This window comes from Dunckerocampus dactyliophorus, chromosome 10 (genome assembly GCF_027744805.1).
Source record: "Dunckerocampus dactyliophorus isolate RoL2022-P2 chromosome 10, RoL_Ddac_1.1, whole genome shotgun sequence".
Lineage (NCBI taxonomy): Eukaryota > Metazoa > Chordata > Actinopteri > Syngnathiformes > Syngnathidae > Dunckerocampus > Dunckerocampus dactyliophorus.
The window spans coordinates 1,871,238-1,943,326 of record NC_072828.1 but is presented as its reverse complement, the minus strand read 5'-3'; the positions used below and the strand labels follow the sequence as shown (position 1 = coordinate 1,943,326).

Here is a 72,089-nt window from a genome sequence, read left to right as displayed (position 1 = left end):
TTATGAACTGTGTTGGTTATCATAAGACCTGCAGTGTCATTCTATGACTGAGCTCCGTTGCAGGCGTGCATGTGCTTTTGCGTGGAATCGTGACCACCTCTTTCAGCCGTGCCAAAAGAGGGGGAGCGTGCCGTGACCGCTAGTCAAACGTACCGTGCTTTAGTCGTTTAGGCGTGTCCCTAGGCGTGGCAGGATTGGCCTAGTGTGAGTATGTCCCGGTCATCCTTTCTATTGTGAGTGTAATTGGCTGTGGTGTTGAAGCGCAGTATTACATTTCATCCACAATAGCAGAAAAGCAATTAACAATTGTCCAATGTTGTGGAACTAAACACGGACGTATTAGCAACCAGCGTTGAGTGTCTGTCATGCAGGAGAACACTGAGGTAATCAATGACGGTATTAGGCACCGTGACTCATGCATGACCTCTAAATGAGGAAGACAAAAGAGGAATGATCCGATGTGATTGCACATGAGTATCATCCAGCCTTGCCGCTCTTTGTTTCCTTCTTTGCAGTTCTACTCTCACAACAAGGGCTCCCTTGCCCAAACGCTCCTCAAACCAAAACCAAAACACGGAGCCAAGTCGGCTGAGATAGAGCTGTCCAAAGGTAGGAAATCACAATTTTTTTTTTTATATTCATTGATGTTACAAGCAACACCTTACAAGAAATGTCTCCTCTTGTAGCTGGATGGTTGCTGGACATCACTAAACTCACACTGGGCAGCAACATTGGAGAAGGGGAGTTTGGTGGTGAGTATTGTTTGGGCTACCGTAAATTTCGGCGAATAAGCCGCAGCCACTAGATTTTGAGGGAAAAACAGATTTGTACGTATATAAGCCGCACCGGTGTATAAGCCGCACGTGTCCACGTCATAAAATGGCGTATTGTGGCGCGCACGAGGCCGTGAGGACCAGTCAGCTCTTTGACAGGAGCCAATCACGAGCTATGAAAAAACTCATGACGAGCTTGTCAACCCATTGGAAATTGCAGGAGGTCATTACTCAGTATAACAGTCTGACTTACATATTAATCAACAACAACATTAAACTCATCACACAGCAACTTAACACTCAAACATTATACCTCAGACATATGCAAACATGTACCAATAGAAGTTTAATATGGAAAAAAGTTCATTAGAGTAGCATAGAAAATGGTGGATGGCGCTGCAGCCTCTGTCCACCAGAGGGAACCAGAGGACCAGAAGCCCAGAGGGAGACTGACGTCATTGCAGTGCCCCAATGAATGTGTTGCTCAGACACAGTTTCCCTTTATGGGAAAACGTTAAAATGTTGGGTTTTTTTTAAATTTTGTATTAGTTTGTATATTGGTCAGGTACATCTTTTGAGTGTTAATTTGTGTGTGATGAATTTATTGTTGTTAGTCAAGTGTTCTTTGAAAGATGAGACCGTGAGTCAGACTGTTATGTTGTTATACTGGTATGTATAAGGACCTACTGTGATTTGCAATGGTTTGACAAGCTTGTTGTGGGTGCACTGATAGCTCGTGCTTGGCTCCTGCCAAAGAAAGAGCTATTGTTTTCTCACTGAGGTCTCAGTAAAGGAGATGTCACGAGATTAGAATTTACCTGTAAATTAGCCACACTGCTGAATAAGCCACAGAGTTAAAAGTTTAAGATGACAGTAGTGGCTTATACACCGAAAAGTACAGTACTTTAAATGCTCTCCTTCTAGTGTGTACTTTTTAAAGGAAAAGTGCACTTAAAAAAAATAAAAAAAATGCCCTTCACCCACAATCCTTATGTCAGACATTTTGTGAGACATACATTCATGACAACATGTTATAGTTACAGTATTTTGCTCATTTTAAGCCCTTCCTGGGGGCATTGATTTTACACAGCAGCAGAGAAAGGAACGCTACACCTAGCGTCCAAACCACAGCAGCAGTGGCGGCAGCTCCAATATGTAACGTTACCTTATGCTTGTGGTCTGAGGCGTTGTGAGCGAGTGTGTGGTGAAGCTAGTTGCTAGCCGGCTAGTAGCTAGCCGTTGTGGTGTGGCGAGGTGTCACTATGCCAGTAACGTAGTTCTTAGGGGTAACAATGTTAATAACAATAATAATAACAACGTGGCTCATACACAGCTCACGTTAGGTAAATGAAGCGTTGTTGGCGCTTTTTGGAGGGTTTTTCAGAATGCTTTATAAGCAGAATAGGTGTGTCCCATCACATGTATTAATTAGCTGCCTCTTTTGATCTGTTGTCATAGCTTTAGAATGCACAGAAAAGAGAAAGACGTGTCTCACATAAGGATTGTGGATGATGGGCAAAATTCCCCCAAAAAGTGCACTTTTCCTGTAAAGCGCGTGTAGAAAAAGCCAACGTAAAACTACCAACAGGAGGTTACTTACAGCCACAGGTGCTAATGCAACTGTTTCTTGTTTATTTTACAAAATGTATGTATTGTATTATGTATTGCCGCTTCTCAGGTAGCAGGATTACGCAAACATTACACCAGCAATTTCCATCCCATTTTGTGAAGGTGTTGTCAGTTGTGCAACAGTGGAAGGAATCAACTGGTACATGCTAGGAATGGAATATTTCCCACTCTTGTTTTTTTACAAAGTACGGCAACATTTTTGTGCTTATACGCCACAGGGACATAACACACTCAGAAGACCTTTCACTTGGAACAAATGCACCCTGTTGTTTTTAATCTATGTTTGCATATCTAGTTTCTAGATATGCTAACTTTGTCATCTCTGCCCGGGGAGCGCTTGGCTGACAGAAGCCATAAAAGAAACAGAGATGGGTTGGACTTGGCTAAACCTTGGTTGGCAGCTAATTGCTCTCTCCAGTGCTGGCGTTGCTTGTGTCTACTCGTTTGACTGAAATTGTAAACTGTCCACCTGGGTGGACTTTGTCCCTGTAAAAGGGCTGGTCCCAACATACCGTCCTGCCCATCTAATCCTGCTCCATCAACCAGGAATGTAAGCATTCTCCTCGCTGTAGAATCAAAAATGCTTGTCCCGTCCAGTCTTCCAGTCTCTAGATGTGCAAAGCTGGTAGAGACACACCCCAAAAGACTTGCAGCTGTAATTTCAGCGAGAGGTGGTTCCACCAAGTATTGACACAGGGGGGCTGAATACTTTTGCACGCCATGTTTTTCAGTTTTTTATTTTTATTTTTTATTTGAAAGTCACGTACAATTTTCCTTCTACTTCGCAATTGTGTGTCGCTTTGTGTTGATCTTTCATCTAAAATGCCAATAAAATATATTTACGTTTGTGGTCGGAACGTGACGAAATGTGGGAAAATTCAAGGGGTATGAATACTTTTTCAAGCCACATTTGCTGTTACAGGGGGGTTTAAACGGGCTGCTAGTGTGTGTGTAAATCTACCACCACGTTATCGTAAGCGTGCACACTGCTGATTGCAGAAACATAAATCTGATGCTCGATGATATCCCCCTCCTTTTTGCTTTTGTTAACTTTACCTGGTTAATTGCATGCCTAACGGTGTCCTCCAGCTGTGTTTGAAGGCGACTATTTGGGCCAGAAGGTGGCAGTCAAGACCATTAAGTTTGACGTGACTGCACAGGCCTTCCTGCAAGAGACCGCCGTGATGACGTACGTCACTTTCCTTGTTTGATATCAACATTTGTAACTGTTGGAGGTGATGCCGTTTGACTGCTGTGCATCTCAGCAAGCACACTTGTCTTGGTTTGTCTCCTTCCAGGAAATTACGCCACAAAAACCTGGTGGGCTTGCTGGGTGTCATCTTGCACAAAGGCCTTCTCATCATCACAGAGCTCATGATGAAGGTACGCACTTGCTGCATCGGCTTCTATTACCTTTCATGTAGATCACACTTGTGTCCAAACTTTTTACAGCAGCGTACCCCTTCAGACATGTACCCCCTACTCCTGCACACAGAAGTGGTGGGGTTAAACAATCTCTGCTTCTTCCTACCCCTTCCAATTTTCACAATTGTACAAATGTAACCTTCAGTATCTTTTTTTTTTTTTAAGCCAAAACCATACATCCATCCACTTTCTTCGGGGGGGGGACTGCAGTCTAGCAGCTCTTCCAGTTCCCCCGGGAGGACACCGAGGCGTTCCCAGGCCAGCTGTGAGACATAATCCCTCCAGTGTGTCCTAGGTCGGCCCGGGGATCTTCTCCGGGCTGGGCATGCCCGGAACACCTCACCAGGGAGGCGTCCGGGAGGCATCCGGACTAGATGCCCGAGCCGCCTCAACTGGCTCCTCTCCTTGTGAAGGAGCAGCGGCTCTACTCTGAGCCCCTCCTGGATGAGTGAGCTCCTCACCCTGTCTCTTAGGGTGAGTCCAGCTACCCTACGGAGGAAACTCATTTCAGCCGCTTGTATCTGTGATCTCCTCTGCGTCACAATACAAAGCTCATGACCACAGCTGAGGGTGGGAACATAGATGGAGGGGGTAAATCGAGAGCTTTGCCTTCCTGCTCAGCTCTCTCTTCACCATGACGGTCCGGTACAGCGCCCGCATTACTGCAGACGCTGCACCGATCCACCTGTCGACCTCACGCTCCAACCTTCCCTCACTCGTGAACAAGACCCCGAGATACTTAACTCCTCCACCGGGAGCAGGACCTCATTCCCAACCCGGAGTACCCGAAGTACCCTCCAGTCCAGCCAAAACCCTAATGTTCTATAAACACAGTGCACAGACCAGTGTTGTATTTTGCCATAGAGCCTGATGACATTTTCTACATTTTGAATACAGTAAATTCAAGATTCAAGAGCTTTATTGTCATATGCACAGTAAAACTGGTGGTTCTGCTATGCAATGAAATTCTTGTTCTGTTCATTCTCCCAGAAAAAGAAAGAAAGAAAAACACAAGAAAAAGAATAAGAACATCAGAAACATAAATACCAATAAATTAAGCAACAACAACAGAAGAGACATTAATACAATAAATAAATCAATAAATAAATATTGAATGTTTTGTGTGTTTATAAACGTGTTGCAGGGAAACCTGGCCAACTTTCTTCGGACGAGAGGCCGTTCGATCATCAGCTCCGTGCAGCTGCTTGGCTTTGCACTGTGAGTATATTTATATGTTTTACTCGTATGTAGTATTTATGGATGATCCACCGTGTCTACAGTGATGTGTGTGAGGGAATGGAGTTCCTGGAGTCCAAGAAGCTGGTGCACAGAGACTTAGCCGCTCGCAATATCCTGGTCTCTGATGACACGGTGGCCAAGGTCAGCGACTTTGGCCTAACCCGGGCTGCTTCCAAGGTGTCCGATAACCAACGGGCCAAACTGCCTGTCAAATGGAGCGCCCCTGAAGCTCTGGGGAAGGAGGTTGGTGGATGGAGCATTTATAGATCACTTATTACCAACAACTACCTGCTAGGTGCACCTTCATGGTCTAATGAGATTAAACGTTTTTCTGCACTCAGTATAAATTTGTGCGTTCATACACTAAACTACCACCATGGGGAAAATTCCTGCAGTAAAATAGCTAGAATGCGATCATGCTAACAGTTAGCATGCTAGCACCTGGCAAGGTAGTGCTTAGTTCTGTCAGTGCCAAGTTCTATTGTGTTCCTACAGCACGCCATGTTTGCCATATTTGCATTTTGACATGAGTAAAATAGCTGAAGTGCTATCATGCTAACGTGCGTGATAGCACTGAGTGAGATTATGCAGAAAGCGCTAAAGCAATTCTGTAATGATTTAACGTTGTGTTGGATCTCATCCCATTGTTAAAGTCTACCTAATGTCATGCCAGGCCCATGACGGAAGATGCTTTATTTTTTTAATGGGCCCGTTTGAATGTTTTCATTTGTCCAATGTTTGTCTTGATACTGCAGAAATTCTCCACAAAGTCTGATGTTTGGAGTTATGGTGTTCTTCTGTGGGAAATCTTCTCCTACGGTCGTCAACCATACCCAAAGATGGTATGTCAGGGGTGTCCAAAGTATGGCCCGGGGGCCATTTGCGGAACTGTTTTTTTTTTTTTTTATTGGCCCGTGCCACTTCTAAAGCTATTTAACAAAACTATAACAGCAAAAATGGAAAAATCAATTTTACAAGACTAAAATGAAAATGCTAAGTGAGAAAAGTTGTAATTTAACAAGAAAATGCGTTTTGGGGGGGTTGAAAGGCCCTGATATACTGTAGCAGCTATATGATTATAGTTGATGGACAGTTGAGTTCTGAATGCATCTTCTTCCGTTGCTGCGCTGCAGTCTCTCAAGGAGGTGAAAGAGCGAGTGGAGGGAGGCTACCGCATGGAGGCCCCGGGCGACTGCCCCCCCGCTGTTTACGCCCTTATGACGGCTTGCTGGGACCAGGACCCTCGCAAAAGACCTGCTTTTCACAAACTGAGGGAGAAAGTGGAACAGCAGATGCATAAACACAGCCCGGGTTCTGGGTGCTGATGGTGTCAGGCGTCCTCCATAACAACTCCAGTAATCATCTTCTATTGGTAGATATGTTCCTTGACTGGAGGAAGAAATATTTATTATTGTGTGTACTTACTATAAATGTATGTTTTTTTAATTGGCACTATTTATCTACAGTATATACTCTATCTATGCTTTTAATATTTTACAAACCATTTTATCTACTGTATTTATTATTCTATTGATTGTCTTCATGTCTGTCTTCTACCATCCGTTGTACCGTGTTAGCGTTTAGTTGTCTTATCGTGACAGCATTCTGTCGTTTTAGGAGCTAAACTTTGTAGCATTCTATTGTTTTAGTAGCAAACCTTTTAGCTTTCTATCGTTTTAGTAGCAAACCTTTTTAGTGTTCTATCGTTTTAGTTGCTGACCTTTTTAGCATTCTATCGTTTTAGTAGCTAACCTTGTTAGTGTTCTATTGTTTGAACAATCATTGCCTCAACTTAGCATTCTGTTAGCATTGTATCACTTTTGCATATTTCATTGTTAGCATTGTATCGATTCAAATTTTGCGTTCAAGCATCATACTGTTAGCATTCTTCTTGCTGTGGCATCACATGACAGGAAAAACTGAAACAGTGCAGCGTTCTATCGTTTGAGCTGTCATTCCCTCAACCTAGCGTTCTGTTATTTTAGCGTTGTAGCACTTTTGCATATTCCATTTTTAGCATTCTATTGTTTGAGCTGTCATGCTTTCGATTTAGTGTTCAATTATTTTAGCATATTCCATCTTTAGCATTCTACTGTTTGAGCTATCAACTTTGCATTCTGTAATTTGAGCATTTGACCTTTTTAGAGTTCTATGGTCTGATCAGTCATTCTATCAATTGAAATTTAGCGCCGTTTTAGCGTTTAAGCATTTTATGTTTATACTGTTAGCATTTTTCTCTCGTCAGATGACCCCTGACAGGAAAAAGTGCAGCATTGTATCATTTGAGCTATCATTCCCTCAACTTAGCCTTCTATTATTTTAACACTGTAACACTTGAAGCAGATTCCATTTTTAGCATTGTATTGATTTAGAATCAGCGCTATGTGGTTTGAGCGTTCTGTCGTTGGATTTGTCATTCTCTCGAATTAAATGTAGTGTTTAAGCATGTTAGCCTTCTGTGACTATTATGCTCATCATTTGCGCTATCAGCTTGTCATTGCAGCATTTTATTGTGAATGTGATGCGTTGGTATTTGGGTTATGCCAAAGAAATCTGGTCGGGAATGAAATATTGGAAGTGAAGTTGTAATGAAAGGTTACATCATACTGTATGTGTATTTGCTGCAGCTCCACAATGAATTTCACTTGAAGGGTGAGCAGACAATGAGGCGTCTTTTCCTGGATTGTTGTCACATCGGATGAGCTTTCAATCCGTGTAAGCTCGGTATTTGTCTCCGTCCCGCGAGACACAAACCCAAATTGAGGCTTGATCCTTCGTGTGTCCTTCTGGCTGGTCCATAGCATTTATTTCTTCAATCTGTTCTTCGCCTCAAGCTCCGTAATGGGATGAGCAGCAATTTCGCCTGCAAGGATTTACAGCAATGTCCAAAATTCTAATAAACCTTTGATGGGAGGTTTGCGTGAAGGATTGCTGGGTGCTGCTAACTGGGGTGTGCTTTTTGCCATCCCCGTGGCCATATGTTAACGTTGGCTCTAAAGCCTCCTAAGGTGGCCTTTCTGCTTTAGTTTGACAGACAACAAGCTGTCTTTTAATCAGCATTAAGTCAAGCATGCTAATGCGATATTTTACTTTTTCCCCCCATCCCAAACATGTCTCTCTTCTTCACTTCTTCCACCGGAAGGACGTGATGCTTGCTACCAGCTGGGTTATTCAAACCAAAGACAACTTGGGTGGTGGTCCCTTTTTTCCCAGAAGGGTGACAGGAGGGTGTGCTCCAACTATCGGGGATCACACTCCTCAGCCTCCCAAAAAAAAAGGAAAAAAGGGCAAGGTCGATATTGCTGAGATGCAGGCTATCTGTAAAAAATAAAACCAACATGCCAAAGTTGCATCCTTGCATTTTTCAGTATGTGGCCCTCGCTGGAAAAAATGTGGACACCCCTGACATAAAGCTTCGCTGTACCGGACCGTCGCGGTGAAGAGAGAGCTGAGCCAGAAGGCAAAGCTCTCAATTTACTGCTCCATCTCTGGTCCCACCCTCACCCATGGTCACGAGCCTCGGGTCGACTTGGATTGCAGGTACAAGCGGCTGAAATGAGTTTCCTCCAAGGGTGGCTGGACTCACCCTAAAAGAGGGTGAAGTCATCGGTCATCCGGGAGGAGCTCCGAGTTCAGGGAGTTGGGGTGGCTCGGGCATCGAGTCCGAATGCCTCCCCTATGCTGCCCTCATGAGGCATTCAGGCCATGCCTGGGGGGAGTAATGATCTGCTCTGTCTTTAGGTGGAGCAGGACAGTGATAGTAATCTGCCACTGTAACTGCTCTTATGTGGGGAGATGATGCAGGTTGTCCATGATGGAAAGGAGCCTAATTATCTAATTATGAATATGATACTTGTAATTATTAATAGTACATTATGATATCGTAGTATAGTATTTACTAATAATACCTACATGTAAACTGATCATTCCAGCATCACAGTTGGTGCTTGCATTGTATTGTATGTACTTTTTATTTATCCCACAGCGGTTTGCAGGCAACGGCGGTTTGCATTGCAGGCCAAAAAAAAGGTTGCGAAAAAAGTTAGAATGTTATTACAAGAATAGAGTCAAAATATTATGGGAATAAAGTCCTAAAGTCCTAATTACGCAAAAAATTAATTATTATTATTAATTAATTATAATTAGATGTTTTGAAGTTTCCCCAAGCACTTGTCGCCTCCCGTATCCTCATGCAAAACCACAACTAGCACGCTTTTGAACTTGTCGGTATGCTAATGGATTCCCTCGAAACTCAGCATCATGATGGTGCTAACGGATAATTGTGTTTATCCTCGAGCGTTTGGCTCTGGTTAGCTAGTAAATGTAGTCCTTTAGGTCAATAGGTTGAGCAGTTGTGTAGATTAGCTTGTCTGCTAAGAACAATCCCGCTAAGACGTGTATGTTTAGCCCACAACGTGCTTCAGTCTGGCTAATTAGGTCAGGTCGAGCACACTTTTGTCAGTCTTCTTCTTAAATATTATCTTTAGAATGTGCCGCAGGCCATGAACATTACGACAGATTTCTTGTTAGAATACGATTCTTTTTCTCTCGATATTTTGACTTTATTCCCATGTTATCATTTTTTTCCCCAAGCTTATTTTCCAAAAATGACAACTTCTTTTTTTGTTTGTTTCTTAAAAATAATATTACGTTAGCTTTAAATGATTTTTTCATGAATATTTCCACTCTATGCCCGTAAAATGACATTTTTCATCATACATTACGACATTTTTTCTCGTTCCAATTTGATTTTTTTTGTCTTAATATTTAGAGTTTTTTTTCTTAAATTTTCTCGTCAGAATGTGCCACGGGCCGTTAAAAATAAGCTGCGGGCTGCAAATGCCCCCCGGGGCCGCCCTTTGGACACACTTTTGGTTTCCTGTGTTTTGTTTTGTTTTCTTTCTCATAATATTAAAACTTTTTTTCTTTAATATTGCAACCCTATGCTACTAAAAAGACATTATTTTCTACAATAGTTTTCTTGTGTGAATGCAACTTTTTTCTCTTAATATTATGACTTTATTCCAAATTAGTTTTCCAAAAATTATTTATTTTATTTTTCTTTTCTTTAGTTTTTTAATAATACAACTTTTTGAAATGATTTTTTTTCTTTATTATTTATATCTTATGCTACCAAAAAGACATTATTTTTCCTCCTAATTTAATGAGTTTATTCTCGGAAAAATGATGACATTAATGTCATTACAATATGACTTTTTTCTCTTAATATTTTGACTTTATTGTCATAAAATTACAGCTGATTTTGCCTTTTTTTGTATTTTCAGTTTTCACACTTTTGTCCCTTTGTTTAGTTTTTTTTCTCATAATATTACAACTTTTGTTCTTTAGTATTTCTAACTTATGCTACAACGTATAATATTTCAACCCTATGCTACTAAAAAGACAAAAATAATGTCTTTGTAGTGTCATCATATCATCATATTATGAGTTTATTCTCATAAAATTGTGCCATTCGTCTTGTTAGAAAACGACTGAAATATTTTGACTTTATTCCCATAATATTATCATTTTTTCCCAGACCTGATTTTCCAAAAATGACGACTTCATTTTGTGTTGTTTCTTAATAATAACAATATTGCAACTTTTGTTGAAAATGTTTTTTTCTTTAATATTTCAACCCTGTGCTACCAAAAAGACATTATTTTTCCTCCTCATATAATGAGTTATTCTGCTAAAATTGCACCATTTTTCTTGTGTTTGTGTTTGTTTGTCATGGATCCTGTGCAGAAATTGGCTAAGGGGGCGCAGTGTAGTTTTCAAGCTGCTTGGTTTTATCAAATGACAACATAAGTCGTCCTGATCCTATTAAAGTTAAAAGCAGCTAACGTGTAAATGCGCAGTGTCAGCTTACTGAGGGGGGTGGGGGTGGAGGTGGGGGTGTGGCCGGACAGAGGCAAAGGAGGGAAGAGTGAGGCGGCGAAGGTGGATTCATGTCATTATAAATAATACAGAGCATCATGGAGTGGACTCGACCTGCAGGCTGCATTCATTTGAAGTTGCAAGTAGTAAAAATCAGCAGTACTTTGACAAGAATAAAGTTAAAATATTAACAGAAAAATCGAGTGAGAAAAAAATTATAATTTTACCACAAAAAAAACTTTTTTAGTAACAATGTTGAAATATTTTTCAAAAAAGACATTTTAAAATTTTTTTTTTTTTTTAAACAAGGAATAAAAGTTGTAATTTGGGGGAAATTAGGTTGGGTAAAAAGTCACAATTATGAGAAGAAAATTTACAAGAACAAAGTTCAAATAGCTCGAAATTAAAAAACACAACAAAAAAAACATCAACAATGGAAAAAACAGCAGTGATTTTAGGAGAATAAAGTCAAAATATGAAGTGAAAAAAGTAGCAATTTTACGAGAATAAACTTGTAATATTTTGAGGAAAAATAATGTAATTTTAGTAGCATAGAGTTGGAATATTAAAGAAAAAATATATTTTTTTCTAAATTGTAACATGAGAAACAAGCAAAATAAAGTTGCAATTTTGGGGGAAAAAGTCATATTACGGGAATAAAGTCAAAATTACAAGAAGAAATTTGAAATTGAAAACATCAGAGATAAAAAAAAAAAAACAGCAGTAATTTTACGAGACACACCATTTTACAAGAATACATTTGTAATATGAGGAAAAATGATGCCATTTCGTAGGATAGTGTTGGAATATTAAAGAAGCAGTGCGTTATCATCTCCTCCCTGAGCTACCACCTTATCGTGGTGGAGGAGTTTGCGTGTCCTGATGATCCTAGGATTTTTATATCCCTGGTAGGGTCACCCATGACAAACAGGTCCAAGGTGAGGGACCAAACAAAGAGTGGCTCAATAGACCTCTATGATGAAACAAACCATTGGACCACGTTTTCCCTTGCCCGGATGCGAGTCACCGGGGCCCTCCTCTGGAGCCAGGCCTGGAGTAGGGGTGATGGCGAGCGTCTGGTGGCCGGGCCGGGCACAGCCCGAAGAGACAACATGCGTTCACCCTCCATTGAGCTCACCACTCATGGAAGGGGCAAAAGGGGTCGGGTGAAGACCTTGGCGGTCCAATCTTCGGCTACAGAAGCTAGCTCTTGAGACGTGGAATGTCACCTCTCTGGCAGGGAAAGAGCCTGAGCTGGTGCACAAAGTTGAGAAGTTCCGGCTAGATATAGTCGGACTCACCTCAACGCACAGCAAGGGCTCTGGAACCAGTCCTCTTTAGAGGGGCTGGACTTTTCCACTCTGGCGTTGCCGGCAGTGAGAGGCGACGGACAGGGGTGGCAATTCTTGTTGCGCCCCGGCTTGTGAGCTATATGTTGGGAGTTTAACCTGGTTAACGAGAGGGTAGTTTCCCTCCGCCTTCAGGTAGGGGGATGGGTCCTGAGTGTTTGTGCTTATGCGCCAAACAGCAGTTCAGAACACCCATCCTTTTTGGAATCTCTAGAGGGAGTACTGGAGAGTGTCCCCTTCAGGGGATTCCCTTGTTCTGCTGGGGGACGCTCACGTTGGCAGCGACAGTGAGACCTGGAGAGGCGTGACTTGCGATTAAGGCCCCCCCCCCCCCGATCTGAACCGCTCGTCGCAGATTGTCGATAACAAACACAATGTTCAAGCATACGGGTGTCCACATGTGCACTTGGCACCAGGAGATCCTGGGCCGCACTTCCATGATTGACTTTGTTGTCGTACCATCGGACTTGCGGCCATATGTTTTGGACTTTTGGATGAATAGAGGGGCAGGGCTGTCAACCGATCACCACCTGGTGGTAAGTTGGCTCCGATGGTGGAGAGGATGCCGGTCAGACCCGGCAAGCTCAAACGTATTGTGAGGGTCTGCTGGGAACAACTCGCAGTCACCTGTCAGAAGGAGTTTCAACTCCCACCTCCGGGAGAGCTTCGACCATGTTCCGAGGGAGGTGGCGGACATTGAGTCAGAATGGGCCATGTTCCGTGCCCCCATTGTCGAGACGGCTGATCGGACCTTTGGCCGTAAGGTGGTTGGTGCCTGTTGTGGCGGTAATCCCAGAACCTGTTGGTGGACACCAGTGGTGAGGAATGCCGTCAAGCTGAAGGAGTCCTATCGGGCCTTTTTGGCTTGTGAGACTCCGAAAGCAGCTGACAGGGAGGCAGGCCAAGCGGTCTGCGGCACTGGCGGTCGCAGAGGCAAAAACTCGGACGTGGGAGGAGTTCGGAGAAGCCACAGAGAACGACTTCCGGGCGGCTTCGAAGAGATTCTGGAACACCATCTGCCGTCTCAGGAGGCGGAAAGCAGTGTACAGTCAACACCGTGTATGGTGGGGGTGGTGTGCTGCTGACCCCGACTCGAGATACTGTGGATCGGTGGAAAGAATACTTTGAAGACCTCCTCAATCACACCTACAACGTCTTCCAATTAGGAAGCAGAGCCTGAGGAGTCCACGGTGGGCTCTCCTATCTCTGGGGCTGAGGTTGTCAAAAAGGTCCTCGGTGGCAGGGCCCTGAGGGTGGATGAGATCCGCCCATCCAGAGTTCCTTAAGGCTCTGGATGCTGTGGGCGTGTCTTGGTTGACACGACTCTGCAGCATCGCGTGGCAGACCAGGGTGGTCCTCCTTTTTAACGAGGGACCGGGGGGGGGGTGTTCCAACTATCGTGGAATCACACTCCTCAGGCTCCCTGGTCAGGTCTATTCAGGGGTTCTGGAGAGGAGGATCCGCCAGATAGTTGAATCTCGGATTCAGGAGGAGCAGTATTTTTTTCGTCCTGGTCGTGCAACTGTGGACCAGCTCTACACTCTCAGCAGGGTCCTTGAGGGTGCATGGGATTTTGCCCAACCAGTCCACGTGTGTTTTGTGGACTTGAAGAAGGCATTCGGCCGTGTTCCTCCAGAAATTCTGTGGGAAGTACTCCGGGAGTATGGGGTATCGGACCGGCTAGGCTGTTTGTTCCCCGTATGACTGGTGTCAGACTTTGGTTCGCATTACCGGCAATAAGTCTGACGTGTTTCCAGTGAGGGTTGGACTCCAGGGTTGCCCTTTGCCACCGATTGAGTTCATTATTTTTATGGACAGAATTTCTAGGTGCAGCCAGGGCGTTGAGGGGTTCCGGTTTGGTTTCTGCAGGATTGAGTCTCTGCTTTTTGCAGATGATGTGGTCCTTCGGCTTCATCGAGCCGTGACCTTCAACTCTCACTGGATCGGTTTGCAGCCGAGTGTGAAGCGGCCGGGATGAGAATCAGCACCTCCAAGTCCAAGTCCACGGTTCTCGCCCGGAACAGAGTGGAGTGCCATCTCCGGGTTGGGGATGAGATCCTGCCCCAAGTGGAGGAGTTTAGGTACTTCGGGATCTTATTCACGAGTGAGGGAAAAATTGAGCGCGAGATCGACAGGCGAATTGGTGCGGCGTCTGCAGTGATGCGGACATCAGTCCGTTGTGGTGAAGAGAGAGCTCTCAATTTACCGGTCGTTCTACGTTCCTACCCTCACCAATGGTCATGAGCTTTGGGTAGTGACTGAAAGGACAAGATGGCGGGTACAAGCGATGAGTTTTCTCCATAGGGCGGCTGGGCTCTCCCTTAGAGGTAAGGTGAGAACCACTGTAATCTGGGAGAGACTCGGAGTAGAACTGCTACTCCTCCGCATTGAGAGGAGCCAGATGAGGTGGCTCGGGCATCTGGTCAGGATGCCTCCCGGACGCCTCCCTGGGGAGGTGTTCAGGGCACGTCCGACCGGTTGGAGGCCTCGGGGAAGACCCAGGACTTGTTGGAGAGACTAACGCCTCGGGATCCGCCGGGAGGAGCTGGACAAAGTGGCCGGGGAGAAGTACAGTAAGTCTGGGCCTCCCTGCTTAGGCTGCTGCCCCCGTGACCCAACCTCGGATAAGTGGAAGAAGATGGATGGATGGATGAAGTATGTTGTTTTTCTTCAATATAATATGAGAAACAAACAAAATAAAGAATTAAGTGGTAATCTGGAAATAATTAGGCTGTGGAAAAAAGTCATAATATTATGGGAATAAAATCATAATTACAAGAACATTTACAAGAAGAAATTTCAAATAGCTGGGGAAAAACAGCAACAATGGGAAAAAACAGCTGTCATTTGTGAGAATAAAGTCAAAATATTTAGAGAAAAAAGTCGCAATTTTACGAGAATAAACTTGTAATATTATCAGGATATTTTAGTTAGCAAAAAGTTGGAATATTAAAAAAAGAAAACAAAAAATAAGATTACATATTTTTTAATATAAGAAACAAAAAATGAAGTTGTCATTTTTGGAAAATTAGGTTGGGAACAAGTCATAATGTTTCGGGAATAAAGCTTTATCCTTGATTCTCATAAATTCACAACTTTATTCTCATAAATTTACCATTTTATTCTTGTAAATTTATGTCTTTTTTCCTCCGATATTTACGACTTTATTCTTGTAATATGACTTTTCTCCTAAATTTATGACTATTCTTGTAAATTGACGACTTTATTCTTGTAATATTCTGACTTTTTTCTTGTAAATGTACAACTTTACACACGTAAATGTACCACTTTTTCTTGTAAATTTACAAATTTTTTTCTCTTAAATGTACAACTTTATTCTGGTAAATTTACGACATTTTTTCTTGTATATTTCCGGCTTTGTTTCTTGCAAATTTATTACTTTTTTCTCATAAATTTACAACTTTATTCTCGTAAATTTACGTAATTTTTTTCTTGTATATTTCCGACTTCTTTTCTTGCAAATGTACAACTTTTTTCTCGTAAATTCACGACTTTATTCTCGAAATCTCATTTTTTTCAACGTGGCCCTCAATCCATATACGTCGTAGTTTTTGGCTTCTTAAGTTTAGAAGAAATAAATTTGAGGCTATATGGTTAGCTTGCAAGCTCGCGGCCATCCGGGGTCCCTGCTGCCTAAGACTTGCGCAATGTGGTGTAAACAAAGAATAATAGGAGTGTAAAGGTGACTGTAGGGGTGTTATTTCATGTCTACAGGGCTCTAATCATGTTAAAAAGCGTATCTAGCAGGTTTCCTATGCTCGAACCACGAAAAAGTTCTACTTATTAACATTGACTCCAATACCGTGGAAATGAATGGAACGCAGTCTGGAATTATGCTATGCTATGCTATGCTATGCTATGCTATGCTATGCTATGCTATGCTATGAACGAGGGACGACTCTGCTCCTGTTTTTGTCCTTCCTTCTCATTGGAATAGTCTGGCAGTAAAAAGAACACGGTTGCACGGGGGCAGGGGCGGAAAGACGAGGATTTCCTTCATTTTCCAGGAAGTGTCCCTTATTTTGAAATGCAAATGTTGACAGGCAAGCTCAAAAAGCAATGAAAATGCTGAATATTTTTGAAGACAACCCGTCTGCTAAAACAGGCGACGAGCCCCAACAAGGGCAGGTATGAATCATTGTTGGCGCCAACAAGCTCATGAGGTTAATAACGGGAAGTCCGTCCTCCGCAGGACGGATTGAACTCTTTTATTGCAGCAACACCATAAAAACACTTCAAATCATGGCTTCACCTTCAAGTCCTTTTCACATGAAGGTTGCCTTTTTTTACTGCAAAAGTCCGACGATATCCTTAGGTATGCTTGAGAAAAGTAAGAAGATATCTTAGGTATGCTTGAGGTCACAGGAAATCTCTTTAGTGTCTTTGGAGTCATGGCTGATTTCTAGGACACTAAGCTGGCATCAGCCTGGAACTCCGTGGCCTCGCCTCCTTCCTTTAATCTACCAACCTATGCGCTAGCTGGCTAGCTTTCACCACATGATCCTCGTCTTTGCACAACACAGCAGCAGCACAACCAATGTTGTTACAGCGCTAAGGAGGCTCAGCAGTTGTGTTTTGTCATCTGACTGTAATAAGCTAGAACGGAACTCGTACGTTACCAGAGCAACGCTAACTTGTTAAGTTAAGTTTTTGCTGGGTTTTTTTTGTTTTTGGTGTCATTTTGCTCCAACAATGTGCCACGGGTCGATTAAAGAAACGAACCACGGATATACAGTACATCTGCTTCACACACTAATGCAAGGGTGTCCAAAGTGTGGCCCGGGGGCCATTTGAAAAATAGAATTTAGCATATAATTATGTACAAGAACATTTAAAAAAGAAAAACATTTAAAAAATCTGTCATAATTTTATAAGAATAATGTCAAAATATTACAAGAAAAAACAAAACAAAGCTGTCATTTGTCACAATTTGACGACAATAAACTCGTAATATTATGAGGAAAAAATGTACAGTATTAGCATGAAGTTGAAATATGAAGTTTTTTTACTAATTAAAAATTGTAATATAAGAAACAAACAAAGTAAAGTTGACATTTTTGCAAAATTAGGCTGTGGGGAAAGTTAGAATATGAGAATAAAGAAAGTCATATTCTAACGAGAAAAATGTTGCAATTTGACAGGAATAAACTGCTAATATTAGCATTTTATTAGCACAAAGTTGAAATATTAAGATCCAAAAGTTACATATGTTATAAATATATGAGACGTAAGAAATATCAAAATATATTGAAAATAAAGTCATATTCTAACGAGAAAAATGTTGCAATTTTATGAGAATAAACCGGTAATATTATGAGGAAAAATAATTGTAGTAATTTTAGTAGCGTAGAGTTGAAATATTAAATAAAAAAAAGGGAACATAAGAAACAACATAAAACATTTATAAATGTGGTTGGGGAAAACTTGTCATATTATGGGAATAAAGTCGTATTCTAACAAGAAAATTGATGTAATTTTACAAAAATAAACTTGAGGAAAAATTATGTTATTTTAATGGCATAGTAGAAATATTAATACAAAATATGAATTATAAAATATGAATTAAAATATTTTCCAAAAGTTGCAGCATTTTAAGAAACAAACAAAGCTGTATTTTTTTAAATGGAAAAAATTACAATATTATGGGAATTAAAGTGAAAATGTGAAGAGAAAAAACAAGAATAGACTCATAATATCATGAGGAAAAATAATGTCATTTTAGTAGCGCAGAGTTGAAATAATGAAAAAAAATTAAGCTGTAATATAAGAAACAAACAAAATAAAATAAAGTTGTCATTTTTGGAAAATGACATTTGGAAAAGGGTACAGTATCATGGGAATAAAGGCAAAAGTCATGTTCTAACAAGACAAATGGTGCAGTTTTACAAGAATAAACTGGTCATATGAGGAAAAATAATGTCATTTTATTGGCATAAAGTTGAAATATTAAGTCAAAAAAAGATCAGTTGTGATACTGTATTATAAGAAACAAAACAAAATAAAGTTGGCATTTTTGGAAAATTAGGTTGGGGAAATGATTGTAATATAATGAGTATAAAAAGTCCAAATATGACGAGAATAAAAGTTGAATTCTATCGAGAAAAATGGTGCAATTTTACGAGAATAAGAGCATCATATTGTGACGGAAAAATAATGTCATTTTAGTAGCACAGAGATGAAATATTCAAACAAAATATAATTTATAATATTTTAAGAAACAAACGAAACAAAACAAAGCTGAAATTTTTGGAGAATTGGGTTGGGGAAAAAAATAAGAATGAGAATAACGTCAAAATATTCCGAGAATAAAGTCGTATTATAACAAGAAAAATGTCACAATTTTACAAGGATAAACTCGCAATATTTTGAGGAAAAGTAATGTCATTTTATTAGCATTGAGTTGAAATATTCAGGACAAATAATTCTAGAAAAGAAAGTTTTAATATGATGAAAAACAAATCAAAAAAAGTTGTTTTATATTATGGGAATAAAGTCATATCATAAAATTAAAATGTATGATTATTAATTTATCATTTATTTGCTAAGCTGAAGTATTTAGAAAAGAAGAACCCAAAACAGCAAATGACCGGAGGGGAAAAAGAGCAAAGAGTGACGCTAACATGAATTGTTCCGCTCCCGCTAACCTTGCTAGCTCGGCACACGGTTAACAGTTTCGCAACAAAGACTTTGCAGTTCCATTTTTAGAGCCTTTACTAAGTTGAATCACTGTACAACTAAACATACAGAAAGAAATCTGATTTACGCAGCACATAAAATGATAAAACAATGACGTGACACCTACAAGAAATGCATTCAAACAAACAGGCTAGCTGAAGGCTAACTGGTGTAGAAGGCGCATTATACATGCTAGCGATTAGCATTAGCGATTTTTTTTAGGGCAACTTTACACCCCTCCAATATGATGAACATCTCATTTGATGTATAAAACACTTGAGAAATGTACTACAGACTTCCAGGCAAACACTTCATATATTTATATATACTTCATCAGTTGCATCCTTTCATTTTTCACTGTGTGGCCGTCGCTGGGAAAAGCAAGCGAACAACAAACAACATACCGTATCTCATCAGGACATGTTTGTGTTTTAAAGGTGACGCTCGTGTCCCAGCAAATCACCTGTAAACGAGCGTGTGCTGCGTGTGTCACGTGAAGACGTGTTGGTCGTGTGGAGGGAAAAGTCTGAGCGCATCTTTTGTGGGGACAAAAGAAAAGAAAGAAAGTCTTCATTAGCCGAGGCCTCCTCCTGTGGCCGTCAATGAAACGGACATTTAATACAATTAGTTGTGCAGAAAACATCTGCCAATCAGGATTCCAATTAATAACCCTCCTCCTCCTCCTCCTAATCTCCTTGTTTCACCTCCCTCATCCCTCATCCCTCCTCCTGCCTCCAGCCTGCCTGCTCCTCCTCCTCGCCTCTTTTCCTCGCCGGTGGCTGCAGTGCACGCCACTCCCAAACTTTCTTCTCACTTCAGCGGACTTTTCCATGATTAAACACACGTAATGACTTTTTCTTAAAGGGATGCGAGGAAAGCAAAGTGACAGCCAAGGGTGGACGGCGGAGGAGTGAATGCGGACTAACGCGCCTCAGCTGATCAACGTCTTTACTTCCACCAGCAGGTTGGGACACTTTTACTCTTTATATATGTATATATATATATATATACATATATATATATATATGTATACACGCCATTATATACTCTAACTGGAGTCCGTGTGGAGCATATATGCTGTATATACATATAAAATAATATTACAAATAATAATAATTTCATCAATAATAGGAAAGTATTTAAATGTATTCATGAAATAAACGCACCATAAAACAAACCAAAAAGAAATAAACAGAATGAATAGTTCATATTTGAATTTAGATGGATAAACTGATTAAAAAGATATTTTTTTAAAAATGAAAAAATCCTGATATTGAAGCAAAATATCAAGCAAAATATTTGTTAAAAAAAATACAAGTTACATACGGAAAGCAAGACAGTCACACATGAACAGATGGACGGATCCACAAATGACAAAAAATGTCACCGAAAAAAGCCAACATTTGCATTTGTCGAGTAAACATTTAATGTGAGATGAAATTTGTGAAAAGGTTCAGAAATAATAATAATAAGAATAATAATAATATGAAAATATCTAGAAAAAAGTAAAAAAAAACATTCATATTTGAATTGAGATAAATACACAAAATGAAAAAAAATGTTGATATTGACGTTTAAAAAGCTAAATATTTCATTAAAATTTGGACATAAAAATCAATGATATGTTTGGAAAGCAAGAAAGTCACTCATGCGATGGATGGACAGACAAATTACAAAAGAGTAACCAAACACAAAGTACACATTGAAATATGCAGGACATCTTTGTGGCAAAGCTTCAACATAAGCAAAAGTTTGATCGTTCATGTGAACATACAGTATGTACACTGTATTAATATTCATGAAATAAACACACGATAGAACAAAGTACAAATAAAATACACTGTTAAGAGTTCATATTTGAATTCAGATGGGCAAACCGAGTAGACAGATGTTTTAAAAAATGACAAAAATTATGATATTGACGTTTGTAAAGCTAAATATTTGTTTAAAAAGTAAAAAAATCATGATATTGAAGTATATCAAGCTAAATATTTGTTTAAAAATGAAAAGAATCTATGATATTGACGTATGGAAAGCAAGAAAGTCACACATCAACAGATGGAGAGGTCGACAAATAACAAAAAACAAACCCCAAAAAAAAGTCCAAAATGAAATTGAAAAATTGATAAAAAGTTTCAACATTGAAAAAAAAGTACGAGTAATACGATGAAAGTATCTGAACTCCATTAATAAAATAAACATGTGATAGAACAAAGTAAAAAAAGGAATGAGTAAAAAGGACTTCAGATCAATGACCAGATATTTATAAAGAAATGCACATGAAGCATTCTGTTGTGTAAAGTGGTCTACATTGATGTATATCTACGTGAAAGCTGCACTATGAAGGGGGTGTGCACTGCAGGTGCTCATACATGGCTGCATACGCCCCCCCATGAATGACGTGCGTCTTAGACGTTCGTACGATGATCACGCAGGCAAGCCCGGTGCGCGCTGAAGCACGTGTACGTGCTCACGTTAAATAATCAACAGAAAGCTTTGACTTCTCCCCCGAAAGTCACGAGCGCGTCTTCGTCTTCCTCGCTGACAATGCGAACTAGAGGGCATAGACTCAGGACCCCCCCGCCACCGCGCGCAGCTAAGCGGGTTCAGACGCACGTCAGGCCTCCCCCGAGGTAACGAGGTGATCTCTGACCTCCAATTTGCACCCACTCGCTCCTAAGACCTCCTCCCTCCCTGTCAGGAGCCGCTGAGTGGCCGCACGCTCGGATGCATTTATCACTGGATACCATGAGCATGGTGGACGACAGCTGCCTCTCGCCCGCCAACTTCCACGACCTGGCCAAAGGCGGAGGCACGGTCACGGTGGGGGGCCACGTCCACAGCATCGACGTCATCCTGGGATTCAGTAAAGATCAGGATTCCCTGCTCAGCCCCGCCACGGGGGCCCCCGGGCCGCAGAAGGTGAGCATAGAGGCCTTGGCGGAGGCCGGCAAGCAGCACGAGTCCCACCCGTCCTACAGCGGCCACCTCGGCACCCTCGGGGATGACGGCTCAGAGCAGCAGCACCGGTACCAGGGTGAGTGGGCGCACGCACGCACGCACGCACGCACGCACGCACGCTGCACAACTTTTACTCGCAGGGACGCAAGGAAGCACATTTCTAGTAACTTCCAAGCTCCAGATACACGCCTCACTCCTCGCTATCAGGGGCCACAGCCATGTGACTTCTCCCAGCCAATCAGCAAGGACTACATGCCGCCTGGTCATCCATGAAACCTTTTCCAAAATGTACAGAAATGATCCGTTTAGCACCGCTACCACGCTACAGCAACTAAGATATTCCAATTGACTTCATTTCCAGTGTAAAATAGCAGCAAGACGTTCACACAAACACGCATTGCAAATATTCCGCCAGCATGTTGGACGTCCATTTCATTTTCGCCTGCTTCGTTCTATTCAGCTGAGAAGTTTCATTTCATTTGACTGCGAGCGTTGCCCGCTAAGCTCAGCAACAGGTTAAATAACAACAAATCACAAGAATAATATAGAAAATAACTAAATCAATAAATACAAATATTTCAATATATATATATTATTTAAAAAATAAATACAAATATAAAAATAGCAAAACAGATATTAAAAATATTTTGCCATAAATCAGCAACCTGAAAAAATAATATATGTACAGTTGTTAGAATTTAATTGAATTGTATATTAGTAGTAATAATTACAATTAATTGAATTTGACATGCAAGCATTGCCTGCGAAGCTCAGCAACAGGTTAAATAACACGAGTAATAATCATATCTAAAATAATCTTTCATAAATAAAAACAGCAAAGTATTCACACATATTTAAAAGATTTTTGCCACAAATCATTGAGCTGAATATGTTATGTCAAAAATAATAATATATAAAATGAGATTTCATAAATAAAATAAAATATTCAGACAAAAAGGCATATTTTGAATATTTTTGTCATAAATGATCTAATTGGGGGAAAAAGGTTTTCAAAATATAAACATTATTTTATGTTGTATTTTATTTTATGTAGTTTAATTGTATTTTATTTCATTTGCACACTTTTGGACATGCAACAGGTTAAATAATAAAAATGAAATATTCACAGAAATAAGCAGGTATTTAAAATATTTTGCAATGCATCATCAAACTTAATTTAATTTAATTTAATTTAATTTAATTTAATTTTATTTTATTTTATTTTATTTTATTTTATTTTATTTTATTTTATTTTATGAATAAATTGTTGAACGCTGATGATTACTGTAGAATAATATTTATTGCATGCTATGATATATGAAGTGTAGCAGAGTGAGCACACATGTCGTGCGTGTGTATTATGTGTGTGTTGTGTGTGTTATGTGTGTGTTCTGTGTGTGTTATGTGTGTGTTATGTGTGTGTTGTGTGTGTTATGTGTGTGTTATGTGTGTGTTATGTGTGTGTTGTGCGTGTTATGTGTGTGTTCTGTGTGTGTTATGTGTGTGTTATGTGTGTGTTATGTGTGTGTTATGTGCGTGTTATGTGTGTGTTATGTGCGTGTTATGTGTGTGTTATGTGTGTGTTATGTGTGTGTTCTGTGTGTGTTATGTGTGTGTTCTGTGTGTGTTCTGTGCGTGTTCTGTGTGTGTTATGTGTGTGTTCTGTGTGTGTTATGTGTGTGTTCTGTGTGTGTTCTGTGTGCGAGTGCATGAAGTGAGCTGTATAGGCTGAGATTGAGAGCTAAATCACAGAACAAGATGGTACATGGGGGGTTTATGCCCCCACCCCCCCCAAACCCAATCCCATCTCCTTGTGGAATTCGGCCTAATCTTCTCTTCTCTTGTGTGCAGATTAGAATGTACGGGGCGGCGTTGTGTTGTTATGTGCAAATGTAATCTGAAGCTATTTTGGCGTCGAGGCTCTGACAGGTGCTTGGTGACACGCTGGCAGACACAACAAATCATCATTTCTGTGAATTTGGGAGGAAGGATGTCCAGGGTTGAAATTAAGGCTATAGCTTGCTTTGTTCTTTACTCGGGGGGGGGGGGGGAAATAACGATCCAAAAAGGCCTTTACAGGCGCGCCAAAGCACTTGAAGCGCCACCTGGAAGACCTGAAGAAAGCCGTCTCCGGCAAAGACACAAGAACAGCAAATGAGAATGGAGGAAAATGCTTGTCATTGGTGCGGACGCAGATGAATTTAGCTTCATATGAACGTAACACAATAAGCTGCACAGCATTCAGCAACAGGGCACACAATCCTAAATGCATCCATCTGACTCATTTCATAGAAAAATCCTAATGCTGCCGCAGTTCTCTACCACTCCAGTCCTCTTATGTCTTATTTTCTCTTATTATATCGACTATATTGGGTAATAGGAGTGTGAAGGTGACTATCGGGGTGTTATTTCATGTCTAGAGGGCTCTAATCATGTTAAAAAGCGTATTTAGAAGGTTGTAAACAGGTTTTCTATGTCTTATATGTCTTATTTTCTCTTATTATATCGACTATATTGGGTAATAGTAGTGTGAAGGTGACTATCGGGGTGTTATTTCATGTCTAGAGGGCTCTAATCATGTTAAAAAGCGTATTTGGAAGGTTGTAAACAGGTTTTCTATGTCTTATATGTCTTATTTTCTCTTATTATATCGACTATATTGGGTAATAGTAGTGTGAAGGTGACTATCGGGGTGTTATTTCATGTCTAGAGAGCTCTAATCATGTTAAAAAGCGTATTTGGAAGGTGGTAAACAAGTTTTCTATGTCTTCTATGTCTTATTTTATCTTATTATGTCTGCTATATTGGGTAATAGAAGCGTAAAGGTGATTATGGATGTTATGTCATGTCAAGAGGGCTCTAGTAATGTTAAAGAGCGTATTTAAAAGGTTGTAAGCAGGTTTTCTATGTCTTCTATGTCTTTTTTTCTCTTATTATGTCTACTATATTGGGTAATGGGAGTGTAAAGGAGACAATAGGGGTGTTATGTCATTTGTAGAGGGCTGTAATAATGTTAAAAAGCATATCTAGCAGGTTGTAAACAGGTCTTCTATGCTCTAACTATGAAAATATGAAATTTTAGCGCATGCACGAGCACACATGCATAGTTCAGTTCCAAATGTGACAACTGTAAAGAGTTCATGGTGTTATATTTTTAAATGAACAGTTATTTGAGATGTCACAAAAGCAAACAATATTTGTGTCAAAGTGAAAGTTATGCTTGAAATGTATCTTTTCACAAAAAGCTGCTTTTCTCCCTTCTTTAGTCAGGAACTGATATTTTCCTGAAACTTACCTACTGTATGTTTTACTGCAGATTACTAAATAGCGCAAAAAGGTAGAAACAAACTGTTTTTTTCTGACGAAAGAGGGGAGTGTAATGTTTCTTTTGGTAGGTTCCATGTTTATATAACCATACAACACAATACTCTGTGCCTTGGAAGATCCGTCAAAAGTACTGAAGGGGTTGTTTTTTGAAAAATGGCTGGGATTGAAGTTAAAATTTGCCCTTTTTTTTACCACTAATAGGCTGCAATCGATGCAACGCAACTGCATGGTTTATTCATGAAATGAATGTGGACTTTCAGCATCATGTGGGTTGTGTCAGTGCTGGACTTGGCCCCCGATGCTAGCAGACCATAACAAATAGTTGTTTTTCCAAAGATGACATGTTACGGTAGATTACTGTGCAGATTATGCTACATTTACAAAGACATGTAGCGATTGGGGTCTTTGCACACATCCTCCCTACGAACGTGATGTCTTCTTACGTAAGCCATGAAAAGGAAGTGAGCAGTCGAGTCTGAGTTCAAGTGGAATTTGCAAACTACCAGGCCGCTGGTGACATCACTGCTTTGTGCGCAACTGTCCCATGAAGTCCACTTCCTTCCCCTCGGATGAGCAACTTTTCTGAGTCCATCACCCTAACCCCAAAACCCGTCCCCTCCCCTCCCCGCGCGCTGGCTGCTAAACAGTGGGCGGCCTTCAGACGGACGGCTGCGATGGGCTGACAGGCACAAGAGCTGGTCACTGAACCACACCCGACCTCGGGCCTTTGTCCCGACCCGGCCTTTTGTCACGGCCCCGCTTAATGAGAGCCCCACAAAGCGACCTCCCCGCCCTGCATTGTCGCCGCCTCCGCTCCGGCTCGCCACTTGAAAGAGCACGACCACGCCGCCTTTACGGGCCATCAACGCGTCTCCTTCTCAGACGGCAAGCTGGCTGCCGCTCCTTTTGCTCTTTTGCTAACTGATAATCACGTCATCCACAGCCAAGTGGCAAGTGGAACCTCCTAACAGGACGTCTACATTCCCAGATAGGTTTGGCGCTGTGGCACAGCAGGCACACAACATTGAAGCAACATTGATCAGTTGTGGAATTAGCTTGACAACAACAACGCGCATTTGCTAACGTTTATTCAGCGTCGGGCTTTGACCAAATTTGAACCCTTAATGACTCTTTTTTTGACATTTGGACTCTGCTGTTGACAAAACATATTTAGTAATAATGATAAAAGAATAATCCTAGTCAAATAAAATTGTCTCTATTTTACCCTTTTGCAACGTTGTTTCAACGTTGCTTCAATGGTACACTGCAACCTTGTCCCTTGACAAATACAGCTATTTTTCAATGTTGTTTAAACTTCAAATGTTTATTGTTTAAATGTTTATTCAACGTCGTGTCAGTGTTGCGTGCCTGCGGGGAGCTCAGTTTTAGCCGTCCACACACAAACATCAAGTCCGAGTTTTTGAACATTTTTTTGCAAATCAAACGATTAAACATTTAACGCGGACGCCGTAGTTTCGAAATCACCGTACGTCTTGAACTACGGAAATGATTCCAGTGGTTTCTGAAGTGAGACTGCGTGCGCGTCATTACGGTAATCAGAGGGACGACGTCGCAGCCCCTCCAGGGAGACCAGGCTTGATAGAGAGCGCAGTGGGTGGGGTTCATCTACAGGGTAGGCGGAGCTCGTGTGACGGAGGGGGACAGAGAAGCAAGCTTTTCATGACCAAGTTTGAACAAATGTTGCATATCTTATGGGTGTTTTGCATATGATATTTATATATTACATCTTGTAAATCCCACATCCTTTATTCATGCACATTGGGGGTGTCCAAATGGCGCCACCGGGGGCCATTTGCAGCCCGGGGCTGGAAAACAATAATTCAAGTTTTTAAAAAAAGGTAAAAAATATAATATACAAGAAAACAAAACAAAACAAAAAAACAAAGCAAAATCTGCCGTAATTTTACAAGGATAAAGTTAAAATATTAAGAAAAAAAGTTGTAGTCTAACGAGAAAAAGTGGTCATTTTATGGGAATAACGTGGTAATGTGAGGAAAAAATAGCACCATTTTAGTAGCGTAAAGTTTTCTAAAGTTGTAGTATTGTGAGAAACAAGCAAAACAATGAATAAAGGTGTACTTTTTTGGAAAATTCATTTGTGGAAAACGTTATAACGCTACGAGAATAAAGTGGAAATATTGTGGGAAAATAATAATAATAATAATAATTTCAAGAAGACAATTTACAAGAATAAAGTTCAAATAGTTGGGGAAAAAACAGCAGAAACCAAAAAAAAAAAAAACAACTGCAGTTTTCCCAGATTAAAGTCAAAATGTTAGGAGAAAAAAGTCACAACTTTATGGAAATAAAAATCATGTCATTTTAGGGTTGAAATATTCCAAAAAAAGACAGTATTTTCCAAAGAAAGAAAACAATGAATAAAGCTGTAGTTAAGTTCAGATGCTACAAGAATGAAGTGAAAATATTGCGGGAATAAAGTCATAATTACAAGAACAAAGTTGAAATAGTTGGAAAAAAAATAGCAGAAACTAGAAACAAAAAGCAGCGGTAATTTAACCGGAATAAAGACAAAATACTAAAAGGAAAAAAGTGGCAATTTTTACGAGAATAAGCCTGTAATGTTATGAGGAGAAATGATGTCATTTTAGTAGCATGTAAAAAAAATCCATTCTTTTTTCCAAAGTCATATTATTATGAGAAACAAACAAAACAAAACTGAAGTTGTCGTTTCTGGAAAATGAGGTTGTGGAAAAATCGAATAATAAAATCATAAAAGTAATAATATCATACAAATATAATACTCTGATATGGGAATAAAGTCAAAATATTGCAAGAAGAAAATGTATGAAGATTACTGAAGAAGAAAGTTCAAATATGTGGAAAATAGAAAAAAACAACAGCAAAAAAGGGGACAAAAAAGAGCCAAGTTGATATAAATCATAGTCTTTTTCACCTACAGTATATGACAAAGCTTTTTCTTGAAATATATACAGTATAAGTTGTTAGCGTATCTATGCATAACTATGTGGCCCTGATGACACCCCACGCCATTTTTGCTTCTGAAAACGTAACATTTTTGTTGCAGAGCATCTGTTGGTTGCAGTGGAAGGTTCTTTGTGGTTACGTGGCTGCTTCCCTCAATAGGTGGATGGCTGTTGTTTTTTGGGTACCTGCTGGGGGCCCCATGGTTGCAGTGTGCTGGTTCTACAAACGTTATGTGTTAGTTGTGAAAGCAGATTGGAACAGACTTTTACAGATAAAATAAGACAAATCCCAATTGTAGCTACTAACTGTACCGTAAACTGTACAGTAAACTGTACAGTATATACCGTGTCGCCTCTGACCCGAGCCGAGCTGGATGAGCCGGCACCGTGGATGTGCATGAGGGAAAAAGAAGTTGTAAAAAAGAAAGAGGCTTTGCTACGCATCTTAAAATGCGGCCTGGAGCTCTGCCAACTATCTGTCAATCAGCTACAGACGTGGGACATTTTTCTTGTCGTCAGTGAATACGCTAACCTAGAACGATGTCAAATTGTGAGTGTAATGTTAGCACTGTAGCACACGTACGTAGCTATGCACACTTATAGGTAGATAAACAGATACAGTACCTTATTCATCTCCAAGAGAAATTCATTGTTCAGGACGCTTCAGGTTGTGTTGTGTCGTCCGAGCAGGCCTCATCATCAGTTCATGCTCAAAGACTCGGTAGGACAGTCCTATCTAGTACCATCTAGCTGTCAAGGAATTGAATCGATCGCAACCGGACTGTACATGTTGTCTTGGATGTTTCACCTCTTATTCGAGCAGGCCTCATTGGTTCATGCTCACACACTAGATAGGACAGTCCTAGCTAACTCTCAGGGCGTTGAGTTAATCGCAACTGGACTGTTGAAGTTGTCTTAGAAGACGTTTTGTCTCACATCTGAGCAGTTTTAATCAATTTATGTTCAATGACTAGAAAGGACAGTCCTGTCTAATCCCACCTCGGTGTCAAGACATTGAATCGATTGCAACCGGACTGTTCATGTTGTCTTAGATGTTTCACCTCTTATTTGAGCAGGCCTGATCAGTTCTTGCTTAAAGACAAGATAGGACAGTCCTATCTAGTCACATCTCGCTATCAGGGCATTGAATCAATTGCAGCTGGACTGGTAAGGTTGTTTTAGAAGACGTTTCACCTCTCATCTGAGCATCAGTTCACCCTCGAACACTAAATGGGACAGTCCTATCTAGTCCTGTCTAGCTGTCCGGGCATTAAGTTGATTGCAACTGGACTGGTCAGGTTGTCTTAGAAGACGTTTCGCCTCTCATCTGAGCAACAGTTCATGCTCAAAGACTAGATAGGACAGTCCTATCTAGTCCTATGTAGCTGTCAGGGCATTAAGTTGATTGCATCTGGACTGCTGAAGTTGTCTTAGAAGATGTTTTGCCTCTCATCTGAGCGGGTTTATCAATTCATGACCAAAGACTAGATAGGACAGTCCTATGATCGCATATAGCTGTCAAGGCATTGACTCTATTGCAACTGAATTGTTCAGGTTGTTTTAGAAGTCGTTTCGCCTTCCATTCGAGCATTAGTTCATGCTCAAAGACTAGATAGGACAATCTATCTATCGAGTATTGAATTGAGCCTTCTAGACATGACATAACACCTTTACACTCCTATTACCCAACAGAGTAGACACAATAAGAGACAATAAAAAATAGAAGACCTGTTTACCACCTTCTAAATACGCTTTTTAACATTATTAAAGCCCTCTAGACGTGAAATAACACCCCTATAGTCACCTTTACACTCCTATTTCCCAATATAGTAGACATAATAAGAAAAAAATAAGACATAGAAGACATAGAAAACCTGTTTACCACCTTCTAAATATGCTTTGTAACATTATTAGTGCCCTCTAGACGTGAAATAACACCCTTATAGTCACCTTTACACTCCTATTACCCAATATAGTAGACATAATAAGAGAAAATAAGACATAGAAAACTTGTTTACCACCTTCTAAATATGCTTTGTAACATTATTAGTGCCCTCTAGACATGAAATAACACCCTTATAGTCACCTTTACACTTCTATTACCCAATATAGTAGACATAATAAGAGAAAATAAGACATAGAAAACTTGTTTACCACCTTCTTAATATGCTTTTAACATTGTTAAAGTCCTCTAGACATGACATAACACCCCATAGTCACCTTTACACTCCTATTACCCAATATAGTAGACATAATAAGACAAAATAAGACACAAAACTTTTTTTTTACCACCTTCTTAATATATATATATATATATATATATATATATATATATATAATAACGTTATTAGAGCCCTCTAGACATGACATAACACCCCTATAGTCATCTTTACACTCCTATTACCCAATATAGTAGATATAATAAGAGAAAATAAGACATAGAAGACATAGAAACCCTGTTTACCACCTTCTAAATATGCTTTTTAACATTATTAGAGCCCTCTAGACATGACATAACACCCCATAGTCACCTTTAGACTCCTATTACCAATATAGTAGACATAATAAGAGAAAATAAGACATAGAAAACTTGTTTACCACCTTCTTAATATGCTTTTTAATATTGTTAGTGCCTTCTAGACATGAAATAACACGCCTATAGTCACCTTTACACTCCTATTACCCAATATAGTAGACATAATAAGAGAAAATAAGACATAGAAAACTTGTTTACCACCTTCTTAATATGCTTTTAACATTATTAGAGGCCTCTAGACATGACATAACACCCCATAGTCACCTTTACACTAATATTACCCAATATAGTAGACACAATAAGAGAAAATAAGACATAGAAAACTTTTTTACCACCTTCTTATTATGCTTTTTAACATTATTAGAGCCCTCTAGACATGACATAACACCCCATAGTCACCTTTACACTCCTGTTGCCCGATATATTAAACATCATAAGAATCAACCAGGCCACAATAAGTACAAGTCAGTGTATTATTTGAAGGTGTCTTGCTTGGGGGCTGCTTTTACCTCAGGAGAAGATAAAGAGTGGAAACAAGTCCAGCAAATCCGATTAGAAGTTTACGAGCTTCATTGAGGTTCAGCGGATTGGCAGCTTGACTCGTGTGCGGTGACGTACGGTAGCTTCATGGTGCTCGTTTCATGTTTAATGCTGCTCATAAGAAAATAAGTAGAAAACAAGAATATTATATGTATTATTGATATAAAGTGCGTGTGCGTGTGTGTGAGCAGATGCTGCCCTCTTCACCAACAAGTGCGAGGAGGAGCTGAGGAAGAGCGCGGACAGCGACGAGGGCAAGTCGCCGGAGTCGTGCAAGGACGATCAGCCCAAGAAGAAACACCGACGCAACCGCACCACCTTCACCACCTACCAGCTGCACGAGCTGGAGCGCGCCTTCGAGAAGTCCCACTACCCGGACGTGTACAGCCGCGAGGAGCTGGCCATGAAGGTCAACCTCCCTGAAGTCAGAGTTCAGGTACACGTTTACACTTCGAAAATACCCAACGTATCGTCATCCGATGTGCACTAGACACTATGCTACACACAGTATGGACGATACAGTAGCAGTCACAAGTGTGGACTTTGGCTGGACCAGTTCTCCATCCTTATTCCCACAAGACTGCATTTCTTTCTTCATATGATGCTAACATCCTCATAAAGTTGTCTTTTTTCCCCTCAATTATGGTTTTTTCTTGTAACATGATGATTTCTTCTCACAAAAGGTGGTTGTTTTTTTGTACACAAATTTTCATAACATTGCAACTTTTTGGGGAAAGAAACCCACTTTATTCTTGCAAGAGTGTTAAAAAAAAAAAAAATCCTGACTTTTTTTTCGTGAAATTCCAGCATTTTTCTTGTAATTTTACAACTTTAACTTATAACTTTTCTTGTCTGTAAAATCTGACTTTAATCTTAAGTCTTTTCATCTGACATTGTCGCTTTTTTCTACAAGAAAATTCACATTTTTTCTCATAAAATTCTTATGAAATTACAGTATTTATTCTAAAGTATGATTTTTCTCTTGAAATACTATGACTTATTTTTCATAATATTGCAGCTGTTTCTCCCCCCCCCATTCTTGAAAGAGTAGTGCTTATTTTGTACTTACTTGCCAGTACTTACTTTTTTTTTGTAAAGAAAAAAAATTCTCTTTTTCTTGTAATTTTACAACTTTATTTTATAACTTTTCTTGTCTGAAAAATATGACGTCAGCCGTACATCTTTTCATGTTACATGATAGCTTTTTTCTACGAGAAAAGTCCAATTTTTTTCTCGTAATATTAGGCCAAAATTCCAACTTGATCTTGTAAGAATAAAAACCTTGGTTCTCTAACGTTATGGTTTTTTTTTTTAATATGATGACATTAAAGTATGATTTTTCTCTTTTTCATAACATTGCAACTTTTTGGGGGAAAAACACCCATTTTATTCTTGCAAGAGTCGTACTTTTTCCTGTAAAAACATAAAAACTGACTTTTTTCTCATGAAATTCCAACTTTTTTGCTGTAATTTTACAACTTTATTTTATAACTTGTCTAGTCTGAAAAATGTGACTTAAACCTTCCAACGTTTCATCTGACATTGTCGCTTTTCTCTGCGAGCAAATTATAAAAATAATATAAGAAATATAAATACTGCACCAAAATTCTCATACAATTACGACTTTATTCGCTGCAACGTTGAATTTTTTTTTACTTTACTTATGATGTTATTCATGGGACGTAACGTAAAAACGTAACATAATGTACGACTCTCATAAAAGTGTGATTATTTTCTCTCGTAATCGTATGACTTCATTTTCATAACGTTGCAACATTTAGGGGAAAAAAAAACAAATGTATTCTTGCAAGAGTAGTACAAAAAAATGAAATTCCAACTTTTTTTCTTGGAATTTTACAACTTTATTTTATAACTTTTCATGTCTGAAAAAGATGACTTTAACCTTCCAACTTTCATCTGACATTCTAGCTTTTCTCTGCCAGCAAATTCTGTTTTTTTCTCGTAATGTTACGCCAAAATTCTCATACAGTTACGACTTTATCAACTGCAATGTTGAATTTTTTGTACTTTATTTTAGGACGTTATTGATGGAGTGGAATGTGAATGAAGTACGTGAAAACGCAACATAACGTAGCATGTCACATTCTACATTTTTTCTACAAGCAAATTCTGTTTTTTCTCGTAACATTACGGCAAAATTCTCATACAATTCCGACTTTATCTTGTAAGAATAAAACCTTGGTTCTCTAACACTTTTTAGAAAAAACATTGTGACTTTATTCTCGCGTAACACTACGGCTTAATTTTCAAAACAATGCAACTTTTTTTGGCCCAAAAATGACAACTTTATCCTTGCAAGAGAAGTACTTTTATTTCCTTGAAAAAAATCCTTACCCCCAAAAATATGACTTTATTCTCGTAACTTTTCATGTCACGTTGTTGCACCAAAATAAGACCTTTTTTCTCCTAAAATGTTTAAAAAACAACAACAAAACATTATGACTTCATTCCCCGCCCCAAAATGCCGATTTTTTTCTCGTCATACTATGACTTGACTGAGTTCATAACATGGCAAGAAAAAAAAAATTTAAAATACAACTTTATTCTTGCGAGGAGTACTACTTTTTCCTTTTTATTTATTTATTATAATGATAATTATTTTTATTGGAAATGCAGTCCAGTTGCAATTATTATATTATTCTAAAAAATAATTAATAATAATTATAACAAATAAATAATAATAATAAATAATAATTATATAAGAATTTATTGAATTAACAACAGGTTCAATACACTTAAAAAAACTTGAAATGTACACAAAACAATTAAGAAGGCAGACAAATATAAAAGTAAAATAATAATAATAATATCAGGCAACAATAATCATAACAATATTACATATTGTTGTATTTCTCATTATTATTACCACTTATCATGACCGTCACCCTCATTACCACTAATAATGATAAAAATAACATTAACATATTGGTACTACTTTTTTCCTTGAAAAATATCAATCTTTTTTTCTTGTGAAATTCCAACTTTTTTCTTGCCATTTTACAACTTTATGATTACTTTTCTTCTCCGAAAAAAGACCCTCCAAAAAAAGATCCAGTACGAGTGCTAAAGCACGTGACTTTATTCAAAATAGCTTTGAGAATTAAAAAACAATTTAAAAAAAGAGCCGTTTAGCGGACGTGACGTTTGGGAAAGACTAGCGGGCGCGTGCCAAGCCGCCTTAGGCCCTCACCTGCCAAGTGGAGCGATTGCATCAGGTCATTACGCAAGGGGCGGCGTGTGTTTCCAAACATCATTTAACCCTGAAGACACTCCGCTCTCGCCAGCGTGATCCCATCATGTACTCTTTGCCAGTTTCAAATGCACAGGAAAATAAGGTAAAATAACATTGTGATAAGACAGGTGCCAAGGTTGTAATCGCTGCAAATAAATTCTAGAACAGCTAGGCCTGGCACGATAACAAATTTTGCTGGACCATAATTGTCCTACACATTATTGTCGACAATCGATCTTATTGACAACTTTTTTGAGACCATTTCTTCAAATAATTGCATAATAATGCCAGCGCATCACATCAGAAGCAATAAACTTTCATTTCTCAAGAAAGGAAAGAAAGGAATGTAAAGATCCTTGAAATAAAATTGTAATCATGTTATCCATGTAATCTATTTTTATGACACCCTTATTTTATTACCACTATTAGATAGGACGTGCACCGCTCTTATTTTGAAGGCTGGAAATGTGATGTGTGTTGAAAATGTGTTCTGACTATGGCCAAGTGTAGGCCTGTCACGATAACTAATTTTGCTGGTTGGTAATTGTGCTATAAATTATCGACGATAATCGATGATTTTGACCGTTTTTTATGACCATATTATCATCAAGTTTATCTTTCAATGATCATTGTGTCACTAGATGGTACTCGAGTGTCGTGCATCTGTGTGAGGCACAGAAGATGCTGCTCCGCTAAACCAAGCTAACCCAGCTAACTTATCCCGGCTATTGGTTCGGTGGCTAGTAAGAGTATCAACATTTTTTCGCTGACTTAACTGATGTTTCCGGTTTCCACCTCGACATGTTTAGCTCAAGAGAGGGCTGGTTTGTGTTTGTGAGAACATGCCGCGGTGAATGAGCACACTCTTCCCGTGCGAGCTCCCCGCACCATGAGAGAGAGAGAGCAGTCCCGGCACAGTGAGGGGAACTACCGCTGTAACTTCACCGATGCGCAGAGTGAAATCTCATACAGCCCGTGAGATAAAGCGAGAGGAGAGAGTGGAAAACAAACACGCACGCGCACGTCAATTTATCGATGCCAGCAAAATGACCGACTTGGTTTTCATAATGATAATAATGATAAACATATCATGGTAACTGATGGAAGGTTAACAGTTGACAGAAACATACAGTAGTTGGATAACGAGCGAGCACAGAAACAGACAAAGTACTCACACAGAAAAAAGATTCAATGAAATAACAAATAATAAGAGTTGGCAGTAAGTGTTTTTGTGACTGAACGTACCATCGTATGGCCGCAGTGGAACAGGACTCTTCTTCCTTGTACTTTGTAAATATCATTTGCTGGTATTGGTTCTTGAAATGGCTCATTTTCGTGCTTTGTTTGAGTTCCTTACTCGATTTATCGCCATAGGCTGATCACAAATCGGCCGATACTAACCGGTGGCCGATCGATGGGAGCATCGGTAGGAAACAAGATGTGAAAAACACGCTGGTTTCTGGCTTGGAGTGTTTGTGTTCCGTAAGACCAGAGGTTTTCAGGGAAAACCCCAAACGAGGGATTTTCTGGGGCTTATTTTGTGGCGTCTTGTGCTCTCCCGAGAAGACCAACGGGCGTTTCCGACAATGTACAATCTTTACAGAAAACATCAAAAAACGTTCCATCCGTCGATCCGAGGTCGGGTCGCGGGGGCAGCAGCCTAAGAGAGAGCGAGAATGGGCGACTTGTCACTTCCACGTCCGTACATATACAACTTTGCATACGAGGGGGGGACAGGACAGGGCGACTGGGAGGTAAAAGTGGAAGAGGAAAGGGGAGAACAAGAGGGGAGGGGAGGAGAAAAACAGGGGAGCACAGTGTGCGACTGGCAAAAATACCTCGTCAACATCGGCACAAATAAACACACTTTACAACATAAGAAGTCAAACACTAAGCAGGGAACACTAAGCCCTCAACCGGGCCACTTCGTCCAGCTCCTCCCGGCGGATCACGAGGTGTTCCCAGACCACTTGAGAGACATATTGTCTCCAAAGTGTCCTGGGTCTTTCCTGAAGCCTCTTATTGGTGGGATGTGCCCTGAACACCAGGGAGGTGTTCGGGAGGCATCCTGACCAGATGCTCGAGCCACCTCATCTGGTCAGGATGCCTCCCTGGGGAGGTGCTCAGGGCACGTCCGACCGGTAGGAGGCCTCGGGGAAGACCCAGGACACTTTGGAGAGACGATGTCTCTCAACTGGCCTGGGAACGCCTCGTGATCCCAGGGGAGGAGCTGGATGAAGTGGGCCGGTTGAGGAAGTCTGGGCCTCTCTGCTTTCTTCTTTGAGTTCCTATTTTGTAAAGTGTGCTTATTTGTGCCAACGTTGCCAAGGTTGTTTGCTTAGTTTGAGATTGCTTTTTTTCCTCCTCCCCTCTCCTCTTGTTCTCCGCTTTCCTCAAAGCGGACCGGGAGAGGGGCTTCCCTGCTGAGGCTGCTGACCTCGCAACCCGACCTCAGATAAGCAGCAGAAGATGGATGGCTGGATGGATGGATGTTCCAGATACTTGCATGGACCACCGTTGTGGTTTGTTTGATTGCAAAGTTCATACAGCTTGACAAGATCGCCTGGGCACAAATAATAAGATGCTGTTTTACCTGAAAAAAAGTCTAAAAAAGACTGGTCTTCTTATATTTTGGAGATCTAGAGATTGATGTCTGCCCTCTCCTGTGGTTTACACACACCTGGAGAGAGAGCGGCCGGCCAGGTGGAAAAAAGAGGTGTCTCATGACTCCCTGTTGTCGTCCAGGTGTGGTTTCAGAACCGAAGAGCAAAATGGCGCCGCCAGGAGAAGATGGACGCCAGCACCATGAAGCTCCACGACTCGCCGATGCTCTCCTTCAACCGCCCGGCACCGGTCCACACCACCATGGGACCCATGAGCAACTCCCTCCCCTTGGATCCCTGGCTGACCTCGCCCTTGTCTAGCGCCACGCCGGTCCACAGCATCCCGGGCTTCATGGGTCCGGCTCAAGGCCTGCAGCCCAACTACCCCAGCCACGGCTTCCTCAACTCCAGCCCTCACCCGTCCATGGGGCAGGGGATGCAGAGCATGGCCCCGCCTCCTTACCAGTGTCCGGCGCCGTACCCTGACAAGTTCCCGTTGGAGGACATGGACCAGCGCAGTTCTAGTATCGCTGCGCTGAGGATGAAAGCCAAGGAACACATCCAGTCCATGGATAAAACCTGGCTACCCATGTGACTAACGACAAGGACGTTCCCCACAATGCAAAATCATTCCCAGGATTTAGGGACTCTCTTTATACACTTTTAATATTTGTTTTTTTTACTTCTCAAAGTCATAAAGTGCATGAGTGACGTGTTTTCAAACTGCCCACTGAAAGAGCGCTCATGTTTTGTGTTCGATATGTCCAACTTTTTATTGATTTCTTATTCATTTGTCCCCACTTCATTCCGTCATTGAATATGAATCCTTTTGCCATTATTTCCTGGACTGATCAGGATCGAAGTTACAGGGGGGTGGGGGATATTAAGGCAACACTGAAAAGAAGAACATTCACTCCTCAAAATGACACATTTATTGGGGGTTTTTACCATCAATTTTTTTAATTAAAACAAATATGACTTGTAAGATGACATGTTTTTTTCCCGTTTTAACGTTATGCCAACATCCTGCTAAACCTTCCACATTATTTTCTATTTTTAAGACTCAAAAAGTGTTTTTTTACAGAAAAAAAAATACAGATTTTTCTCTCTTAACACAATCATTCCTTTTTCATGACATTACAACTTTTTAAAAAATGTCCAAACTTTATCCTCTCAAGAGTAGACTACTACTTTTTCCTTCAAAAATCTTTTTAAAGCATTCTTCGAGTGAAATTCCAACGTTTTTTTTGTCATTTTACAACTTTTTTCTAAAAAAAATAAAAATATGATGACTTAAAACATTGCAGCTTTTAAAAAATAACTTCAATCTTGCAAGAGTATTACTTTTTTCTTGTACTTTTACAACCTCATCATAATTTGCATAACTTCTACAAAAAAAGACTTTACTCACTTAACCTTACAAATTTTGTTCCTAACGTTTTTTTCTGAAAGCAAATTTTCATTTCCATAACATTGCAACTTTTTTTTGCTAAATTTGTTGTCGTAATTTTACAACTTTATTACAACTTTTCTTCTCCAACAAAATTTACTTTATTTGTATGACTTTTTTGTAACTTTTTTTTTTTTTTAAAGCAAATCATTTTTTCGCCTCGGAATATTGCACCAAAAGTCCGCCTAAAATTAGGTTGAGTTCATTTTCATAACAATGCGACTTTTAAAAAAGTCACATTTTTTTTCGTAAAGTTCCAGCTTCATTAAAACTTTTTTCTCGTGTAATATGATGGCGTCATTTTTCGAATAGTCCAACTTTTTTCTAAAAAAAAAAAAAAAAATTCCAACTTTATTCCTGCAAGAGTAAAATGCCAACTTTTGTCTTTTAGTTTTCCAACTTTATTGTGACTTTTCTTCAACATGAAAATGTGACTTTATTCATGTTCCCCTTTTACATGATTTGTAAAATAATTTGTTTCTTAAAGCAAATTCCTTTTTCATCATAAAATTATGATGACTTAGTTTTCACAACATCTCAACTGAATAAAAAACTCCAACTTTTTCTTGTCATTTTACAACTTTATGATAACTTTTTTTGTCATAATATGATTTTGTTTTTATAACATTACAATTTTTATAACTTTTTTGTGCACTTTTTTTTGCAAGAATATTACTTTTTTCAAGTGAAATGGCAACTTTGTTCTTGTAGTTTATTACAACTGTTTTATCTTGTAATACAACGACTTCATTTTTATGATATCGCAACTTTTTCTTCCAAAAAGAACTTGATACCTGCAAGTAAAATGCCAACTTTTTTGCTGTAGTTTTCCAACTTTACTGTGACTTTTCTCCTCCAAAAAATTGGACTTTATACAAATTTTCTTCATAACAAAACTTTTTTCTAAAAGCAAATTATTTTTTCCCCATTTTTTTTCAACATAAAAAAATCCCACTTTTTCCTTGTAATTTTCCAACTTTATTATAACTTTTTTCCCTTATAATATGATGACTTAATTTTTATAACGTTGCAACTTTTTCTAAAAAAAAATTCCAACTTTTCCTTGCAAGACTATTACTTTTTTTTCCAAGTGAAATGTCAACTTATTTCATGTATTTTTGCAACTTGATTGTAATTTTTCTTCGACAAAAATGTGACTTTATTCATTCATTAACTTTTTTTGCTCGGAATATTATGCCAAATCATCATAAAATTACAATTGAATTTTTCTTGCAATTTTACAACTTTTTTTCTCCCAAAATGACTGAACTCGTTTATTTTTGGCATGCGGCACATTGTAGAAAAAAAAGGGGAACAAAATGGCAAAAAAAAGAAAAAAAAAAAGATGAAATGTTGATACTAATAATAACACAACATTTTGGCTTTAAAAATGTGTAAATGTTTTTTTTTAATCCTTTTTATAAAATGAAAAATATGTCTAAAAATATCAAAGTATTCCCCCACATTTTTTAATTTTTCTGTCTGCGGCCCTCGGAGGAAAAAGTTTGGACACCCCTGGTGTAACCTTTTTTTCCTTGTAATTCACCAACTTTATTCTCTTCAAAAAGTACAACTTTTTTCTAAAAAACGAAAAAAATACAACTTTATTCTACTTTTTCATGAGGCTATTTTTTGTCTCCAAAAAAAACTATTTTGACTTTATTCTCATAGTAAAATTACTTTTGTCCTTTTCAGTGTGGCCCTAATACTCCTTCACAGGTTTATTACTAGGATGCTTCCTTAAAAATGTTCTTTTTTTGCTCTCAACTTTGATGTTTTTGTCCTGTAAAAGGTACAAAGAGTTAGCCAGGTGTCCAAGGATGAGTCCTGCGAGGTACGTCAGTGAGACTGGACCTTGAAAGACAGCCACGGGCTCCTCGTTTACCCTTCTAGCATCTCCACAGTGGGGACGCATGGCAAAGAAAATGCCAAGTTTTGAAAATAAAGCGGGCTGTGAAGTCAGACAATCAGTCAAGGAGCAGCAGAGCACCTTCTAACATACGGGAATATACCAAAAAAAACAATCATGCACACTTGTGTTTTGTGCTGCCATGCTTTAAAGAAGGCCCTCGGAATGGAATGTAGCAAGAAAAAGTGAGGGGTACAGGAGCCCAGGAGCCCAGGAGCAAGAAAAAACAACTTTTTTTGCTGTTGTTTTTGCTTGAGTGACTGTTGGAGGAGAAAGGCTGTTGGCAGCTCGGTGTTGGGTGGCTGCGCGTACGTGCGGGGCAGCACCGTGTGATGCGTCACCCCACATAGTTTGCTCTTTGTTCGGCACAATTGATCCAAGTGTATTCTCTTTGTCTGCCCTTGAAGGGGGGAAACGGTCTCAGGCAGCAGTAAATAGGCCCTTGTGAGCGTGGTTTTTTCCTCAATCAAAGGAGGAGAACCATCGATTGTAGCTGCTGTCATCATTAGTGACACCGTTTTGCTCTCGTCCATCTGGCCCTCGCTTTGCCTCCGATTGTCACTTCATGCACAGTTCTCATTTCCACGCCGTACAACAGGGGTGTCCAAAGTTTTTCCAAGTAATAAAAAAACAAAAGGAATTTTGACACGGTCAAACCTCGATTTCATGTGATTCCTTTTTTCCCCGGACAATTTGACCTTGGTTTTGGTAGAGTAACAAACGAGTCCGTTTAACCTGTGCTGTGCTCTAGTGGCCACACAAAGCACCCCACACGCTGCCGACTCACTGTCTGTGCAGTTGGGTTTTTATTTTGAATTGAGAACAGCTGCTACATAACCCGCCATGGGGCCAAAGAAAGTTGCAAGTGCCGGCAATTTGATGAAAAAAGGTGAGAAAGACCATTGAATTCAAGATAGAACTCATCTGAAAGTACAAAGATGGCGTCCCATCTCAATGTGTACATTTCCTAACCATAGCAGTACCTCGCTAGATGACGGTTTTTGAAATAATAATTAATTAACTCATTCAATCCCAGCCATTTTTTAAAAGACAACCTCTTCAGTAGCGGCCATTTTAGACCATTTTAGCTGATCTTCCAAGGCACACAGAATATTGTGTTGTATGGTTATATAAACATGGAACCTACCAAAAGAAACATTACACTCCCCTCTTTCATCAGAAAAAAAGAGTTTGTTTCTACCTTTTTCCGTTCTTTAGTAATCAGCAGTAGAACATAGGTAAGTTTCAGGAAAATATCAGTTCCTGACTAAAAAAGGGAGAAAAGGAGCTTTTTGTGAAAAGATACATTTCAAGCATAACTTTCACTTGCTTTTGTGACATCTCAAATATCTATCACAACATAAACAACACAAAAATGGTTGTTTTACATCAAAATAACAACGGTGGTCTAGTGGTTAACATGTTGGCCACACAGTCAGGAGATGGGGAAGACTTGGGTTGGAATCTCCGTTGGGCATTTCTGTGTGGAGTTTGCATGTTCTCCCCGTGCGAGCGTGGGTTTTCTCCGCCTCCGGCTTCCTCGCACATTGGCCGGCATGTTAGCTTGATTGGAGACTCTAAATTGTCCATAGTTATGAATGTGAACTTCCTCCTTCCTGTCACGTGTGATTTTTCCTTCCACATGATCCCTGCCGAGCTCTTTATGCACTTCTGCCACCTTGTGGCCGTTTTTATGGCTCAAAAGTGCTCTGAAATGTTAACGCATTAGTGGAAAATTGCATCATCGCCTCTTTTTGCCTCTTGCGCAAAAACACGTAAAAGTCGTATAAATACGTTGTCGGAATGGGGGGTTCGGAATATGAAAACGTGTAACTACGTCTTTAGTATTGAAAGAGTTAATGATGGCTTTTATGGCTTATTAGTCAAAAAAGACAGTGTTGTGGTCACGAGGCACTACCTTTCACATTGCATGGCGACTGGCTACTGAGCTAGCTGGCTGAGATCGAGTGAAAAAAAGGTTCTCCTCTCATTCCGTGAGGAAGTGGTTTTGGGCTTCTTTGTCCTCCTTCCCCACTCCGTTTGAAACACTTTCTTAAGTTTAGAGTAAGTACCTTTGCTGCAACTACAACAATATTCTGTTTATTATTATTTCCCATTATTGAGTCGGTTCTGGAACCAATTAACCACGATAAACGAGGGACGACCGCATGATTATTCTCTGTAAAATGTATTTTTTGTTCATATTTTTGGGTGTCTGGAATGGATTCATTGGATTTCCGATGGGGGAAAAATGACTCCCGTTTTTTTCCGGACCTTTTGGAACAAACAAATGACAAAAAACGCAGTATTTTAGATTTGGAAAATGAACCCAACATCAATATGGAAGGAAGTGACACACATTTAAAGAAAAAGCATATGATTATGAGTATGAATATTGCAACTATGTTTGTGTGCATTGCTGTGTTTTTTCGAATGTGCCGCGGGGCCACACTTTGGGACACCCCTGTTGTATCGGTTTTGGATCTGACGTTTCCTCTGGTCAGTCCTCGCAGGTTCTTTTATTCTGTGGGCTGTAAATAAATAAAGATTCCAGAATGAATAGTTGTTGAACAATTTATTCAAGAAGAATTGTTCCAGAAAAGGTGAGAAGCACCGTCATCCGGGAGAAACTCGGAGTAGAGGCGCTGGTCATTGGGTCGGGGTGCCTCCCAGACGCCTCCCTGGTGAGGTGTTCAGGGCACCCCCTCTTCACCCTCTGTTGTGTTGAAAAGCCGCATGGTGTGGGGGAGGAATGATCTGTTCAGTCTTTTGGTGGAGCTGGACAGTGATAGTAATCTGCCAGTGAAGTGGGTCTTCTGTGGGGAGATGATGCTGTGCATTGGATGGTGCTGGTTGTCCGTGATGGAACGGAACCTCCTAAGCATCCTTTGATCTGCCACAGACGTCAGGCTGTCCGGCTCAATGTGAGAACGTGAGAAAAGTGAGTCGTAAGCTCATACAGACCTGGCCCGCACTTCACGGAAACTCGGAAGGTTCCTCTGCCTTTTCCAATGGTTCTGTTCCCGCTTATAAGGTACCAAGCCGGGCCAGATGTTGACCAACGTTAATAACTTGACACTTGGACGTTATACTTTATCTACTCTTCCATCAAGTGCGAGGTCTCCTTGTCTTTTGTTCTCATCGTACGAGGTGTGTCAGAAAAGTTCCAGGACTGTCCCCGTTGATCACATCCTTCCAGGTGAGGGGCGTCGTCCACCGCGAGTTCGATCAACCAGCAGGTCTACAAAGGGATCTTGCCGCGTTTGCGTCTTTCAGTGCAAGAAGAGGCGAGCTCTGCGGCAGGACAACTTGTGGCTGCTGACAGTGTCCTGGCTGTCCAACAGTCCCTGGCCGAGAAGAACGAGAAAAACCGTGCTGGAGCAACCAGCCTCCATACTCACCCGACCTGGCTCTCTGTGTGAAATGTTTCCTCTTTCCGAAGCTCAAGATGGTCATCAAGACGTGGATGACGCCAAGATGGCCTCGATGACTAAGCACCAAAGGATCCAGGAAGAATCCGTCCAGGAGTGCAGGAAGGCGTTGCAGAGAAGGCTGGGAAAGTACATCAGACTCCAGGGGGATTACTTTGAAGGGGAAAACTTGTAGTTTGAAGAAGAAGGATGATTTGAACAAGGAGTGAGGGAAGCCATCTACGTTGACAGAGGGGGGGCGTCTACGACACCCCCTTTCTCCCACATACAATGCCGTCCTTTCATTCCTTCCTAAAAGACGGCGTCTAACAAATATACAAGGCATTGGTTTCAGATGGGTCCATGGCCATCATTACATCTGAATGGGATGCTAACAAAGGTGATACCATCCCAAACCACCATCGTTGGGGGGGGCGCGGCCCCACTCCATCGTATCCCAGCGATCGTCATTTGACACCGATAAAGAGCCAACCGTTCCTGTCTGGACCGGCATCCTTCTTTAGAGGACAAATAGATTGGATCTTGCACCGAGCTCTCAGACTAGTGCTGTCCTATCTAGTCTGAAAGGTGTGTCCCACCTAGTCGTTGAACTGATGAAGCCTGCTCGGATGAGAGGCCAAACGTCTTCCAACACAACCTGAACAGTCCAGTTGACAACTGCAGTTTGAAGTGTATCTTTTGTGACACCAGTCCTGGAATGTTGTCACTCACCTCGTATGCGTGCGTGTATGCACGGGAGTGATTCACCAGGTCTTCGGACCAGAATCACACTTTGTGTATTAGTTCTTAAAACGGAGTACATGTCCTCTCATGAGGGCAGGTAGTCCCCAGATGGAGGTGGCCTCACCACGGGTAGGTGAGATTGCCCAGTCCCAACCTTTTACTGTTGGGATGTGACCCCCCAAGCACAATTCCCAGGTGACGAGGAACCTTCCGAGCTTCCATTAAGTGCAGGTTGGGTCATTCTCTGTATCTGCTTCCGACTCACTTTTCTGGACCAATTCTTCTTTGATACATTGTTAAACGACGATTCGTTCTCGAACCTTCATTTACAAGCGATTGAATAAAAGAGTGCGGCTGGACTGAGCAGACCAGGAGAAGAGTCAGATCCTAACAACCGGTTCCTTTCTAAATGCCCCCTTATGAGGGCAGTTAGTCGCCATATCGAGGTGGCCCCACAACAACACAGGAATCACCCAATCTCAGCGTCTTGCGGTCGGAATGTGTCCTAGTCCTAGGCGACGGGGAACTTCCGAAATTCCGTTAGCGATGGGATTGTATGCGCTTACGACTAGGGTTGGGCATCCTTTGAATTTGTACGATTCCGGTTTTGATTCCGGTTCCTAATTTTTTGGATGAAATGTCTGAATTGTTTAATGATATTATTATTATTTTTTAATCAACTTGAATGAATATTTATAAATTTCAAAGCATTCAACTTGAATAGAAACGTTATGAAGTTTCTTTCTACAGGAGTAGACTTTCACAAAAGATGTTTACTGAAAAGTAGTCTACTTTGTTTGCTGCCTCAGCTATTTTTATGACACACTTATTTTCAGAACACAAGTAAACGGGATAGCGCTCTTATTGTGAAGACCGGAAGTGTGTTGTGTGAGTTGAGAAGGTCCCTCGACTGTTGCTAGCAGAGACGTACTGTGCAAAGGATAAACCTGCCCATCTGTAGCCGTAGCTCCCGTCCTTCATTTGCACCCAACTTCCACAGCAGCTAGCATCCTGACACCCTGGCTTATGTCTGCATGAGGCAGACGCCATTTATTGTTGGACTTCCCTGATTCTGACTGCTTAGAGGAACTCCGCGGCTGTTTCTTCCGGTTGGCAAAGCGGGAGTCGGAACTAGGAATCGAAATAAAAGCTTTTGAACGATCCCGAGAGAATCGGATCGTCAGTCCCGGTTCCCACCCGTGCTCGAGACTCGATGACCGACCCTTCTGTAACAATTCTTCTTTGCCGACTATTCATTGTGAAATCTTTATTTCCAGGAGATAGAATAAAAGAAAGCGGGTGGATCGACCAAGAGAAAAGTCAGATCCTCTTCCAGTTTTAGCAATTTCTTATCGACACCTGATCACCTCAACTTGTGGGCAAGAAGAGGATGAACTTGCACATTCAGAGCTTCTACGTGTGTGATTTGGGACCACAAATAAGCCAAAGGTTTTGGAGAAAACTGCACTGGAGGTTTTTTTTATGTGAACTTGCACAGGTTTTTTTTTTTCCTACCCTGTCACTTTTTTGTTTCTGTAAATGTGTGTTGTAGAGCTAGAATTCCTTCTTTTTCTCCGCTGCGTACTCTGGAAAGAAGTGAAGAAAGATCTAATGGAAATAAATCTAGTTTGATAGAACATGTGTCGCCGCTTTTTGGCTTTCATGTTGACCCGTGTGCTCATTCCCACACTTTCAATCCAAGATTACACCAGAATAATCGTGATCATCTGACATACATGCGCACGGACATTTTTCTTTCTTTTCCTTGTCACTTGTGCACCCTCGGTGTGTCTCTACTCCCCCCCCTCCTGCCCATGCTCCATTGTTTGATGGCAGGGTGCCAGCCCGTTAGGAAGATGAGTCTCCAATCAATCAGGGCTTCCCAGGGGGGCCTCTGACCGCAAGGACCGGCTTCCTAATTGCCCGCGGGCAGAGAGGCCGACTCGCAGGCTGAGCCGCTGCAGCACATGTTGACGGACAAGCTGAATCACTTTCCTGCACGGACGGACGCCATATTGCGTGGAGATAAACGGTATTTACGTCTTTCTCTTTACATCTCACCAAGGATGTCACACCTTGTGGGGGTGTCGGTGGCAGGGGAACCCGCCAGCCCATCATCTATGATCCTTATGTGAGACATGAACAAACTTGTCTTTCTCTTTTCTGTGCCTTCTAAAGATATAAAAACTGCTGAAAAGAGGCAGCTAAGAATGCACGTAATGGGACACGCCCAAAGCCTTCTGAAAAACCTCCAAAAAGTGCCAACAAGGCTCCATTTCCATAACGTGACCTGCATGCTAACCAAGCTATTATTATTGTTATTAACATTGTTACACCAAAGAACTACGTTACTGGCGTAGTGACACCTCGTCACACCACACCGGCTAGCTACTAGCTAGCTAGCGACTAGCTTCACTACACACTTGCTCACAATGCCTCAGGCCACTAGCGGAAGGTAACGCTACATACCTGTATTGGAGCTGCTGCCACTGCTGCTGTGGTTTTGTTTTTGACGCTAGGTGTAGCGTTGCTTTCTGTATTGTCATGTGAAATCAATGCGCCCAGGAAGGAAGCTCCGTGAATGCTTAAAATGACCAAAATACGGCAAAATACTGGAAGTATTACAGCAGCGCCTTGGTTAGCATCATTAATCCCTTCCAGAAGGTCCGACTCAAACCAAAACGAACTCTAACCAAAGCAAATGTTCCCATAGAAAATAATATAAATCCAATAAATCCGTTCCAGACACCCAGAAATGTTAACACTAAACACATTTTAGAGACAATCATTCTAGTTTTACATACAGAAAATGCAAAAATAATCACTAATGACAAATGAATGGAAAACTGAACATTTAAAGTCATCTTTACCTCGTTTTGCTGCAAAACCCCCACCCACAAAACCATCAATGAACAACATAACAAATCAGAGTTGTAGAGAGATACACTGCGGAACAAACACATGGACCGTGCCAAGACAAGGCTGCAAGACCTCCCAATTTTACGGCTCAAGAGAAGACCGTCCTCATTTCAGAGGCATGTAAATGTGACGGGAGTGGCTCCGTCATGCATACACGACTACTCCCGCGTAACTCCGTCAACCCAGCGGTGCGTGGAGGGTGACACTCAGTGTCTCATTTGACATCCGTAACTCTAACCCTAACCCTCACTCTTTTCTGCTTCCGACAACAAAACATAAGCATTCAAACTTACTGTAGCATGTTGACACCATCCACAGTCACACACGGCACACGTCACCACACACCTTAGAAGCTCGTCACTGCCGCCAGCAGCTGTTTTTAAAAATATATATATATATATGAAGCGGCAAGGTCCATGTTTATTGGTTCTAGAACGCTGATATTTAGTTCGATACATTTTTTACATTTTTCAAGTTGTGGTTGCAGCAGAATAATTATTTTGTATTATTGTGTATGAAGATATTTTGTAATTCTTTTTTTAATTTGTATTATTTTGTTAATTTAAGGTTTTGTGGGGGGAGGAGGGTTTCAACAAAACTAGGTAAATGTGATGTTAAATGTTCACTTGTCCATTCATTTTCATTAGTGATTATTTTTGCAGCATTTTCTGCATGTAAAACTAGAATGATTGTCTATAAAATGTGCTTTGTTTTAACATTTTTGGGTGTCTGGAACGGATTTACTGGATTTACATGATTTTCTATGGGAACATTTGCTTTGGTTAGAGTCCGTTTTGGTTTGAGTCGGGCTTTCTGGAAGAGATTAATGATGCTAACCAAGGCACCGCTGTACTATTTCAAGTATTTTGCTGTATTTTCCTCATTTTAAGCATTAGTGGAACTTTCTTCCTGGGTGCATTGATTTCACATAGCAACACAGAAAGGAACGCTACACCTAGCGTCAAAAACAAAAACACAGCAGCAGCGGCGGCAACTCGAATATGTAGCGTTACCTTTCGCTAGTGGCCTGAGGCATTGTGAGCGAGTGTGTGCTGGAGCTAGTCGCTAGCGGGCTAGTAGCTAACCGGTGTGGTGTGGCGAGGTGTATATACTGTAGGTATTGTGTAAAAGTTGTTTACCAAACAAATACACACATTAGCACATAGTATCAGCATTTGGCAGCAAATATGAGCACCCGAAGCACTTCACAGCAAAGTGAAGCCATTATTCATTCACTCCTCACTCACACACTGGTGATGCTAAACTACATCTGTAGTTACACCTGCCGTGGGGTAGACTGACAGAAACGTGGCTGCCAGTTCACGCCTACGGCCTCTCCGGCCACCGCCAAACATTCATCCAGCGGTGTGGGCAGCAAGGTGGGGAAGGGTCTTGTCCAGGGACACAACAACAGTGACTGGGTGGAGGGAGCGACGAGCAAACTGGCAACCTTCCAGTTTCTGGACAACCTCCTGAGCCACTTAGGAATACAGATTTTTTCAAAACATATTTTGTGTTTTGGCATCTCCGTTTTTGAGCGGCAAATGTGCATTTTTGGAACTATCTGTATTCGTGAAGCGTAAAAGGACTGTGAATGGATGTTTTATGGCGGTACACTTGATGACCGAGATGAAGACGACAGGGTGCTCCAGTACGACGGAGTATTGGGGCCGCATTGAAAAAAAAATAAATCTGAGATTTGGAGAATAAAGTCGTAAATTTTTGAGAATAATGTCAGAAATTTACAAGATAAAAAGTCAGGCAAGCTTTTATTTACGACGTGGCAGCAAAACACAGCAGTTGAGGATTTAGCATTTAGATTAGCATGGCTAGCCCTTCTCACTCCCACCTTCCTTGCCCCGCCCCCTCCACACACCCAAGGTCACACAAGTGCCCCCTTTTCATAGCTGACTCAGCCAATGCCTTCCTTTTAACATAAACTTACCACTTTTTCCTCGTAAATGTCAGACTTGATTCTTGTACATTTACGACTTTATTGTCGTAAATGTACAACTTTTTTTCTCGTAAATGTATTACTTGATTCTTGCAAAGTATACAACTTTCTTCTTATAAGTGTACAGCTTTTTTTAACGTAAATTTATTATTTTCTTTTTTACATTTTAGACTTTATTCTCGTAAATTTACAGCTTTTTCTCCTAAATGTATTTTATTTTTCTCATAAGTGTATTACTTTTCTGGTAATTATAAATTGATTACATTTTCCTCATAAATTGACTTTAGTCTCGTAAATGCAAGACATTTTTTTAATCGTAAATTAATGACTTTATTCTTGGAAATGTATTTGTTTTTCTAGTATATTTATGACTTTTTCTGAAAAATTTACGACTTTAATCCCGTACAGTTAAAAACAATTCTCGTAAATTTACGACTATATTCTTGCAAATTTATGACTTTTTTGTTGTAAATGTACAACTTTTTTTCTTGTAAATGTATTACTTTATTCTTGCAAAATGTACGACTTTTTTTCTCATAAATGTAAAAAAAAATGTTCACATGAATTTATATATTTTTTTCGTACATTTACCACTTTATTCTCCTAAGTGTACAACTTTTTTTCCTAAATGTATTACTTTTTTCTCATAAATGTACGACTTTTTTCTCGTAAATGTATTACTATTTTTCGTAAATGTACAACTTTTTTCTCATAAATGTATGACTTCAATCTTGTACATTTATGACTTTACTCTCTTAAATTTATGACTTTTTCGCATAAATCTATGACTTTAATCTCGTACATTTACCATTTTTTTCTCATAAATGTACAACTTTTATTAACGTAATTTTATTGATTTATTTTTTACATTTTAGACTTTATTCTCGTAAATGTAAAACTTCTTTCCAGTAAATTTCTGACTTTAATCTCGTACATTTACAATTTTTTTCTCGTAAATTTACTACTACATTCTTGCAAATGTATGGCTTTATTGTCGTAAATTTGTCGTTATGTTTTTTTCTCATAAACTTCAATCTTGTACACTTATGACTTCAATTTATGACTCTTAAATTTGTGACTTTTTCGAAAAGCGTAAAAACAAGGGGAATCTAGGAAACGTCACCTGCCCTGTCCGGTATCCAGGTATTTATGTATTTATGGCGTACGTATGTCCGGTATCCAGGTATTTATGCATTTATGGCGTACGTATGTCCGGTATCCAGGTATTTATGTATTTATGGCGTACGTAAATCCGGTATCCAGGTATTTATGTATTTATGGCGTACGTATGTCCGGTATCCAGGTATTTATGCATTTATGGCGTACGTATGTCCGGTATCCAGGTATTTATGTATTTATGGCGTACGTATGTCCGGTATCCAGGTATTTATGTATTTATGGCATACGTATGTCCAGTATCCAGGTATTTATGTATTTATGGCGTACGTATGTCCGGTATCCAGGTATTTATGTATTTATGGCGTACGTATGTCCGTTATCCAGGTAGTTATGCATTTATGGCGTACGTATGTCCGGTATCCAGGTAGTTATGTATTTATGGCGTACGTATGTCCGGTATCCAGGTATTTATGTATTTATGGCGTACGTATGTCCGGTATCCAGGTATTTATGTATTTATGGCGTACGTATGTCCGGTATCCAGGTATTTATGCATTTATGGCGTACGTATGTCCGGTATCCAGGTATTTATGCATTTATGGCGTACGTATGCGTGCGTGACATGCTGTACGGCGGCTGATGCCGTTGTGTGCACGTGCGTCGTCAAGGTCAAAAGAAATCTCCGGGCCGGAGCCTCCGTGTTGTGACACGAGTCTCCACACGTCATGCGTGCCTTTGTGTGCTCCTGCAAAAGCGACTCTGTGAGGAACAAGTCACTGACTAATGGCCCCGCAGGCAGTCCGAGTCATTCTGTGGGAAGAAGCGGGAAGCACGTAGAGTGCGTGCGATTGATGCGACGGCTAATAACGTTCAACATTGACAACAAACTTTTTCCCCAAGCTTTTCTTTGCGCCGCTCCACGCAGCGCCGAGCTTCCCGGGCGGCCAGTAGCGCCCGCTCGGGCCTGGCTCGACCCGCCTCATTTGGGCCCGGGTGCTAATCCCCGCGGCTGTCAAAGGACCCCGCACTGAACTCATCCTGCAACACAGGAAAACGCTCTAATTGGGGGATTTTCTCCATCATTAATTTCCGACAAGCAGCCACCAAACCCCCTCCTCCCCCCTCCTCCCCACCACCCCTCCTCCCCTTCTCCCACACTTTTGTCCTGCCTAATCTCTCCCGCTACATGTTTCATTTCTCCCACCTTCTCATCCTCGTAGTCTTCTCTTTTGGCTTTTCCTGCCTCAAATACCACGCCACAAAAAGAGTCTTGCAAGAACAAAGTGGGACATTTGCATTTACGAGAAATAAAGTCGGAAATTTGCAAGAATAAAGTGGGACATTTCCGTGAAACAACATCGTAAATTCACGAGAAAAAAAGTAGTGCATTTATTATGAGAAAAAAGTCACACGTTTACGAGAAAAAGTTGTAAACTCATGAGAATAAAGTCGTACATGTACAAGAAATAGATAGATTTTGGTGAAAAAAAGTTGTACAATTACGAGAAAAAAGTTGGCAATTTTGCAAGAATAAAGTAAGAAATTTACGAGAATAAAGTCATAAATTTACGATAAAAATGTTTTGCATTTACGAGACTAAAGTTTTCAATTTATGAGAAAAAAGTAAGACATTAATGACAAAAAATCATACATTTACGCAAAAAAGTAATACATTTATGACAAAAAAGCAATACATGGAGGAGAAAAAACGACTTTATTCTCGTAAATGTACGAAAAAAAGAAATAAATTTGCGTGAAAAAAAGTTGTACATTTATGAGAAAAAAAGTTGTGAATTTTGCAAGAATAAAGTAATACATTTACTTCCGCATACGTACACCAGACGGACACCTTATGGGCTTTTATACCTCTGATGGTTCCAAAAGGAGCACTTGGCAAATATTTCATACAACGTTTTCATTGTATCTGATTGGACAACAATGATTACAAATTCAACATGTATATGTATGTAGATATGTATGTATGTACAGTATGTATATACCTGTGTGTATGTATGTATGTATGTATTCAAGATTCAAGATTGAAGAGTTTTATTGTCATGTGCATAGTAAAACAGCAGTTCTACTATGCAATGAAATTCTTATTCTGTTCATTCTCCCAAGAAAAGAAAGAAAACACAAGAAAAAGAATAAGAACATAAGAAACATAAATACCAATAAATTAAGCAACAACAACAGAAGAGACATTAATACAAATAAATAAATAATACAAACAAACAAATAAATAAATAAAGTGCTATGAGTGTGTGCGTGTGTTGCGTGGGCGTGTGTGAGTGCTTCGTTGAGGAGCCTGATGGCCTGTGGGTAAAAGCTGTTTGCCAGCCTTGTGGTCCTGGACTTCAAACTCCTGTAGCGTCTGCCTGACGGTAGGAGTGTGAATAATGAGTGTTGTGGATGTGTGCTGTCCTTGATGAGGTTGTGTGTTCTTCGTAGGACTCTAGATTTATAAATGTCTTGCAGTGAGGGGAGGGCTACCCCAACAATGTTCTGTGAGGTCTTGATCACCCGCTGGAGTGCCTTCCTATCACGTGTTGTACAGTTACCGTACCAAACAGTGATGGAGGCGGTAAGGACACTTTCCATAGTGCATCTGTAGAAGCAACTCAGGATTGTGGTGGACATGCTGTATGTATGTATGTATGTATATATATATGTATGTATGTATATATATGTATGTATATATATGTATGTATGTATGTATATGTATATATGTATGTATGTATATATATATGTATGTATATATATATGTATGTATATATATGTATGTATATATATATATATGTATGTATATGTGTATGTATATATACAGGTATATGTATGTACCTGTGTGTGTGTATATATATATATATATATATGTATATGTGTATGTATATATATATGTATATATACAGGTATATGTATGTACCTGTATATATGTACAGTATGTATATATATATATATGTAGGTATATATGTGTGTATATATATACGTATGTATATATGTACAGTATGTATGTATATATATATGTATGTATGCACAGTATGTATGTGTATATATATGTATATATATATATATGTACTTATGTATACAGTATATCATATATGGATTTTCATTCATTGATCATCACCGATAAGTTATTGCTTCATCTACAGCACACATTTTTACTCTTAATATTTCCATCTTTATTCTCAATGTTCTACTCATCATTCACAATTTATCACTGCTTTTTTTCTCTTTTAGGATGTTTATATGAAATGACAAACCGTAAAATGGAACATTTCAAGTGTTATCAGTAATGGGTGGAATAAAATTAAATAAACTTAAAGAAGCACTATGCAAAATAAAATAAAATAAACACAAAAATAAAATTAATTACACACAACACAAAATAAAATTAAATTAAATAAACCAAAAAAAGAAAAGACAATAAGCACCATGCAAAATAAAATAAAATAAACACAAAACTAAAATTAAAATAAACACAATGCAAAATACAATAAAATAAACACAAAAATAAAATAAAATACACACAACAAAAAATAAAATAAAATAAATACAACACAATCTAAAATCAAATAAACAACACAAAATAGCGTTCTTCACAGAAAAACGAGAAAGAAAAACCTTTTGTAAGTTTGCGTTGGATGAAAGGATTGGATTCCATCAAGGAAGGTCAGGTGAGTACGTGAGCAGGATGAGCCAAGCAACCAAGTAGGACAAGCGCTAGCAACACAAACAAGAGCTGATGAAGAACAACACAGTCCCTGATGACTAATTGATGAATTGTGCGGTCCATTATTTCTCTCCTGCCCCCCAGCACATCTGAAAGGGCCGTGGCTGGAGTTAACAGTCTTATTGGGGAGACGCGCTCCTCGCACAGGATAATAAGGGAAAATAGCGGAATTAATTGGGTTTGATTAAGAGAGCTTTTCAATGGGACGCAGCTTTTTCGCATGACATAATTAGAGGTCACTTGGGGAGGGGGGTGATGACTGGGGGTTTGCTGCTTGGCGCCAGTGTGTTGCGTGGGTGTCTCTGGAGGGGAGGGATGGGGGAGCGCCGCGGTCATCATTCACACTTGTAGAACTATGTGCCTTTTCTGTCGGTCATCAGAAAGAAGCGATTACATTTTGATGGGGATCCGGATCACCGACTGGATTCAGAAACGGTTTAAAGGATTCTTTAACATTAAGATTACGAGGACTGTTTTTGGCATTTGTGCATATAACTCCACAAAAACAATGGTCGGAGCACTTGTTCGGGATATTTAGCCTCCCCGGTACATTGCGCTATCGTGCTAGGTGTTAGCATGCTAAGGTTAGCATTGCTAGCATGCTAAAGTTAGCCACATCCACTATCATGCAAGTTGTTGGCATGCTAACATTAGCATGGTAGTAGTGCTGGCATGATAACGTTAGCATACTAGCATTTTTAGCCATTTTTATAGGTAGACACTATTATACTAGGTGTTGTCACGCTGATGTTTGCATGTTAGCATTGCTAGCATGCTAATATTAGCATAGTAGCATTTCTAGCTGTTTTCATGTGTAGACACAAAGGAGACAAAGGAGATGTTCCATCTTTTGTGAAGCGAGTTGTGTGCAGTTGGAGAATAAAGTTCTGCATGAGACCAAACCTTGAGTCTTCCTTACAACTGCCACATTGGTGACCCCGTTGAACATGCTTCAAGCTGCAGATAAGTGTTATTCCTCGTCGGCCTTGTCGCCCCAGCTCCGGCCGCCGCCGCCGCTGCGAAGCTCCCGGAGTTCTGGCAAAGCGACCCGGCTTCGTGGTTCCAGCATATCGAGGCGCTGTTCCACTTGAGGGGGATCACGACGGACGACTCCAAGTACTACCGGGTCGTTGCTGCTCTCGACCAGATGACCACTCGCCGTGTCATGCAGCTGTTGCGTGCACCTCCACGTCTTGGAAAATTCGACGCGCTCAAACAGTTTCTGCTCAGGAGGTAATGTTTGTCACCCACGGAGAGGGCGGACAGACTGCTTTCCCTGCGGGGCTTGAGCGACGGCTCGGCCGTGGATTTGATGGACAATATGCATTCACTTTTGGGCTCGGATGACGGCGGTTTCCTTTTAACGCACATTTTCCGGCGCCAACTTCCGCCTGCAGTGCAAGCGGTGTTGGCTAACTCCCCCTGTTTGGACGGCGGTGATTACCGGGGGTTGGCTGAGGAAGCCGATCGTGTTCTCCTTGCTACGAGGCGGTTCGCGGTGCACGGTGTGACGGCAGATCCACTGCAGACGGCGACGGTGGACGCGGACCCGGCGATGGTGGCTGGTGTGGTGTCTCAGAAGCGGCGCGGGAAGAGCCTGTGCTTCTGCGAAGCGCCGGAAAATGCCAGCGCTGGCGTCCAGTAGTGGCTGTGGGCGTCGGTGATCGGAGTGAGCTGCTCTTCATTAGTGACTCGCAGTCGGGGAGGCGTTTCCTGGTGGACTCCGGCTTGCAAGTCAGACAACACGGACAAGGTGGGCTACAGGCCACCGTTAAGTGCCGCAAACGGCTCTCCCATCAACACTTTTGGCACAAGGTCGGTGACTGTTTCCACGGGCGTAATTTCGTGTGGGACTTTGTCATTGCCTCAATAACTGTCCCTATTATCGGCGCAGATTTTTTGTGTGCTAATGGACTGCTGGTTGATGTTTCTAATCGCCGCTGTGTCTTTTGCCACATTTCCGTGTGAGACGGGGGGACTTGGGCCGTTGACCAAAGCTAATTTTCTGGTGTCGGGGGACGTTTTTCAGCGTTTGCTAGCGGATTTTCCAGCTTTGATCACACCAGCTTTTTCTACCGGGAGTACTAAACATGGTGTTGAACATTTCATTCCTACGGTGGGACCGCCTGTTTTCGCGCGTGCGTCGCCTGGACGCGGCCAAATTAGCTACAGCTAAAGAGGAGTTTTCTACAAGGGAGCGTTTGGGCATCGTGAGGCGGTCTAATAGCCCATGGGCCTCGCCCCTGCACATGGTGCCCAAGGCGGATGGGTCATGGCGGCCGTGTGGCGATTTCCGCCGCCTTAACAATATCACCACGCATGATCACGACCCCATTCAGCACATCCAGGATTTTTCTGCTCGCCTGGCCGGTGCAGCGTCTTTTTCCAAGGTCGACTTGGTCCGTGGTTATCACCAAGGACTGTGCGCGCTGACGATGTGCCTAAGACTGCGGTAATTACCCCGTTCGGGCTTTTTGAATTTTTGCGCATGCCTTTTGGCCTTAAGGGGGCAGCGCAGACTTTTCAGAGGCTCATGGACTCAGTGCTGCATGACCATACCTTTGTGTTTGTCTATCTCGACGACATATTGGTGGCCCGTACTTCGGCCGAGGAACACCTGTCTCACCTCACGCAGGTTTTTCGCCTTCTTGATGAACATGGCCTCATCGTTAACCTGGCCAAATGTCAGTTTGGGCTGCCGGTAATAGATTTTTTGGGCCACCGTATTTCATCACAGGGCGCGATTTCGTTGCCTTCCAAGGTACAGGCGATGGCGGATTTCCCCCGCCCGGCGTCAGTTAAATCACTGCAGGAATTTTTGGGCATGGTTAATTTTTACAACCATTTCCTTCCTCGCGCGGCCCACCTCCTGCAACCTCTTTACACGGCCTTGCGGCAGAAGAAGCCCAATGACCCTCTTGACTGGACTCCTGCAGGCTAAGTCCGCCCTCGCAGACGCTGCGCTTCTCGCTCACCCCATTGCTGCGGCGCCGGTGGCTTTGACGACAGACGCGTCCGACATTGCCGTCGGGGCAGTAGTTGAGCAGAAGGTGGCGGTGGTTTGGCAGCCACTTGCGTTTTTCAGCCGTAAGCTGCGGGATAACGAAGTATAGCGTTTTGACCGGCAGTTACTGGCGCTTTACCTTGCGTGCCGCCATTTCCGTTTTTTGTTAAAAGGCCGCTGCATTCAGCACGTGGCGGGCAAGGCTAACCAGGTTGCTGATTGTCTGTCTCGTCCACTGGTGTCACCTGTGCACCTCGGGCCGGATTTTTCCGCGATGGCTGCGGACCAGCTCAGTGACCCGGATATCAGCTGCCTTGTGTCCGCGGGCACAGCCCTGAGGCTCGAGGATGTGGTGATGCAGGATGACGGCCCCACGCTCCTCTGTGACGTTTCTACTGGCCGCCTCCGGCCTGTGGTTCCGACGGGCTGGCGCCGCCAGGTTTTTGATTCAATTCACTCCCTCTCGCACTGAGGGGTTTGCGCGTCAGTCAAGCTGGTTGGTGCAAAGTTTGTCTGGCCTGGCCTTCGGAGGGATGTCAGGGAGTGGGCGGCTGCATGCGTGGCGTGTCAGCGTGCCAAGGTCCACCGGCACACGAAGGCCCCCCTGGAGCCTTTCCTGATCCCTGACAGGCGGTTTGACCACGTGCACGTGGACCTAGTGGGTCCTCTGTCTCAGTCTCAAGGATTTACGCACCTGCTCACCATGGTGGATCGCACCACCAGATGGCCCAAGGCGGTTCCCTTGTCTGCCACTACCTCTGCTGATGTGGCACGCTGTCTGATATCACCTCGGACAGGGGGCCCCAGTTTGTGTCGGTGCCTTTGGTCGGCATTGGCGACGTCTTTGGGTGTGCAGGTACACCGCACGGCGGCTTACCACCCTCAGGCTAACGGCTTCTGTGAGCGCTTTCACCGGTCACTTAAGGCGACGTTGCGTGCTGCGCTCTCGGACAGCAACTGGGTTGACCATTTGCCCTGGGTCAAGCTAGGATTGCGTTCGGCTCCCAAGGAGGACCTCGAGACTGCGCATGCTGAGTTAGTGCTCGGACAGCCGCTTCGCGTTCCGGGTGAATTTTTGCCTGAGAGTTCTGCATCGCAGCCACAACCCTTTTTGGCAAAGGGCCCCTGGCCCGATTCACCACTGTTTTCCTCGGTCATTTGTGCCATTGGAACTTAGGTCGGCTCACTTTGTTTTTGTTCGCCACGACGCCCACCGCTCGCCCCTCCAGCGACCCTATGATGGCCCTTTTCGGGTGCTCGAGCGTGGTCCTAAGGGCTTTGTGTTTGATTTCAGTGGGCGTCGGGACCTTGTTACGTTGGACAGGCTTAAGTTGGCGCGCATGGTAGCTGGGGAGATGTTGCCAGCCCAGGTCCCTCATCGTGGTCGCCCCCCGAGGTCCTTCGCTGACCCTACACAGGTCAGAGTGGCGTGCCCTTCTTCTCCTTTGCAGGTTTCGCCTTCTCCTCAGGCACATGGTCAACGCAGTCGTTGTGGGCGTAGGATGAGGCCCCCCTGTTTTCTCCTGCTCCCTAGGACTTCCTTCTGGGTGTTCGGGGGGTGGGGGGGTGGTTGTGTGGTGGACACTAGGGGGCATGTCTCTCACCCAGTCAGGAGTCGACTGGGGGCATGGTTAGAGTCCAGGTTTGGGCGCGCAAGTGTTAGCGCTATAAAGGAGATGTTCCATCTTTTGTGAAGTGAGTTGTGTGCAGTTGCAGAATAAAGTTCTGCATGAGACCAAACCTTGAGTCTTCCTTACAACTGCCACAGACTAATATTTATGGTGTAAGTCACATTATGGGGGAACTGTGGCGCTTGGCGGAGGTCTGCGCTCTCCGAGTACTTTTCCAGTTATATTATAAAGCATTGAAAATCTGGACTCACCATACTGATGGTGTAATCTACAACAGGAAGGGGCCTTGCTAAAAATACCTCTGCGATGTCATGAACACAAACTGGGCTTTGTGCTTGATTAGATTACAAACATTTCATCACATCGGCAGGGATTTGTTTTTTTTACTCAACAATTTCCAACGCTACTAAATGCTACTCAAATGACGTAGTTTTTCCTCATAATATTACGACGTTAAAATTCTGACTTTTATTTTAGTTGGATTACAACTTTTTTGTCTTAATATTTTGACTTAATTCTTGTAAAATTACTGCTGATTTTTCCATTTTTGCTGTTGTTGTTTTTTTTGGTCAAAGAATAGTTTAGTATGTGCCGCGTGCCAAAAAACAAACAAACAAGCAGGCGCACCCCTGCCTTTACATTCACGTATTTGTGATTTCACATCTACCATTCAATGTCAACAAGCGCTTCACCCCCACCGTTGAGACCATATTAGTGGTGTTAGTGCGCCATCTGTATGTACATAAGCGACATTACAGTATTCAAGAGGACTAACAGGTGGAAAATATACTGCTCAAAAAAATTAAAGGAACACTTGGAAAACACATCAGATCTAAACTGGAGGAAAAATGATCTTGAATATCTTTCCTGATAATAAGTGGGTGATGTATCAGTAACAAAATGATGCCACATCATTTGATAGAAATGAAAATGATCACCCTATAGAGGGGGGAAATCAAAGACACCCCAAAAATGAAAGTGAAAAAATGATGCAACACACTGGTCCATTTAGCTAAAATGTCATTGTAGCAACTCAAAATGATTCTCAGTAGTTTGTGTGGCCCCCACGTGCTTGTACGCATGCCTGACAACGTGGGGGCATGCTCCTAATGAGACTACGGATGGTGTCCTGGGGGATCTCCTCCCAGATCTAGACCAGGGCATCAATGAGCTCCTGGACAGTCTGAGGAGCAACCTGGCGGCGCCGGATGGACCTAAACATAATGTCCCAGAGGTGTTCTACTGGGTTTAGGTCAGGTGAACGTGGGGGCCAGTCAATGGTATCAATTCCTTCATCCTCCAGGAACTACCTGCATACACTAGCCACATAAGGTCGGGCATTGTCGTGGACCAGGAGGAACCCAGGTCCCACTGCACCAGCGTAGGTTCTGACAATGGGTCCAAGGATTTTATCCCGATACCTAATAGCAGTCAGGGTGCCGTTATCTAACCTGTAGAGGTCTGTGCGTCCTTCCAGGGATATGCCTCCCCAGACCATCACTGACCCACCACCAAACCGGTCATGCTGAATGATGTTGCAGGCAGCATAACGTTCTCCACGGCATCTCCAGACCCTTTCACGTCTGTCGCATGTGCTCAGGTTGAACTTGCTCTCATCAGTGAAGAGCACAGGGCATCAGTGGTGTAGTTGCCAATTCTGGTGGTCTATGTGTAGCCGGTCTGTACTGACACTGGCTAAAAATTAATTCTGCGTTGTGTTCTTTGACGTGGTGAATGATGAGGAGACAGCTGCAGTTCTCTTGCCATCCAGAGGGGGCGTTTATTCTCTGTGCACAACACATAAAATGTACAGCAACCTGAATAAGCTTCATGCACACGTCTCCTAAAAAAAAGAAAACCTCATGAAAAACGAACTCCCTAAAACTAGCTTAATTAACAGCAATAACTTTCGTGAGTTGTCTTCAAATACTGTACATAATACAGAGTACACAATGGCATGAAATGTCTCTTATATTCACATTAACACATTCAAACATTGTTGCCACCAGACTAACATACCTCTCCTCAGCAGTCCAGAAGGCGACTGAAGAGGAGCGCGCCAGAATGGCAGGAAATGACATCACAGCAATGTCAAAGTTCACACAACAAAAAGAACACAAATAAAATAAAGACGGCCCATACAAAAGGTGCTTATATCAACAAATACATACGTGAGAAATGAAAAATTAATTATTGGTGAAATTAAATTAACAGAATTAACACATCGGTTACATATGGCAAATGCCAATTGAGCTCTACTGTGCTGGGCAGTGAGCACAGGGCCCACTACAGGATGTCGGGCCCTCAGGCGACCCTCATGGAGCCTGTTTCTGATTGTTTGGTCAGAAACATTCACACCAGTGGCCTGCTGGAGATCATTTTGTTGATCATTTTTCATCCTGTTCCTCCTTGCACAAAGGAGCCGATACCGATCCTGCTGAGGATTGAAGGACCTTCAACGGCCCTGTCCAGCTCTCCTAGATTAACTACCTGTCTCCTGGAATCTCCTCCATGCGTCCATGTACCTCAGTGATGCCCTGGTCCAGATCTGGGAGGAGATCCCCCAGGACACCATCCGTAGTCTCATTAGGAGCATGCCCTGAGGTTCTCAGGCATGCGTACAAGCACGTGGGGGCCACACAAACTACTGAGAATCATTTTGAGTTGCTACAATGACATTTTAGTCAAATGGACCAGTATGCTGCATCATTTTTTCACTTTCATTTTTGGGGTGTCTTTGATTTCCCCCCTCTATAGGGTGATCATTTTAATTTCTATCAAATTATGTGGCATCATTTTGTTACTAATACATCACTCACTTATTATCAGGAAAGATATTCAAGATCATTTTTCCCCCAGTTTAGATCTGATGTGTTTTCCAAGTGTTCCTTTAATTTTTTTTGAGCAGTGTATATTGCGTATGATTTAAATGATTTTTTCCATTACAGAAAAGAGTCCGTAAAATCTAATTCAAGTTGTTACTCTCAGCTATTTTTGTGACACCCTTATTTTGTACCACGGCAGGATGTGCTGTTATTTTCAAGGCCGGAAGTGTTGCTGTTGTGTGCTGAGGCCACTTGACTGTAGCGAAAGAGTGACGAGCTGTGCCGAAATAAATGTGCCTTCCGCTCATCCTTTCGTTCACGCTGCACTCCCACGACATTATTCAACAATAGTTATTAGTTTAAAGTTAACAATATATGCATCTATTGGGTTTGTCGTTTGCAGCAGTTATATTAGCTACTAGCAAATCCAGCTAGCTACACCCGTAAACAAACACCAGTAACGAGTTTCGTTACAAGCTATTAATAAGGCAAATACTTTGTTAACATGCTCACTTGTCCGGTGAATATTTTCGTTTTCATAAGCAGAATTATGAACCAAATGTCTCCACATTCATATGAATAAAGAGGGGCACAAGAACCACCGCGATTACATACTCCGATACAGTAGGTGGCAGTATACATTTTTAAAGTCATGGTCGCAAGCCGCCATTAAACCAAAGAAAAAGAAGCTCGTCCGCTATGTCTACCTGGTTGTTGTTCGGCTGGTGACATTCGGGTACTGATACGTCACTTTGAAGGTATGTTTCTCGCTTGCAATAAGATGTTTATATTAGCTTCTAGTTACGTCTGCTAATAGTTAGTAATGCTAAATACAAAAGTGAGCAATTCGCCGTATGGAAGCTACGTCTTCTAGGTGTAGAGGGGTTAAAAGCTTGTGTGGGCGGGCCACTTTAGTGACGTGACCACAACGGAAACGTAGCCCGGAAGTGATGTGAACGGGCGGGATTTTGAAAGCTCAAGTTTTCCACAAATGAAAAGTGTTCGTTTTTTAATAGTGATGTATATTTTCGTGTAAAAGTACATGAGTATAAGCACTGCAGTCGACCGGTTCTTTGTCGGCGACTACGACAAAAAAGTCGATTGTTAGCTTGTTAGCTAGCTATCTGGCGGTATTTTATTGACATTCCAATGGCGGACAGAACTCTTGTGCAGGATTTGAAGCGTTGGGCGAGAGAAGAGTTCGGTCTTCCTCCAGAGAGCCTGCCGAATAACAGCTACTTCAACACGTCTGTATCACGATTTACAACTCCAACCACGGCATGTTGTCATAGCTGAATAACAGTCGTTGGTGGCTTTCTCCCCAGGCTGTGTGTCGGGACAGGAAAGTCAATATGGAAACACATCATTCATCACGTCTTCCACGAAAGGTTGGTCTTTCTCAACAAAATTTTGAATTTAATGCCAGCAACTGGAACAAGGACAGTGTTTTAGTATAAATATTGAATATACAGTATGTACTGTATATATTGTATGGTTTACAATTTCCTACGACCTGTCTTTTGTAGAAACGTGAGGATCATACGAGGAAATCTCCAGTGGTATCCTTTTGCCTCTGAATGTTTATGTCTATATTAATAACCCTAATTACAGGAAAAGTGCACTTTTTTTTTATTTTGCCCACAATCCTTATGTGGGACATGAACTCTAATATGTCTTTCTCTTTTCTGTTCATTCTAAAGATATAAAACAGGTAAAAAGTGGCAGGCAAACGTAATGGGACACACCCATTTCACCTAAAAAGGCTGCTATTAAAACACCTCCAAAAACCTCCAACAAGGTTTGATGGTTTTCTCTCCATGCTGTGGGCATGTAGTAACAGGTACATTCATGATAACGTGGAATACTTTTAGTATTTTGGAACGTCCTTCCTGGTTGCATTGATTTCACATAGCAGCGTAGAAAGGAACGCTAACTAGCGTCAAAAACACAGCAGCAGTGGCGGCAGCTCCAATATGTAGCATTACTTTTTGCTAGTGGCCTGAGGTGTTGTGAATGAGTGTGTGGTGACGCTAGTCGCTAGCCGGCTAGTACCTAGCTGGTGTGCTGTAGCGAGGTGTCACTTGGCCGATGGCGGGATGGATACAGTAGTAGGGGTGGAACAATTCATTCACTACATTGATTCATTGATTTATATTCCCACGATTCAACTACATCGATCTGGGTTCTCAAGTTTCCATTCAGGGCGACACATATATCGATCTAACGTCGTTGGAAAAGATAATCTGTCAATACTAGGAAATGAAGCATCAAATTTAAGCACAGCAGGCTTCATACGAATGTGCTTTTTTTTTTAAAGCACTTTTAATGATAAAGATTAAAGATTAAACGTTACAGACTGCTTGTCGGTGACGTCATTGTCCTTCGGGTATGTGGATCCATGGGAGTTGCAGTTGACCTGTGAAATACAGTTGATTCGCTGCTTCTTTTGGTCAGTTCATTCACTTCATTCAGCATTCATATTTAACTCGTCTGGCCTTATTTGAAACTCCTTTTAAGTGACATTTATGGGGATAGTGTGCAAAGTAATGATGTTTTGTACGCCTCTGGACGGTAGTTTACGGTCCAGTGGCAGTGACGCTTAGTTACGTCATCATCCAGCGCGTCGTGTCCATGTCAAAATACGTGGGAATGTTACAAATACAATCCCCGTATTTTAGCAATGCGAAAATCTAACACTGTGTGCGTGCGCTTGTCCTTTTTAAAAATGTAATTTTTTCATATATCGCGTGGATTTTCATACATACACAGAAAAGTTAAGTCCAACTTTAAGCCTTTCAAACTCATGGGCCGGAGCTTCAGGACAAGATAAAAGGTATGTAGGCTATAAATTCACTTTAATATCTATCTGCAGATGAAATGTCATTAAAATCTGATGGTGCGAAATATGTACATTTTTCCCCCGGAACTACTGTGTACATGCAATTAGCAGTGTGGCGTGGAAACCAATACAGCTCTTACTACTCTTGATTTTGATGATCAAAAATGTAAATGGCTACAATGTTGACGTTTAAAAATTGTCCCAGCCTAAGTTCTGATATATTTTGTAGTAGGGTTGTACTTGCCAAGGTCCTTGGGTGGATCACAGCTTTTGGCACTGCAGTATTTCCCACTATGAAATGTGCTCTAACTTCTTTAATACTTGGGGTAGAGAAATGAATGAGGTATCAGATTAAAGTTCAACTCGTGTTTCATCAGACAGAATTAATCACAGACTTGATTTTACGTATTTCAAAATGTTGTAACATTCCCAACATATGTGGGCTGCAAAACGTCTGTCAGTGTATTCTTGCTAGTTGTTCTGTAGTGATGGAAATTTCGTCTCTTTTTAGAGAGCCGGTTCTTTTGGGCTCGGCTCAATTAAAAGAGTCGACTCTTTCGACTCCCAAGTGGCTCCTCAGATTTTTGTGGTGGTCTTAAATTAATTTACCACATTACGTGGGTATTGGGTAAAATGAATTATGAATGTAAAAAATACATGATATCAAATGTTTGTTATTTAAACCTCAATGAACAGCTACAAAAATGTATAATACTATAATGTGAAATTATAAAATGCAAAAACAAAGACCCATCTCAATAGACAAATTAGGTAAAAATACAGTAGGTCAAGTCTCTTCATGCAAACTTCTTCACAAACAAATCTGCTTTAAGAGCGCCACAGTGTTTAACCCCGCCCTTGTCCCTGCTCAGTGCGGGCAAAGCGCCGCCGCCGCAAAACTTCATCAATGACATTCACCTTTAACAGGAAATAAAAGACAAGGACAAAACTAGTCGTGCTCCCAACCGGCTCCTGTCATTCATTTTAAAGAGCCGGCTCCTACAGCCGCCCCCCCCCCAAAAAAAAAAATCTCCCGCTTCCATTGGCCGTACAGGTGAGAATGTTTCAACACCTGATTGAAGACACCGTACCACAGTGGTCCCCAACCTTTTTTGACCCATGGACCGGCTTGTGTTCCCACGGGGGGGGGTGCGTACCTTAAAGCGATCTAATATATCTTATTTATTATGTATTGTATAAAACTAAGACATGAATAACATCAAATTAAAAGCACAAAATGAATACCGACCCACCATCCACCAGTTCAAGTTCCAGCCAAGTGTTTCCAGAGAGATGATGACATGGCTGTTTGACGTGTGTGGTAAAAGGCAGTGTGCTAGCATGAATTAACTTGAGACAAATGTGCACATTAGCACTCAATAAGTCATCAAAACTTACCTTTGTGCATTCCCACATAGTATCAGCATTTGACACCAAATATGAGGTGAAAGAAAAATGGTAAAAATAGAGCAGCAGTAGAGAGAAAGTTAGCATACGCACAATGGACGTGCGTCAAGTGAGACGGATGTAACAGAGAGAATCCGGCCACTTTTCAAAATAAAACATAAAAAAACCCTGAAATAATGGAAATAATTTTTTCTTTCTGTGCGGCCCGGTACCAAATGACCCACGGACCGGTACCGGGCCGCAGCACGGGAGTTGGGGACCACTGTCGTACCACATTCATTTGCATAATGTCCCTCATTGGGACTATTTAAAGTAAATCATTCATCATTGCAAGCTATACCACCCTCTTTTCATCCCGATTTTCTATTGCATTTTAACTCATTTTTTGTACTCATTGATCACTTATGCTTAAGTATGCCAGCATTATTAATCGTTAATACCCGATTCCCTTACATAAAAACAATGGGAATCTAGGAAACATCAACTGCACTGTCCAGTACCCAGGTATTTATTTCACAGTCACACTGGTTGAATTTTTGGCTCAAAAGTTACTGAATCCATTTAAAGTTACCGAATCGTTTCGGACGGTATCGTTCTAAATGAAGCAAAATCTTTCTTGAATCGTATCGGCAAACACGAAGCGTAATCCGAATCGAATGGTTATTAAAACCAATCGTCACACCCCCATTGATCGATATATCGACACTTTATTCATCTCCAAGAGAAATTCCCATTTCCAGCAGCGCTGCAAAAATGTCATCATAAACTTAATCACTTCAAAATAACAACCAAGGCAAGACAGGACAGATAATAAAAGTAAGAAAGTAGAATAAGAATAAATACTGTACATACGGAACCGATCACTTTGAATTTGTAGTCTTGTGTTTTTATTGCTCCCCCTCTGTTGGGGAGGAATGATCTGCTCAGTCTTTCAGTGGAGCAGGACAGTGATAGTAATCTGCCACTGAAAGTGCTACCTAGGTGGAATAGGTTTGTCCCATTACGTGCATTCTTAGGGGCTACCCACATGGAAATGTTTTCAGGTCAAAAGGGCAAAGTATTTTATGGTTTCAGCCTCTCATCCACATGGGAACGGTGTTGTGGGTGCCCTGAAATGTTTTTTTTTGTTTTTTTTTGTAAATGGCTTACACAGTGGGGAAAATCTGAACACGCCGGCTTATCGTTGCCGTGCAGACAGCTCCACACGGGAACCATGACGTCACTGACCCACCGCCTCCTTTTTGTCGTCACAGGACCAGGAGTGAGCTTGGACGACAAGCCAACATAATATCTGAATATTTCGACAGACATGACTCACCGCTGTCGACATTCTCCCGAGTTTTGTTGTTTATATACAGTGTTCCCTCGTTTATGGCGGGGGATAGGGTTCCAAAATAGCCCGCGATAAGTGAAATCCGGCGAAGTAGCATTTTCTCACATTTCTCTCTTGTTCAATCACTCTCAAAGTTACAATTTTGTTTGAGTTGTAATGACCGACCTACTAGGTTGGACACAAGAAATGATTATGTGACTCACGCGTATTTCACTCCTCTGATGGTGCCTCTTTGTCCTGGCGCCGTTTGGCTGTAGTGTTTTTGCTTGTGTATGCAATTCCTGTCTAACTTATCTGACTGCTGTGTGTTTCACACAGTGAAACGATCTCTATATACACTGAAGCTAACCTAAGCTTCCATTAAAACATTGCAGATAATGTAAAATACAATACAACGTTGGAGTTAATTCAAATTCACACTGAAGCAATGCAGCATTATGTGTTATGTTCAATACATGGATAACTGATCCTCATGCGCAGAACACCGCTCTATCACCGCTAAACCAACGTTCGCTACCGTTAAATCAAGGCTAAAGCAACGCTGGCTTCAGCGGTGCACCGCTAGGACAACGCCCGTGTTTTCTATTTTTTTTTCCCATTTTGTGCCCGGTGACGAGCGTTGTCGAAATTCGGCCCCCTCTTCCTACCATTCAAGGGACGCTACAGCAAAGTTCAGGCGGTGTGACCGGGCTTGTGGTACGAGTGATTTCCCGCTGAGGCGTTGTCTGATATTATTTTTTTAGTCCGAGTCTAGTCACAGACCTGTCATCGTGTATAAACCGCACCCCGATTTTTTGCTTCTTACCGGTGGAAAAAAGGTGCTGTTTATACACCGTGATTTATGGTAGCTTCTTCTGTTTCTTCTATTGTTTACAGTATTGGCGGGTAGCTCACTCAGTCACCTGTTCCCGTCTGGATGCAGCTATTTACTAATCCGGCGAAGTGTGGATAAGACTTTTTTGCAGCCCGCCGGAAAAGAAATCCCAAGAATGTTCCGGTGTGGACAGGGCCTAATTTGGGTCTTTTTTTTAGCAGTTTTTATGTCTTTAGAACACACAGAAAAAAGAAAGTTGTGTATTCATGCATCACATAAGGATAGTGGATTATGGGCAAATTGACAAAAAAAAAACCGTTCTTTGTAGTGGCAGCCTGACAAACTTTCATTTTTGCTCGGTGAACTTGCAGCATTTCTCTCATGCAGCTGTTTTGGGGATTTGTGTGAGCTTTTGTCATTTGCAGCATATTTTTTTTGTATTTGTTTTTGATCCTGCAACATTGAAGTGATTGCAGTGATTTTTTTTTCTTGCCCCGAACGGTCAGTTCTGTGTTTGGAAGGTTTGGACGCTACATGTTTGCCCCTGTCGGCCACTGTAATTCTTTCTTTCTGCCATCAAATACCAATTAAACCCATGGTTCTCCAAGTATGGGGTCAGGCACAGTGCTTGAGAGGAAAACAAATATAGGCTAGGGAGACTGGCTTGAGTTTTCTCTTTGACGTTATCATAAAGGTACAAAGTGGTTCAAGACAAAGAGGTAGGCCACAAACAGGTTCATTCATTTTCATCTCATAGTGACCAACTCAGCCTTCAGTTTTTTGTGTGTGTGCTCAGATGAAGCAGACCGAGAGCCAGAGTGTGGCTGCTCAGAAGAGCAAGCTTCAGGGGAAGATAGAGCAGGTTAGGTCCGAGATCAGTCACCTGGACTCTGAAATCAGAGCGACTGAGGAACAGATGGCCAGCCAAGGTCTCAATACATTAGATAGTGATTATGGGCTGTTGCTCTGGACAAACAGAAGGCCAAAAGTTGTTATCCTCTTCCACAGAGCAGTCCATCACCTCTACTTGGGCTCAGGTGGAGGACAGCCAGCGCAGGAAGTTGCTCCTCCAGGCTTTCAGGCAGAGCTGCGTCTCGGGTCGCATGTTGCTGTCGAGTGACATTCAAGCGCTCAGCGGGTACTGCCAAACTCTGGAGCAGATGGCCAGGTCAGGGAGAACAGTCCCAAGTGGAACCATGTGCACTCACATAAGCACTTCCTTTTTGAGCCTTTAAGAGTTTTCATTTGTGCACGTTGCAGGAAAGCAGAGGTTGAAGTGCTGTTTGAGAATCACGTTTGTGATGGGGACACCCTCAACTCCAAAGCTGCCGTAGAAGCACAAGTCCTGGTAAGTCTAAGCAATAAATACCTGTACATACACTGCACCATTGAATGACATCCTATACAAAAGTTGTATCAAACATTTGCCATTTGGAGAGGTATTCATTTAACGTTACAGAACAATCGATCCTTGTTTTATGGTGTTTCGTGCCTGTGACACACTCCCATAAATGATTAACTCATTCATTCCCAGCCGTTTTTCAAAATTTATCTCCTTCAGTAGCGTCCGTTTTAGACCATTTTGACTGATCTTTCAAGGCACACAGAATATTGTGTTCTATGGTTATATAAACATGGAACCTACCAAAAGAAAGATTGGACTTCTGTCTTTCATCAGGAAAAGAAAGTTTGTTTCCACCTTTTTCCATTCGTTAGTAATCAACAGTAAAACATAGGTAAGTTTCAGGAAATATCAGTTCCCCACTAAAAAAGGAGAAAACCAGCTTTTTGTGAAAAGATACATTTCAAGCATAACTTTCACTTGCTTTTGTGACAGCTCGAATATCTAACCAACAATACCACAACATAAAAACAAGGTTGTTTTACATCAAAATAACAATTTATTTACAAATACAACACTATCAACCATTTACAATTTTCACATTTGGAACTAAACTGTGTGTGTGCATGGTTGTGCGTGCATTCAAATCTATACAATGCGTAACCTTCTGTACGCTACACTCCTCCACGTTCTCTCACTTCCTCCTTGCTGTTGAGCGCGTTAATACATGTAAAAGATCCATGCCGAGCTCTTATCAAATGCACTGCCACCTTGTGGCTGTTTTATAGCTTAAAACTGCATGAAAAGTGGCCTCTTGTATTGTACACTTGCATCATCCTCTCTTTTTTTCCTTTCGTGCAAAAAAAACATAGAGGACATATAAATAGCAAGCCTTCGGGTTTCAAAAAACGGATAAATACGTCTTTGGCATTGAATGAGATAATAGGGTACAAAAAGAAAAAGAACTATCTTTGTATGACTGTATGTCTTGCATGTGTTCTGTGTACAGGGGGGTGTCACAAGAACTCTCGAGATATCTCATTCAGAAGAAAAGTCTTGCGACAATAAATAATTAACTTAATCACACATTAAATGAAAATGAACCTGATCATTTCGCCGACCTCCATATCTTGCCACATGCATGTGTGTCTGTTTTCCTCGTCTCTCACCTCCAAACAGACAGGAAGAGGGTTTACTCTGTGCACTGGTTTCAGCACCTAGGCTGTGTTTACACTGCAGGTAAATGCCCATGTTTTTGCTTATATATGGCCTGTATCTGATTTATTTTTTTCATGTCAGTGTGAACAGTACAATTCAGATTTTTTTCAAATGCGACTCAGGCCTCATTTGAGTGTACATATAAGTCAGACATGTATCTGATGCTACTGCAGTATGAACGGTCAGGTGGCATATATCCGACATATATGTCATGGAAAGGCGTGGTTTATTGTGCAAGACTTGGATAAAGGTACTCAGAGGTGCAGGCAAAAGTTCTTCTCACCCCAAAATTATTTTAAAAATGTATTAGTGAAGCAGCTCTCGTCAGTGTCTCTCCACTCCTGCCTCAGACAGCCACCCTCACGCTCCTTGGAGCACACGTGGCAGCAAGTTGTTTACGAACTGCCCTCTTTCTTCTTAATCTCCCACATGGAATCATTTGTTTGGGAAAACACTGAATCTCATTGCACAAAATCTTTTAAATTGTCACAAATGATATATTATATTAGCTTGGCTATATTGTAAATCACCCCACTACCTTAATATACTTCAGGGTTTCAAAGAAATCAGTAAATTACTATGTCTTCATTCTTTATGCTATGATTCGACATACTGTACATTGCTTTTTAAAATGTAACAGACACATTAGGTGTATTTCCACAATGTATCGCCGATACCAGTCAGAATTTTACCAGTATCGGATCAGAAATTAAATCAGTGGCTATCTACACATGACTAGAGCACACACCGCAGCGATCTTTTCCTTCCTTAAACACACAAAAATGCTTGTGATGTCGTGCTTTTGCACATGCAAGTCACTTTCCGGGCACTTTGCGTTAACAAGTCGCATTTTTTTATTTATTTTTTGCTAATGTTAAAGACCACATAAAAAAATTGTATTTAAACAAATCTGAATTGGGCTTCACCCTGCAGTGTGAACATAGCAATAGCGGCTTCATAGAACAACAGCATTCCATGGAACAATAGTGTGAGACCTTCTGTCTGTCATATAGTCGCTTTGTCTCTGGGGTGGAGGCGGGATGCTAGCATACACACACACACACACACACACACACACACACACACAGTGCAAGGTAATGTACAAGAAATTAGGAGAGAAAAGATGATTGCAAAGCCAAATACCACAGCCCCTGTATGGGAATATTAATCATGAGCAAAGTAAGCCCATCAACACGAATGAGCCAGTATGCACAATTTGTTGAAATTAATGTTAAAATCTCATCTTGCTCTTGTGGACCCAATC

At 41.2% G+C, this 72,089-nt stretch overlaps 3 protein-coding genes across 11 annotated transcripts in view; all 3 read left to right on the top strand.

Moving 5' to 3' along the window:
• The window catches only part of matk (megakaryocyte-associated tyrosine kinase), a 15,943-nt gene extending 7,701 nt beyond the window's left edge, over nucleotides 1-8,242 (top strand). For 2 of the 3 annotated variants that reach the window (XM_054788814.1, XM_054788813.1), the window contains 8 exons: nucleotides 516-609; nucleotides 687-752; nucleotides 3,492-3,591; nucleotides 3,701-3,785; nucleotides 4,972-5,045; nucleotides 5,108-5,309; nucleotides 5,822-5,908; nucleotides 6,200-8,242. In XM_054788814.1, coding sequence (XP_054644789.1) covers nucleotides 516-609; nucleotides 687-752; nucleotides 3,492-3,591; nucleotides 3,701-3,785; nucleotides 4,972-5,045; nucleotides 5,108-5,309; nucleotides 5,822-5,908; nucleotides 6,200-6,391 — 900 coding nt within the window. In that variant the 3' untranslated portion in view covers nucleotides 6,392-8,242. The remainder of the gene's footprint in view (nucleotides 1-515; nucleotides 610-686; nucleotides 753-3,491; nucleotides 3,592-3,700; nucleotides 3,786-4,971; nucleotides 5,046-5,107; nucleotides 5,310-5,821; nucleotides 5,909-6,199) is intronic. The other variant, XM_054788815.1, reaches the window with a different exon arrangement.
• An 11,482-nt stretch (nucleotides 8,243-19,724) lies between these two features.
• rx1 (retinal homeobox gene 1) lies at nucleotides 19,725-47,038 on the top strand. Its single transcript, XM_054790371.1, has 4 exons — nucleotides 19,725-19,955; nucleotides 21,693-22,028; nucleotides 31,513-31,757; nucleotides 37,320-47,038. Exons 2-4 carry the CDS (start codon nucleotides 21,719-21,721, stop codon nucleotides 37,770-37,772), a joined length of 1,008 nt encoding a protein of 335 aa, XP_054646346.1. The 5' UTR covers nucleotides 19,725-19,955; nucleotides 21,693-21,718; the 3' UTR covers nucleotides 37,773-47,038.
• A 15,493-nt stretch (nucleotides 47,039-62,531) lies between these two features.
• Nucleotides 62,532-72,089, top strand: part of haus5 (HAUS augmin-like complex, subunit 5) — a 27,834-nt gene continuing 18,276 nt past the window's right edge. The window contains exons 1-8 of one of the 7 annotated variants that reach the window (XM_054790249.1): nucleotides 62,538-62,630; nucleotides 63,033-63,119; nucleotides 63,198-63,260; nucleotides 63,399-63,431; nucleotides 68,960-68,984; nucleotides 69,042-69,194; nucleotides 69,274-69,433; nucleotides 69,526-69,613. In XM_054790249.1, coding sequence (XP_054646224.1) covers nucleotides 63,225-63,260; nucleotides 63,399-63,431; nucleotides 68,960-68,984; nucleotides 69,042-69,194; nucleotides 69,274-69,433; nucleotides 69,526-69,613 — 495 coding nt within the window. In that variant the 5' untranslated portion in view covers nucleotides 62,538-62,630; nucleotides 63,033-63,119; nucleotides 63,198-63,224. Of the gene's footprint in view, nucleotides 62,631-62,659; nucleotides 63,120-63,197; nucleotides 63,261-63,398; nucleotides 69,195-69,273; nucleotides 69,434-69,525; nucleotides 69,614-72,089 lie in introns of those variants that run through there. The other 6 variants (XM_054790250.1, XM_054790251.1, XM_054790254.1 and 3 more) reach the window with 6 other exon arrangements.

Bases quoted from the DNA above. Each gene is read 5' to 3' on its own strand.
- rx1 (XM_054790371.1), top strand. From the start codon at position 21,719: ATGCATTTATCACTGGATACCATGAGCATGGTGGACGACAGCTGCCTC. The intron at 22,029-31,512 runs GTGAGTGGGCGC...GTGTGTGAGCAG, and splicing joins GCAGCAGCACCGGTACCAGG to ATGCTGCCCTCTTCACCAAC. The intron at 31,758-37,319 runs GTACACGTTTAC...GTTGTCGTCCAG, and splicing joins TCCCTGAAGTCAGAGTTCAG to GTGTGGTTTCAGAACCGAAG.